At 44.6% G+C, this 72,089-nt stretch overlaps 4 protein-coding genes across 4 annotated transcripts; 3 read left to right on the forward strand and 1 right to left on the reverse strand.

Moving 5' to 3' along the window:
• Nucleotides 1-13,087: 13,087 nt before the first annotated feature.
• On the forward strand, nt 13,088-27,250 carry LOC310794752 (protein-serine O-palmitoleoyltransferase porcupine-like). Its single transcript, XM_083656780.1, has 13 exons — nt 13,088-13,176; nt 13,949-14,094; nt 14,681-14,873; nt 16,791-16,834; nt 17,582-17,763; nt 18,425-18,555; nt 20,837-20,962; nt 21,854-21,954; nt 22,514-22,590; nt 23,240-23,303; nt 23,404-23,489; nt 24,963-25,073; nt 26,134-27,250. Exons 2-13 carry the CDS (start codon nt 13,956-13,958, stop codon nt 26,233-26,235), a joined length of 1,356 nt encoding a protein of 451 aa, XP_083512906.1. The 5' UTR covers nt 13,088-13,176; nt 13,949-13,955; the 3' UTR covers nt 26,236-27,250.
• Nucleotides 27,251-27,958: 708 nt separating this feature from the next.
• On the forward strand, nt 27,959-33,300 carry LOC310794758 (organic solute transporter subunit alpha; the record flags this gene model as incomplete). Its single annotated transcript, XM_083656790.1, has 7 exons — nt 27,959-28,022; nt 28,509-28,660; nt 28,838-28,911; nt 29,801-29,956; nt 30,571-30,682; nt 31,202-31,454; nt 32,858-33,300. The coding sequence occupies 7 exons, from the start codon at nt 27,959-27,961 to the stop codon at nt 33,298-33,300; spliced, it is 1,254 nt and encodes a 417-aa protein (XP_083512916.1).
• Nucleotides 33,301-36,192: 2,892 nt separating this feature from the next.
• On the forward strand, nt 36,193-48,852 carry LOC310794900 (histone-lysine N-methyltransferase SUV39H1-like; the record flags this gene model as incomplete). Its single annotated transcript, XM_083656939.1, has 6 exons — nt 36,193-36,211; nt 37,239-37,390; nt 41,153-41,812; nt 43,895-44,041; nt 47,607-47,736; nt 48,713-48,852. 6 exons carry the CDS (start codon nt 36,193-36,195, stop codon nt 48,844-48,846), a joined length of 1,242 nt encoding a protein of 413 aa, XP_083513065.1. The 3' UTR covers nt 48,847-48,852.
• Nucleotides 48,853-66,053: 17,201 nt separating this feature from the next.
• gpr173 (G protein-coupled receptor 173) lies at nt 66,054-67,472 on the reverse strand (the record flags this gene model as incomplete). Its single annotated transcript, XM_083656789.1, has 2 exons — nt 66,054-67,010; nt 67,245-67,472. 2 exons carry the CDS (start codon nt 67,470-67,472, stop codon nt 66,054-66,056), a joined length of 1,185 nt encoding a protein of 394 aa, XP_083512915.1.
• Nucleotides 67,473-72,089: the final 4,617 nt, after the last annotated feature.

The raw sequence follows: 72,089 nt of genomic DNA on the forward strand, positions 1-72,089 counted from the left end.
AGCCTCCGAAAAATACCGATAAACAAGTGTGCTTTCCTGGTCTTTGTCAGAGAGGAATACAGTACCTTACCTTCCGCTCACACTAGTGCTCCTGCTCCCCTCCCCCTCCGCTCCGACATCACCGGGCTGACAGATACACGCTCGCTGCGATCCTCTACTACAATGTCCTCCTCCAACAGACTACCGTATACATTTAAATACACTACAGTACGCAGCATTTAAACACGCTACAATACACGACAGTTAACGCAACAGAAGATCGCGAAACGAGCGCCCTGAGGTGTTCAGCACCCAGGACAGAGCCGCTGTGCTGTGCCAGCCGGGACCTGACTTCAGCACCATGGACAGAGGGCCCTCTGCACTGCCCCCTGCAGGCTGACACCGGCAGGGCTCTGATGTTGTCTCTAATGGAGGCTATGGCTGGGGCCGGTGACAGCCAGGCCAGCAGCACATCATGTGAATATTTAAAGAGCTGCTAAGCAGCTGGGCTACGCAGGGAGAGCAGCCAGTCACACACACACACACACACACACACACACACACACACACACACACACACACACACACACACACACACACACACACACACACACACACACACACACACACACACACACACACACACACACACACACACACACAACCAACCAGTATGGCAGGCATTAGCAACAATGTAGTGGTGATCGTGCACTAGCCTATAGCTAATAATAGCATTGGTGGAAACTAACTAGGGTACATAATATACTCAAGCACTGTAGGTCAGTGGTTCTCAAACTTTTTCATGTCAAGGTTCCCTGAACTGACACAAATCAGATCAGGGACCCCCACGTGATACGATTTGTGCGTTTCGATGTGTTATTACAGAAAGAAAGTGTATGAAACCCATGACCAAAATAGTCATACATTATGTCATTGTGTTTATGGATGGAATGGAATTATGGTGAAAAGAAATGATTCCCTTCATTGCTGGGAACCGCCACAAGGACCCCACTTTGAGAACTACTGCTGTAGGCTACAATTTTGAAATACTTGCACTTTACCTATTTCCATTTGATGATATAGGCTACTTTATACTTCCACTCCATTACATTTCAGAGGGAAATATTGTTTTCTACTTCGCTACATTTATTTGACAGCTTTAGTTACTTTAAAGCTTTTCAAAATACAACACATTGTTAAAGATTAAACCAGTGGATTCCAATATTTTGGCTAACACTAAAGCAGTGTGTAGTCGGGGTCACATTGCAGATGTCTAGAGTTGTAAAGTTTTGTAAACAACTCCACCAAATACTGATTCCGCCCCCCTCTAAACCTCACATGGTTTCATTTCAATAAATGTTCAAATGATCCAATATTTCTGAAAAAATCGGAGAAAAAGTCCAAAAACTGAACATTTTGATCGTTATTATTATATAATATTGTTGTTTTAAAGTGGTAAGCAGAATAAGCAAGAATGGTAATCAGAATGGTATAGGTTTTCTGACATGACTCTGGAAAAGTTGACCATGTAACTTGCTCAGACAGCCAGCGCTGTGTGTAAAGCTGAGTGTGAATGGATGTCAGTCTGTCAGGTAGACAGGGGACTCACCTAGGAAGGTTTTCCACAGCTTCATGTCTGCTCTCTGGACCAACTGTCTGGCTGCCAGTTTCAGCCTCCACAACTCTGGAACAAACTTCTCAGCCAATAACACAGCACAGCCCTCCCACCGGCTCCCAAACCAGCCAATCGCAGAGCACAGCTTTTTTCCTAGCTCTCAGATCAGCCAATGAGAGTGGGGCACACTGCCAGCTGTCCACAACAATAACCACTGAACACAAAGCACAAAGGAAAAGGTGCCTCTGTCTATAACAGTATACCCTCAACCCTAACCCTAACAACAACAATAACTATAACAATAACAATAACAATAACAATAATAATAATAATAATAATAATAATAATAATTATTATTATTATTATTATTATTATTATTATTATTATTTGTATTATTATTTGTATTATTATTATTAGTAGTAGTAGTAGTATTAGTATTATCTTGTATTAGCTGTTACCATGTCAGTCAAGTCAAGTCAGTCAACCAACTCTATTGGCCAGGACAGGCCTTTAGCTATATGCTTATAGATATCTATTTCCAACTCTGTGTGCTAAAGCTGAAACTTTTTCCTTGTGGTGGATGTGTGGGACTGACGGGACAGCATATGCTGTGTCTTAACAGATCTTCTCAGGTCCTGAACCCCCCGTGACAGATGGCAGGGCAGATAATAACCCACCCCCCACCCCCACCCAGGGCATCTGCAGTAGGCTGAATGAAGAGAGGGGGGAGGGGTCATTTCACTTTGACTTTTCACACAAACTTTTAGTTCAAAAGAGAAAAAGATGACAGAATGTATGATCAGTAATAAGTAAGCTAGTGACAATATTATTATTACATTAGTAAAGTAAGAAATTCAGGAAAACTGTTTGAGGCTCTGAGGGACAAAAATGCAAAAGCATTTTAGAGTTTGGAGCCGTCAACTTTAGATGAAACTCTATTGATCCTGTGGGGAAAGTGGGTCAGTAGGCTATAGCAGCAATGTTCAAGACAAAATAGGATTATAAAGAGAGAAGAAACAATATAATAAGAGCAAATATATAAACACACAACTGAACAAAGGGGAAAGTTGGGGGGAAAGATCTGGATTACTGCAGAATATGTCAACACTGTTTTGAGAATATGACTATATATTTTATGTTAAAATGATGTGTTAAATGATAAAATATGTTTGTGCACCTAAAGCCATATATCACAGAGGTACTGAAAACCCCCCAATAATAGTCCATTCATTTTAAAATTATACTTGACTAGCTGAACAGGGCAGTCTAGTCATTACATTATTATTACATACATTATTATTATTATTATTATTATTATTATTATTATTATTATTATTATTATTATTATTATTATTATTATTATTATTTAGTGTTTTATTACATTTAACAATAAGTTTAAAATCCAAATGTGTTCCATATCATTTTGGACCAGCGCACACACTTGAAGGGACCAGATAGGGAGTTGCACAGTTGCCAACTTTTGCTGAATTGCACACAAAACACGCGCACGTGCATGTGCGCGCACACACACGCACGCACACACACACACACACACACACACACACACACACGCACGCACGCGCGCACACACACACACACACACACACACACACACACACACACACACACACACACACACACACACACACACACGTCAAAGCCCCTGATTTGAATAACAAAGGCTGCTCACACTTAGGGGCGGAGTTATCACAATGATTTCCAGGCCACTGAACAACAAGCTGCTGGAGGAGTGAGTGTGGTCGTGTGTGTGTGTGTGTGTGTGTGTGTGTGTTTGTGTGTGTGTGTGTGTGTGTGTGTGTGTGTGTGTGTGTGTGTGTGTGTGTGTGTGTGTGTGTGTGTATCTCCACTGTGTATAGTGAGAAAAGTCCACCTTGGCCCAGCTGTTATTCACCACGATTCTAAAAATGAGAAAAATACATACAAATCAGACATTATATATATTATGTACACATTGGTCTGGATACTTTACAGTACAAATGAGGCCATAAAGTCTTAATGGCTTGTTAGGAAAAGGTTTTGCTCAGACATCCAAAGGTCATTGCACCAGTTTTATTACTTGACATTTGCTTCTGCTGTCTTTGATAATGCTCTAATTTTATTATGCAGAATTCTCTCCCTTATTCAATTTAAAACAATGCCTGATAATTGAGTCCCTAGATACTCAGGTCCATATCCTATAGAAACAATTCACGCTATACTTAGTTATTAGATATTACACATAGATATTCTTTTAGTATACCGTTAAATATGATGTGTTTAACAGATGTGAAACCTCCAGAACTATGGCAGAAATCTCTCACTGCAGCCCTGGCTATCTTTACACATAGTGAGGTTACATAATAGTTACATAAGTTATAGTTGACACTTGGACCTCTAAAAGATTGATGAAGTCTCTGCAGTCATCTTCCATGCAGGAGACCCTCCCACCACTCCCACCCCCTACCAGGCCTCAGTTGGCATCTGTATGTAAATCGGCTTAATGCACAATGCCATCTCCCATTTGCTAAGTTGGAAATTGTCTAAAATTATAGGCAGCTGTCTGCCATGTATGGGAGCAGTTCAAAGAGGACAAACTTCAAGGAGAAAGTAATTGACAGTGAACAAATGTGCAAGATATATTTTTGTAGAAATATCCCCATCCCTTAAAAAAAAACAGAAAAATTCCTTTGCTTGTCATGCATTTATTTTTGCAATTAACTAAAGTTAAAGCCTAAATGTATACTATGCAACTATTTCATTAAAAAACATGATATACACCCATACAAAAGTTCCCCCTCTAAATCAGGGATACTCAACTTGCTTTGCCCGGTGGCCACTTTTGCAAAATGACAGGAGGCCAGGGGCCAGTTAATAAACAAACAATATGATTCTTTTTTGTAGGTTTTTGGGGTGCGAGCCGGAGTTTAGTCTGACAATTTTAACATTTACGATTGTTACACTCTGTCATGAAGCCACATAGCATCATCTGAATCACCAAGCAGGATCTCTCCAAAAAGATATAATGGTTATAATACACACAGGGGGGCAGCGTCTCTGCACATAAACACACCACCACACAATTCTAAATGGGTCAGAAGTGATGCTTTAGAGGGAAAACATTTGTATGAGCGTATAATGTTTATTATTATTATTATTAATAAATAGTTGCATAGTATATCTTTAAATATGTAATTTCCATTGGATAACTGTATTTACAACCCCATAATAAAAAGTCAAAATGTATTTTATTCAATGCAATGAAGAGCCTGCTCAAATGCCTTAAGTGATCTTAAGAAACACAAACATGTCCCTGGGCGACAGTGCGTGGCCATCGGGGGGGAAAGCACCAGCCCGGTGCCCAGCATTTGACCCCTGACCCCACCTCGATGCCTGGTCGGAGAGGTCGGCGCCCCTGGGAACCCTCCCTCTCTCCTCCGCTGACCTCTTGGCAAAACAGCAATAGGATAGCCTGACTTATTTACTGGCTCTGAATGCAGCACACGTGCCTCCGTCCCATGGGCTGACCGGGGGGAGGACAACTTCATTAAGCAAAGCCTTTACAATATTGCACTGTTATCATGTAGCTATTGCTGAGCTGGTGGTCCTGTTCCCTCCCCAGGAATAGTTTGGGTTGGCAGGTGTTGAGGTTCCCAGTGTTTTGTCATAATAAATGACACTCTTGCCGGATGTCCTTATCTCTACTACGGTTTTAATTGAACATTTCGAAAATATTCTTTTGTTCTGTCAGACCTCCTCTTGGTGAAGATATGCATGCTGCAATTCACGTTCTAAAATTGATGATCTATTTAGAAGATAATATTGTTATGGCCTGTGCGGCTGTGCCAAACCTTGGTTACTGTATGTGTGTGTAGTGTCCTCTAGAGAGAGAGTGGCGTCAGCGGAGGACCAAAATGCGAGACTCATTAGCCAATGAACAGCCAGGAAGGGGTCTCGCGCTACTTTTGCATGCTAAAATAAAGCTGATAATGTACAATTTGATTCAAGGGGGAAAAAAACCTTTCAGAGTACAACACAAACTGTTTATGTTGCTGCAACTCGACTCTGCTTAATCCAGGACCTTACTTCCTGGAACTCTTGAGAGTAAAAAACTGGTCCATTGGAGTGAATGGAGATGTCGGGACTCTTCTATCTACACGGCTCTGGGCCATAGTGTTCATCTGGAGTGATGTACAATGACATCGGCACGCCATCGGTATCGGCCGATAAAGGCTTTAAAATTAAATATCGGGCATCGGCGCGAAACAAAGTTTTCTGTCAATATGACAGGCCGATAAAATGATGCTTTTAAGCATCAGCATTAGGGTCCCTAACCCAGGGAGAGCATCATCCAAGCCTATTTCAGTAGGATGAATCTTACAGTTTTGTTAGAAAGAAGGTATTACATAAATAATATAAAGAATATGGTCTGTTGTTCTACATAAGCTAAATTGAAGTAGCTTTATTAATTTGCCCAGTGAATGTGTACATTTTGAAAAGCATTGTATTTATGTCTGCATCTGCCAGACATAAATCATGATAAGAATGAGCAAGATTATTATGTGTTATTTCCACTAGAGGAGAAACCTGATGTTCTCTGAAATTAGAAGGGGGGGGGGGGGGGGAGTGCGCCTATATCGCCATCGCAATCGGCCAAGAGTTGGAAAATATCAGCATAATTATATGGACAAAAAAAATCCAATATCGTGCATTCCTACTCTGAAGACAGAAATGTGGCCTGGCACTGTGGCCTCACAGCCAGAAGGTTGTGGGTTTGATTCCTGCTCCTTGCTCCTTTGTGTCTGTCTGGAGTTTGCATGTTCTTCCTGTGTTCTTTGCTCCATAGGTGGATTGGAGACTGTTATTTGTCCTCTAGGTATGAATGTGTGTGTGTGTGTGTGTGTGTGTGTGTGTGTCTATCCATGTTTGCCCTGTGACAGACTCACCTGTCTCCCTGCTTTCCACCCACTAACTTACTGTACATGCTGGGATCGGCTCCAGCACCCACAACGCCCTGAGTAGGAATAAGCAGCAGTGAATGAATGAATGGATGAATGAATGAATGAATGAATGAATGAATGAATGGAAACAGAAGTGAATCAGTGACCCAGGGATGCCGTTCCAGGCACTTTCAGTTTCACCAATTTTCAAAGTCGACATGAGGCTTTTCCAGGAAAATCCAATTCCTGAAATGAAATGCATTGATTTCAACCCTGCTGTCTCCACAAGACCAGAAGGCAAACCTCCACTCACCAACGCTGAACAACTTTCCAACTTTCAGTTACACCCAAAATAGACTTCATTCATATAATTTCAATTACACATTTCTTGATCATGCAAACTCTTGTGTTTTGAAATCAATCTGTCTCAGTTGCATAGTTATGACAAAAAAAAACAATAATCGTCGAATGGCAGAAAGATCTGGATCCCCACCACAATCTAATAATAATAATAATCAGTTGTCCCCTGCCCGAGGCCTTTCTATCTGGGCACCAAACGTCATGGAAATCTGTTGAGAAGTTTGTGATATCTTGCTGACAGGCAGACAGACGGACAAACTAACAGCCAGGGGAGCTAACTTGGCAGAGGCAGGAAGTGGAAAATGATTAGCGCTGCTGCCTGCAGGCCCTGGCCCTGACAGACACAAAGGATTGAGATGAGGAAATACATGTGTGAGGAAACAGAGGCAAATCGAGGCTCTGTGTTCAACTCATTCAGAGTCCAATAAAACCCTTCTGCCAGGCAGCCAGCGCTGCTCTGCTAGCACTAACGAAGGAGGGAGGGGGGGTAAATGTGCCCCCCCCAACTGACGGGCCTAATTAGCAGAGCTGCTGTGGTCGGTTTCACTGACATCTGCTGCCGGGCCGGGGCCGACGCAAAGAGAGAAAGGAGAGCGCGCCCTGAGGCATCCGAGCAGAAGGACCGGAGAGTCGTAAAAACAAGAGGAGAGACGACACACTGCCCTGCCCTGCTGGAGGCTCCAGGAGGAAGTGCGACTGCTGAGGATCCTATTAACAAATACTGCAGCTATAGGCTGTCTGACTCACTGGGCCTGATGAATGACCACAGCTCTGCTTTCTCAGGAGACAGTTTGTCCCTCACATTTAGGGAATATTAAAGGGATGATAGAAGCTTGTCTGCACGCACGACCAAACCACTATTTCCAATATATGACTGGCAATAAAATAGCACACACATCCTCTGAATGTAAACCAATATACCCCCCTCCCCCAAACGTGCAAAAAGACTGTTTTCAATAGGTTACCATGAACTCCCTGATGCCATGGTTCGGTTTAATTAATTCATGAGGAAACTGCATATATGATTAGACAAATCTCTACAGGAGCACTTTATGTGCAATTTACATTTTTTAAGCAAAATCAAATGCAAATAATAATAATAATAATGAAAAGAAATATTAAAAAACACTGTTATGTCATCAGTAAGATTTCAGAAAGACATAGGATAGTAGAATCTCGCATAATTGTTTAGAAATACTAAATACATAGCTCATAGTGAGTTCTAAGGAAATGGGCTATGGTCTAATTGGCTCATTAAGATAATGAGGCTCCATACTGTTGAATGTAAAAATCCAATAAGCCTCTCTTTGTTGGAGCTGTTTCATTGTGTTAGCGCCCTCTATAGGCGAGGAAAGATTTTCTAGGCCTACGGATGTTAGAGCGGCTACCTGCTGAGCCATGGCATCCATTCTTTATAATGCCACAATATTCCATGTTTCCACTGCAATTTGCCGCCTTGTGTTCTGTGGTAGGCTACACAGTTTCTGCTTATGTTTGGTTTGTCCCACATGCATCGTTCCACAAGGGCATTCCTTTAAATATGAGTTGGATTGTGAATGGAATGCTTTATAGTATATTCCTGTCCAGTCTTAGCCTGGGTAAACCCAGAGTCGTGTATATAGAAGAGTCGCGACATCTCCATTCACTCCAATGGACCAGTTTTCAACTCTCAAGAGTTCCAGGAAGTAAGGTCCTGGATTAAGCAGCGCTGTCGAGTTGCAGCAAAATCAACAGTTTGTGTTGTCCTTTGAAAGTGTTTTTTGTTTGTTTTGTTTTTAAATCAAATTGTACATTATCAGCTTTATTTTAGCATTCACCCAGGCTAGTCCTGTCTGTGTAGTTGAAAGCTTTAGTAGGCCTATTGTATGTATTTGGGGGAGACACACATACCAACCATACACTGTTATTTGAGACCAGACTGTCTTTCGCATCCCTACCCATTTGAAAACGTAATCTATGCGGGTTGGAGTGAATGATTTGAATTGGCGATTAAAATTAAAAATATAATCTTTTGAATCTTATGTGATTTGTCAATAAATTCAGACACGCATTGATTGCTATAATGTCGCTGATTTTGTCACTGTCATACTTGTCCTCTCCTTATGCCCCATCCCATATGTACTGGGAACTGGGGATTTCACGGTTCAGAGGTCAGGAACCCACCCTGTGATGTCAGCTGCCTTCGGATTTCCTTTGGATCTCGGGGGAGCCTCATCAGCAACTTCCAGTCATTTCCTGTTCCTGTGCCACGGAGGTTTCGCCACTGCCACGCACCCTTAGGAGACTGGTCAGCCAATGAAGTTTCATAGCACTAGGCATCTTGCGCGCCCTGCAGGTCGCATACGCAGCTCGCCCGCTACGCGGCCTCGCCCACAGCTCGGCTGCTGCGTGGCCTCGCCTGCGCTATTGGCATGCGCAGCACACAATTACTCAACTTTGCATCACTGATGACATCAGTAACTAACCCTCACTGGAGACATCACAATGATGTCACAATGTCTATGACATCATCAGTGATGTCACAATTGCTTGAGTGTAACAAAAAAATCACAATTGCTCGAGTGACATCACTGATGATGTCACAATGCCTATTACATCATAAGTGCCTATGACATCATCAGTCATGTCATATGGTTTTGGTCAATAATGATGTCACTGATGACATCATCAGTGGCACAACAATTTAAACAAACAGTGCACACTTGAAACAAACAGTGCCCACTTGCTCCCTTTTTATATAATTCCTAGGCTCGGCTAATTCCTCGCCCGGGAATGTTTGACTGAGCTCCAGCTAAATGATCAAATATGGCTGCCTGCTCACCACCCAGGGACTTACAGTTAGGTCCATATATATTTGGACATTGGACACAATCCTCATCAGTTTGGCTTTGTACACCACCACAATGGAGTTAAAATTCAACAATCAAGATGTGCTTTAACTGCAGAATTCCATCTTTAATTTGAGGGTATTTACATCTCAATCAGGTGAACAGTGTATAGGAATTACATGACATGTTAAGGGACCAAAATTACATTTTAAGGGACCAAAAATAATGGACAAATGAGTTCTGAAGCATTTGGTTGAATATGAGCAGATAATATTGCCAGAAACACGTCAGAATTCATCCTGCTGCTGTTGTCAGTAGTCACATCATCAATAAATGGAAAGAAATCAGTTCTATGAACAGCCATACATGCCCACACGTGAGCATCTATGGCTGTCAATGGAAATTGAACTGACAGTCATACATTTCAATTCAATTCTGTTTGGTGGGTCAGAAAAAAATAATGGTGATATTAGCTCCATGTTATTCTGCTGTAGGGATCACAAATCCGGCATATTATTTACTCTGTAATGACATTTTTACTTTATTTTTTATTATAGCAATTGTAAAACGGGAGTCCCGCACACCGTCCAAACTTGCAAATAACAATTTATTCTGTGACGTTTCGGTCACCGACCTTTTTCAAACAAAATTCTAGCAATGCAATGTCAAGATTTAAGGCTGAGAAACAAACATAATCATGCATAGACACAGACTTTGCTAAGACTGAACTTTCATTCATTACATGTTTGGTTGGAGAGAGAGAGGCTTGTTCCCCCTGCAGACCATGGAGGCGCTCTTCAGCAGGTTAGATGCAGCGGTGTTTCTTCAGATTAAATGATTGAGTGAACATTTTCTTACAGCGGTCACACCAGTAGCCCGTTCCAGTGTGAATGTGTTGATGTCTTTTCAGGTGACCTAACTGACTGAACCTGCTCCCACATTGGTCACAGTTGTAGGGCTTCTCTCCAGTGTGAAGGCGTTGATGTGATTTTAGGCTAGCTAACTGACTGAACCTGCTCCCACATTGGTCACAGTGGTAGGGCTTCTCTCCAGTGTGAATGTGTTGATGTCTTTTCAGGTGACCTAACTGACTGAAACTGCTCCCACATTGGTCACAGTGGTAGGGCTTCTCTCCAGTGTGAATGCGTTGATGTGTTTTTAGGGTAGCTAAGTGACTGAAGCTGTTTCCACATTGGTCACAGTTGTAGGGCTTCTCTCCAGTGTGAGTGCGTTGATGTGTTTTTAGGGTAGTTAAGTGACTGAACCTGCTCCCACATTGGTCACAGTTGTAGGGCTTCTCTCCAGTGTGAATGCGTTGATGTGTTTTTAGGGTAGCTAAGTGACTGAAGCTGTTTCCACATTGACCACAGTGGTAGGGCTTCTCTCCAGTGTGAATGCGTTGATGTGTTTTTAGGGTAGCTAAGTGACTGAAGCTGTTTCCACATTGGTCACAGTTGTAGGGCTTCTCTCCAATGTGAATGTGTTGATGTCTTGTTAGGGTACCTAACTGACTGGAAGATTGACCACTCTCTCCTGAGTGAACTATCTGATGTTGCTTTAATAGGTGCAGCTTTGTGAATGCTTTGTCACACTGCTGACAGCGGTGACGTTTCGGTCCGTTGGTTTCTCTCTGTTTCCGTAGAGAAAGATATAAAGAAAGAATCAGGACAGAGGCAAAGTGTGTGTGTGTGTGTGTGTGTGTGTATGCGCTCGCACACGCAACGTCAGTGATTGATATTTTTCTCACCTTTGCTGAAGAATTCATTTTGACAACGTTCCTCTCCTCCTGTCTCTCGTCCCACCAAGCAGCTCTGCAGGTACAGCAGGGTTACACTGATTAATTGGGACAGTCCACATCAATCAACATATCAGCAATACACCTCAGTGTAAATGTGCCAGAATTAGCGCAATTGCTAAATTACATCCTTAGTCCCAGCAGGGCAGGTAGCCTAAACTACACACAAAACATGAAACCGATCACAACACATCTCACAATTACAAAAGACAAATCACAAACAGTGGAATAGCACAAAGAGCCAGTGTTGCCAGGTGGGAAATGTTGAATTATCGTACCTGAGGGTCAAAATGATCGTTTTTGGAGAGAGATCGTACACGAGCAGCAGCCGCTTTCTTCTTCTTCCTCTATGGCTTTCTGGCCATGCTTCCACCACTTATATAGCTTCAGACAGGAAGGATTTATGACATCATTGATGACATCACAACCTCTTATGACATCACTGATGATGTCACAATTTATGACATCACTGATGACATCATCACTGGGACTTTGTGTGTGTGTGTGTGTGTGTGTGTGTGTGTGTGTGAATTTATGACGATGTCATCAGTGGGATAGACAGACAGACAGACAGACAGACAGATATATTATATATCTATATATATAGATATATATAGATAGATAGACTAGGCATCTTGCGCGCTAGATTCCTAGGCTCGCCCGCTGCGTGGCCTCGCCCGTCCGGCATTTCGCCGAGCTGGCCCTGCAGCTCGCATATGCAGCTATGCGGCCTTGCCTGCAGCTCGGCTGCTGCATGGCCTTGCCTGCCCTATCTCCCTCTCTCTCCCCCTCAGTCTCTCCCCTTACAACTGTGTGACCAAATCTCCCCCCCAAAAACCCAAGAACATGCACACACCCAATCAGAGCTGCCATACCCATGGCTCTGCACCAATTATAGAACTGTCATTGACTGGATGATAGCTGATAGGCTTAGGCTACTCGTGATGTTTAACCAATCAGATAGTGATGTAGGCGGGACAGTGTGTGTGTGTGTGTGTGTGTGTGTGTGTGTGAGAGCAACACGTTCTGAGAGAGAGAGAGAGAGAGAGAGTGAGTGAGTGTGAGAGATACTTCTTTACTCTCCTATATTTTTAACTGTATGTGCATTTTTGTTTTCATTTTACACTTGCTTTGGCAATGTATACGTGTGTTTCTCATGCCAATAAAGCCTATTTTAATTGAACTGACTTGAGAGAGAGAGAGAGAGAGAGAGAGAGAGAGAGATGTGAGGTGATTACTCATGTAATTATTCATCTTTTTTGTTTACTCAGACTTCTTTCCTATCTTTCACATGATCTGATGATTGATCCTGATACTGGACAGCCAGCTCATCCTTTATAGCTCTCTCTCTCACACACACACACACACGCACACACGCACACGCGCACACGCGCACACGCGCACACGCACACACGCGCACACGCACACACGCGCACACGCGCACACACGCACACACACACACACACACACACACACACACACACACACACACACACACACACACACACACACACACACACACACACACACACACACACACACACACACACACACACACACACACACACACACACAAAACTGTTCTCCGTTATACTGCCACCTAGTGGCAGGTTTTTATCATAGTACTGCTCCAGGGCAGGCTGAATCGGCTGAACACATCAGGTAAACGAGTCAACTTTATAAGAACCATTTTGACAACTAACGTCTCAGCTGCACACCATTTTGTGTACTAGACTCTGTACTAGTTGGTGCAGCTGGGATGTTAGTTGCACATAACGTTACGGAATTGTTGTGATTTATTCTGCATCACCAGCTGACCTTAGCGTTCTTGTGTTAGCAAGCTAGCTAGCTAACTCGCTTTAGCGTTATTACTCAAGGGGTTAACGTTACCATTGGGGGCACTAACTAAATTGTAAGCGACGCAGTTACAGCGAGTCCATCCACGTGGCTACGTTAGCAAATCAGCTATTTTCGAACGCAGCTAGTTAGCTAGCTGGCCATGTTATTTGCCAGCCAGTGTGCCATCCCCTTGCAGATAACTTCACGCCAAACTCCATTAAAAAAATTGCCAAGATAAATGTTGCCCTGCTTAAAGGCAAACATGCATAACTCCTTAAAATGACTAAAGGTCGTTTGTGAATCTGTAGGAACCACTCTTCAACTCGGCAAACGTCCAGTTCACCAAGCAACATAATTTCTGTCTGACATAAACTGTTTTATCTGGTTTGCCTGTTGCCGCCACAGCATCTTTCCACCAAAACACATTGAGCCATAACATGAACAAATTTGACAAGCGTAAATGTAAGTGCTGCTTGGCGTATCATGGCGAATGGCTGAAGTTCTCTCATACAAGAGAATGGCATACATCGGGGCCACTAAAGCTGCTGCCTGAAGAAGAGAGTACACGTTAATGTGATGTGTTTTTGTTCTTCAGAGTCAGTATGGAGTCTGGTCCCAGCAGGCTGGAGCTGTGGCTGCAGCTAGCCGAGAGCTGCGGCCTCAGCACGCTGGAGCAGGGCCTACAGCAGGTGTGGAGACTGCTCCTGCTCTGCCTGCTCTGTAGATTCTGCTTCAGGCTCGGTGAGGAAGCGCCAGCATCCAGCAGGGTTGATGCTAGAAGGGATCGGCCGGAAGGACCGAACCCCACCTCTGACCATAACCCCAACCAATCATCACTCCCCAAGCCTAAACCCAAACAATCATCACTCCTCATCCCTCTGACCGATCCATTCTAACATCGACCACCCAGCAAGACTTTTCTTACAACCTCAAACAAATAGACACTATACACATAGAGTAGACTAGTACCTATACAATATACGTACATACAAACTGCAGCCTTGATACAATTGATCATCTCATCTGCCTTGGATGCTTGTATTGTTGGAAAATGTGTATCTCACATTAGCATTGGATAGTGGGTGTCTTGTCTTGAGATACTGTTCCTTGATTTTAACACTGTTATAATGCTTGTGATGAAACCAGTAGGCATACATAAAAAGTCCAACAAATATGAGTACCATCACATATTTTGAACAGCTCCTGCCTTCATATAAAATGGCGTTTCTCTCACAAAAGTCAAATAACGGAAGCGAGACGGCTCTCCATTCTGATTGGATGCATAGTATTTTGTATTAATTCTTCTCTCGTCCCTCGTCTTCATCAGGAGGCCTGTCCACTGTGAAGCACATGGTGTCAGTGTTGGCCGGGACGTACAGCCTCTTCCTGTTCTTTGAGCTGCACATGCTGTGGGTGCTGCTGCTCAGCGCGCTCTGTTACCTGGCTCTGCTGCTCAGCCGCCACTCCAGCAGCAAGGGCCTCTTCCTCTCCGGAGTCATCCTCACCTACCTCCTCATGGGGTGAGGAAACGGATCAGGTTCTCTCCTCGCCAATGCCAGTGCTGACATGTTGGAAACCGCTGTTGGGCACATTGTGTAGGGAAATAATGTGTCAGAGCAGCTTGAGGGAGACACACAACGCCTTTGTGTTCTTGTCTTTCACTTCTTATGGCAGACCATTGTGTAGTCATGATGGCGTCTGTCTGAGTGTCTGTCTGTCTGTCTCCTATCAAGGTCAAAGTCAACTTTATTATCCCAGATGGGCAATCTGTTGCACAGCCAGCAGTAGTCGGCAATCAACGCACAAACAAGTTACAAAAAACAACAACAAACAAACAAGCAAACTGGAATTACATGTTATCTATTTACATGTTATTATTATTAAAAGGCCAATAACAACAGGGACAAATACAATTTTAAATCTGCTTGTCCTGCATCTTAGCATAATTAGTATCTGCAACAACTTTGAACACTGAACGGGGAAGGGGGGTGGTGACTAGGGTCGTCAGGGTCCTCTGCCTTTGCAGTTGGGAGAGGTCCTTTTTAGGTTCATTACCTGCAAGTTTACTGCACGTCGTTTTTACAATACCGCCCAACCTATTGCTGTTTTTCAGTGTAAGGTTGCTTTGACATATAAGCTGGTGGACTCGGTGCGATTCGGGGGGGGGTGAAGTTGCAACATTGTTTCATTTTTCATTTGGTCTGGTTCGCTTTCACACATGCAATTTGTCAAGCGCACCAAACTTTCTGAACAATGTCATGTGGTCGGAACGGTCACTCGTGGACAGAATAGACAGAATAGAGAGGGGAAATCTCTCCTCTTCTGCCGCCTTGCCTGCTGAGGGCTGACTGAACAACAGTGAATCCATGAAACACAACCCATAGAGAAACACCACCTTTATGCAATCTTGGGATTTCCGGTTTTACTTTGGTGTTACTATCAATTAAATATTTTACAAGAATGCGCCCAATATGAGCAGCAGATGAGACAGCGAGCTGTTGGGTCCAACATCATTCTGCCGATGAGAGGAGACGAGCGAGGCCGCGCGGTGCGCACCGCAGTGTTTGTTTTGCTTCCTTCTACCGCCTTCTACTCATGATGCACTGCCTTTCCTATATTTGCTCTCGTGCTTGGTTCGGTTTGCTTTCACACCACAAACGAACCACGCCAGAGTTAACTAGCAAACGAACCGAGACCCACGTTGTCAAGCGGACCAGAGTTCGCTTGTTTGTTCCGCAACAGAGTTCGTTTGCGCTTTCACACCGCCCCAAACGAAGCGCACGATCCGAGGAAACGAACTCTGGCGCGGTTAAAGCGGACCGCTTATATGTGAAAGCGACCTAAGTGACCCAAACCAGACAATACAAGAGCAATTTAAAACGGACTCAAACGAGAGTAAAACATCCTAAAAGTAGCGTCGACATTCAAACTTCTGAGCTTCCGACAAAAGTACATAGGCTGATGGGCTTTTGCACAAACGGTAGTATAGAGACAGTCGGCATGTCCGGGAACGCCCATACAGGCTCTAGGAATGCGCACAATAGATGCTGGGTTAGCTGGCTCAGCCTGGCTGGGGGCGTGGTCAGGGTGGGGTAAAAACCCCCTTTCTATCCATTCAGCAAAGTTAGAATTTAGCTGATAGCCCAGCCCAGGCAGACACGATCGGGGATTTAACCACCGCAGTAAATGCACATCTGAGCAGACGTCTTGTGTTCTGCTCTAGAATCCCCAAACCTGTAGTTTAGAGCCGCAGCACCGTCTTTTGGTGAGTCAGCCCATGAGATATATCAGCGGTTTTACCCCACTCGCGCACCAGCCGTTTAACATTTTGTGGGCGTTCCCACACATGCCGACTGTCTCTATTCTGTTCGACACTTCTGGGAATCTGGTATAGAATTCCAATCTTCTAATAGTAATGTCCTTCCTCTTCTTTTCAGAGAGCTGCATTTAATCGACCAGGTGACCTGGCATAAAATGAGAGGTAAATATTCCTTTATTTGGACGGAGAATATTTCAAAGTTGTGTTCATTTTAGCGTGGAAGTTACTCTCTACATTTGAACTTGTTTTAGACAGTATAATGCTACAAGTTCTGACACCTCCCACAATCTCAAGTAATCATAATCATGTCTGTGGCAGTGTTCCACAGGTATTTGGTGTGTGTGTGTGTGTGTGGGGGGGGGGGATGAAGTGTTGACTTTCTAGCAAGCAAAGAGTCTGTATTTTTCGGTCAGTGTGTTCCACAAACCACAAAAGCTTCCCAAACAAGGTATTCTGCTGCTGTTCACAATCTGTGGCTTACAAGGTCACATGTACAGTATATGGAGAGAATCATACATTATATTCAAAATTATGCAAATTCTAAATGAGAGCATTTCATTTTCCATACGGTTTTTATTGACATTCGTTCAACCACTGAAAAAGAAATAATGCGGAAAGGTCGTATTGCAATTGCAATATTCAGAGAGAGAAACACACAGTCACACACACACACACACACACACACAAATCTGAAAACGAAACATTTGAAAAATAATAACAATAATAATCCAGTCAATCTAAAGTTTTTGTCAATATTGTGCAGCCTTGCTCTGGGACATACATGTGTCTTACAATGCACAAAGATGCTTTTTCATGGAGATGACTCCATTTCTATATCCAGGATCATGGTTGGGGTGTTTTCCATCCGTGGGTCCAGCCTTAACTGACTTTTGTGTCCAACCCCATAAGGCTCCCAGATGGTGGTGGCCATGAAGGCCATCTCTCTAGCCTTCGACCTTGACAGAGGAGCGGTGGCCGGCCTGCCGTCCCCAGCGGAGTTCATGGGCTACGTTCTCTTCGTGGGCACCGTCGTCTTCGGCCCCTGGATCAGCTTCTCCAGCTACAAGGACGCCGTCGACGGCAAGAAGCTAGTGAGTTTTTGCCAATCTGTTTCTATTTGATTCCTCCTTTTAACCACCATTTCTTTGTGGTGTGGTGTGTAGGGGTGTCACGATACACTAATTTCACGATACGATACGATACACGATATTGGGTTCACGATAACGATACGATATTTTAACAATATTTTTTTTAACAAAAGTAAATCATTTTTATGTATTTATTTATCATTTATTTAACCATGTGAGTCCCGTTGAAATCGAAACCTCTTTTCAAGGGAGCCCTGGGAAAATACTGGAAAAATAGTCTTTCATTTGAAATACACAAAATACAAAACAAATGCTGTTTTTGGAAATTGTTATTATAATAACTAGAAAACAACATGGAAGATAATGCTTCTCTTGCAATAGAATGTGTCACACTGTCACAAACTAAATGTTTGTTGCATGGTGAAAGAAAAATAAAGTATACAATCTATTTCTTAAATAACTCATGCTCAATGGTCCCTAACCCCCTCACTCATGCGTGTTGATTCTGCTAAATTTGTTCTATTATTCAGGAACAATTTTATTTTTTTATTTTTTTTACGATATCATTTTTTTCTGACGATACGCATATCGTGACGTTTCGATATCGCGATATATCGTGCGACGAAATATCGTGACACCCCTAGTGGTGTGTCTTGTTGCTCAGAGCTGGGCGTGGCTGCTGAGGTCGTCCGTCAGTCTGCTGAAGAGTCAAGTCTGCCTGCTGGTCTCCACCTGCATCGCCCCTTACCTCTTCCCCTTCTTCATCCCAATCCACGGAAACAGAGTCACACACAAGTGAGTCAAACTTGGCTTCTGTTTTTTTTTGACCACGTGCGCAGCGACGCGTGGTCAAGAGAAGGCTTTTTGGGGTGAGTCATTCATTCAGTCAGGAATGGATAACGTCATCGGTGATGTCATCAGTAATGTTATCAGTAGGGATGCTATATCGGCAATCATATCGGTATCGGCCGATGTTGGTCATTTTTTAACATATCGGTCATATCGGTATCGGTCAGATGTTGCAATGTTAATATTGGTTATCATTATCAGCCAAATTCTTCACATTGATATGAAATAATGCAGTAAATCTATGATTTATGGGCTTTTCCAAAGGCTTTGCAAATAAAGAAATGCATAACTTTTTCAAATTCAGTGTTAACATGTGTTTTTCAGTATGTCCAAAATGTGATGATCGTAAAAATGTGGTTTTATACAGATCATATCGACATCGGTAAATATCGGTTGTCGGCCATAACGGCAATGTTAATATCGGTTATCGGCATCTGCCAAAATTTTCATATCGGTGCATCCCTAGTTATCAGTGATGATGTCATCAGTGATGGTGTCGGGCCAAATATTCTGGTGGTTTCGTCCTCGTCAGCTGTTTTGACTCTTGAATGTAAGAGGGCCAAGTCTTCATGAAGAAGGTCCTCATGTTTTCTCTCCGAAACGGATTCTGTTGAGAAGTTCTGCGCATGTTCCGTCGTTGCCTTGGCGATGGTTCTGTTCCAGTGTTACACAGCTGAACATCTGCCAGAGATTGAAGATAGGGAAAACATCTTTAAACCCGCCAAACTTGGGCTGTTGAAAGATGTACCGTAGTTTCCTCGAGTGGGCTTGAGTTGCATGAGGTTGCCTGGTTGCTACATGACGCACGTGGTCCTGGGCCGGAGTTGCCCTTGTTTTTTCTCTTCCTGCAATTTGGTTAGTTTTGAAAATATGTGTTTCTTGTATTAAACCACTTTAAGAATGTTCTGTCTCTCTCTCTCTCTCTCTCTCTCTTTCCCTGCTTCTAAGACACATGTGAGAAAGGTAAGCTTTGTTTTCAGGATGGGAATGTAGATTTATTCTCAGAGTTTTGTCATTCTGTACGTTCACTAAATTCACGCCTTTTTAAGCGTCACCTGAAATTAGGGCTGGGCAATATATCAATATTATATCGATATGAGACTATATCGTCTTAGATTTTGGATATCATGATATCGTGATATGGCATAAATGTCTTTTCCTGATTTTAAAGGATGCATTACAGTTAAGTGATGGCATTTTCTGAACTTAGCAGTTCTATAGCTGTTCGATTATTTACCATTACCCACTTAGTCATTATATTCACATTACTGATGATTATTTCTCAAAAATCTCAGTGTGTAAATAATATTTAGTGAAAGCACCAATAGCCATCCTACAATATCGTCACCATATAGATCTCAAGGTATTTAGCCCAAAATATTGTGATATTTGATTTTGTCCATATCGCCCAGCCCTACCTGAAGTGGAGATGACTCTGGCATCTCCTTGAGGAATTACCTTTCTCCCTCCATTACTCGTTGTTCACTATGATAGAGCCATAGCCATATAGCTAGATTCTACAGTAGCTTTATGGCTCCGTGGACGCTTCAGTTTGGAAACCTTGTAGTGTAGACCCAGCAGTCAGTCCCAATAAAAATCATAGGCATAAAAAAATAAATAGGGGGGGGGGTACGGTGGTGCAGTGGTAAGCGCTGTCGCCTCACAGCTCGAAGGTCCTGGGTTCGATTCCCACCTGGGACGATGTGAACGCTAAAGGAATGCGTGCCTGTCCGCATGTCCTCGAGTGCCCACCGCCCGCCTCGTCAAAAGGGCCTTTCTGTGTGGAGTTTGCATGTTCTCCCCGTGCCTCCCGGGGGTTTCCTTCATATAGGAACCCCCTTCACCAAAACATGCAATATCCTGGTTGCTAATGTGGTTCCTCCTCTGGTCGTTAAGGGCGCCTGTTCAGAGGGAGGGGAACTGGTTGGAATAGCGTGAACCTCCCACCTGCTATGTCCTACCGGTGAAGCTTCCTCTGTCAGGTGAAAAGAAGCGGCTGGCTAACTGCCCATGTCTCGGAGGAAGCATGGAGCCAGTTTCGGCTCTCCCCAGGTCGGCAGAGGGTGGAGCAGCAACCAGGATAAATAAATTACGTTAGCACTAATGGGGGATAAAAAATGGGATAAAAAATCGGGGGGGGGGATAAAAAAATAAATAAATAGGGTGTTCTATTTGGAGGCAGCAGTATGTGATTTAACATGGATGTGGTTTGTTTGTTGCTGTGCAGGTGGCTCCATGCCTATGAGAACGCAGTGTCCTTCCACTTCAGTAACTACTTTGTGGGCCACCTCAGTGAAGGCACCACCATGCTAGCCGGAGCAGGCTTCAGCGAAGAGAAAGACAACATCAAATGGTCAGTTCACAACACTGGTGATCTGCTCAGCAGGGGTGATCTTGTAGTGGTGCAGGAATGATGGCATAGAACCTGGGGCCCTGTTGCACAAAGCACCTTCATTCTGGTGACTGATAGAAACAGGCAATCCTTAGTGTATAAGTGGCCGTTCACACCATACGCCGAAGCCACGCTGAAGCCACGCAGTTTCATTTCGGCGTCCTTGTTAACAGGTGAGACCGTTCACAGTCACACCAGCCGCACGCCACGCCACGCTGAAGCCGCGCTGAAGCGATCGTTCAGGATTCAGTCCTATTTTCCACGCGGGACACGTTGAAGCTTGAAGCTGCCAGGCATGAATTCAATGGGAGTTGTGGGCGGGTTCGAGGCGCGGAGAGGAAAAGAGAAGGCTTCTTGTGTGAACGGTTTAAGCGTCAGTTCAGCTTGAGCCTACCTCAAAGCTTCAGTTCTGCCTATGCTCTGCCTATTGTGTGAACGTGCACCAGATGGGATGGCTGCTCTCGTTTTTCTGGACGGGACAGACTAGGCTAAGATCAGGGGAGCAGCAGTATCAGAGGATTTCCCTTGTAATCAAAATCAGACTCAAAAAGCCACATGTAGGGTCTCAGAAATCCTTTTATCATGGGAAAAAAATAGGGATACATTATTTTCAGATTTGGGAAATATGGCTTCCTGTAGGGAAGGAAAAAGTCCAGAGTGCTCAGAAGTCCAAAATTGGTGTGGTGAAGGTACTCTTTGTTGAGGATCACAAAGGTTAAAAAAGAAAGGTCCTAGCCACTCTTCTGGCAGAAGAGTGCCTAGGACATTTTCTTTCTTTTTGATGGCTTACTGTAATATCTTGATTATTTTTGCTCAGTGATCCCAAATGAACGGTGTTTTTTGGCTTTGCAGGGACATGAGCGTGGTGAAGCCCCTCAACGTGGAAATGCCTCGCTCCATGGTCGTGGTGGTGACGTCCTGGAACATCCCCATGTCCCGCTGGCTCAATACCTGTAAGCACCTCGCTTCTATGCTCTTCTTCACGTTGCAGAAGGACTCAACCCATTGATACCCGATGCAGCATTTGCGTGTATATCCCTCATTTGTGTGTGTATCCCTTTAAGACCGTGAACCGAACCGTCTTAAAGGGATACACACACAAATGCTGCATCAGGTATCAATGGGCTAAACGGGTCAACGGTGATGATGTCAGTGGCTGTGAACTCGCATTATTATCGAATTACTCACGACACTCGAGTTTCGGCTGCATCATGGAAACCATATCTGTTGGTAAAATCTGTGTCGGCAAAGCATTTTTCTACAGCGTTGGGGACAATATCACCTCATTTGTCCAGTATTTACAGTATCTGGTTCGCTGTATTGGTGTAATGGTAGAATCGTGTTTGTGGTCATTTCAAAGACATCAGCATATAAAATGTAGTGCTGCTGGACAAAGAGAGGTGTAACTGTTGCTGCTCATCACATCATTATTTTGTCAAAAAACGTAGCATATTTTTCTATAATGTCATTGTGTTGTCTCTTTACTGTCGTCCTCTCCTGCATGTTCCTCAGATGTCTTCAAAAATGCCATGAGACTCGGGACATTTCCAGCCATCCTGGTCACGTACACAGCCAGCGCCTTACTGCACGTTAGTAAGATGTGAAAATATAAATATATATACTTTAATTTCATCCAAATGCTGTGCTCAGTTCATCCATTTTCAAGTATCAGACTAGAGATGAAACGATATGAAAATTTCATATCACGATTACAGTGACCAAAATGTATCACAGTTATCAGTATTATCACGGTATTGTTAAAAGATGTGCTGAAAATGTACAAAAAGTACTAATACTTTTGGTTGCTGATGGACAGTATTTACCATGTTTTTCAAAGTGCTGTAATCACGGTGCCACGGTTTTAATGATAATGAACATTTTAAACGGTAAGGTTATTATGAGGAATTTGATCACGCTCATCATTAAAACCGGTTATCGTTTCATCCCTATATCAGACCTCAGTATAGATGGATGGCTGGAGGTTTAAATTGCCCAGGTGTTCCATTTTGCATTACATTGTGCTTCCATAAGAGCTGTGAATGTCTAGGTTTGGTTGAAAATATAACATTTAAAGATGGACGCTGACAGATAATGGCTATGGAAATTACAATATATTGTATGTCATGGAAAATGTAAGGCATTAGAAACAATGTGTAGGAAGCCTGCAGCGTCTCGGATGAGTTGGTGAACGATTTGCCGTCACTGCTTTGCCTAAATCTGCCATTCGGTTTCCTTCAGGGTCTGAGTTTTCACCTCGGTGCTGTTCTGCTCTCCCTGGGCTTCATCACCTATGTTGAACATGGTAAGAGTAAGCACTTGCTAATGCTAACATCATCCCTGCTTTCTACGTGTATCGGGCGGGTGTGTTCCTCACCTGGTCATCTCGTCTTTTCCCGTTCCAGTTCTGAGAAAGAAGCTCGCAGCCATCTTCAGCGCTTGTATCCTGTCCAGGCCCTGCAGCTCCGACTGCAGCCATCAGCACAGGAAGGTACAGCTGCAGCTCTGTTGGATCAGTTACAACTGGGGGTGTTGTCAGCCGCAAAGTAGCATGTATACAATAAGACCATAACAAACAGTGGAAAGCAGTACAGTACCAAGTAATAAAAAAAACAAAGAGATGTACAGATCAGCCAAGACCTGTATCAAAACAAATCTCTCACGCCGGGGACACACCGGTACGCGGAACTTGCGTGCATGCGCCGCGCAGCGCACCTCCGCGCAGAAGTCGCTTAAAGTGTCCACACAGAGAGCGCAGCTCACTTTGCGCGCTCTGCTCGTCCACTATATATTTTGCCTCAGATCTACTGTCTTCGTTATCATGGGTAGTAAATAACGACATAAATATATAAAGTAATATGTTTGGGATAACTGTTAATGGCTACCTTCGGCGGGATAAAATGCAATTGCATCATATTTAAGTCTGTTCTCCTCCCGTTTTCCCAGTGCGTGCTGTTGTAGAGAGAAGGCGAGTCCTAGCTCTCTACTTGTTGCTCCGCAGGCAACGAGCCCCTAGAAGCCGCTCCCCCTCTCCAACTGCTCTCTCTCTCTTTTCACACTTCCAAAGGGGCAATCAACAACGTAAATAAACATTATTTCACTTTGAAATTGGTTTTATTTGACGAATGTCCGGTTTCGGAGTTCCTGTCTGCCCTGATCTGATCTGTTCTGCTTGACAGAGTCGCTCACGGGCGCAGGCGGCCGCGCAGGAAAATAGAAATCCAGGCTATCTTGCGCACCCTGAGCATCCGCTGAGCTGAGCGCTGCGCGCAATTCGGTGTGGACTGACAGATCTGTTAACATGGTGTCCTAATGAAAACTGGCTGCGCACAAGGTCGCGAATGGTCGTGCCACGCAGCTTACATGCAGGAGTCGCGTGCGGTGTGTTTTCACCGTTAGGGTTATTTGTGGACCGACCAACAGAGTAACTTAGGGTGCTTTCTCACTGGCGCCACGGTACCGTTTCCCGAGCACCCAAATTGACCCCAGTTTCGGAACATTTGGCGAGTGTGAACGTTGAGTTCCGTTCCGTTCTGCGCCCGGGTGCGCAACGGAGAACCGTGACAGGATCCACTTGAAAAGGTGGTCTGGGGAGCGATTTGGCGCATCCGGGCAAGGAACGCTTGCGAGTGTGAAAGCCAACCGTTCCGAACCACATCAACAAACGGGCGACGATAACCTCCAGGCATAGTGGATGATGCAAGTGCACTCTGTTCCGTTTCTGAGCGCCGAAAGAAATGCTGTAATGTGAAAGCTGACCAGCGGGGGAGAGGGGCGTGGGGGGCAATCGTTCTCGAGTGCGGAACAGAACGGAACGAAAGCAATCGTTCCCAGTGAGAAAGCGGCCTTATAGAGCTGCTGGTCGCAGCTCAAAATGCAGTGTTGAGGAGGGAGCAGAGTCAGCCATGAAGTGGTTCTCTTACCCCCGTCTCTCTCTCTCTCTCTCTCTCCCCCGGGCCTTTAGGAGTACTGGGTGATGCTGCTGAACCTGCTGTTCAGTCTCCTGGCCATCTTCCACCTCACCTACCTGGGCTCCATGTTTGACCCCGACGTTGACGACCAGGCAGAAGAGGAGGTGAGCCCAGCCACATGAAAAGATGAAAGAGTCTTGTATGAGAAGGACTCGTTTTGTTGTTCTTGCTGCCAGCTAAGACAATATGCCTCGATGATTAATTATATTTGCTGTTGTAAACTTTGTTGAAGACGAGATGAACCCAACGGAGCCCAAGTGGTGCGTGGGTCGGATTCACGTTTCAGACTGAAAAACAAAACTTGTCTGAGATGACAGGTTGAAAGGCGGGCGAAAAACAAAAATAAATTAGATTTTTGTGAATAAGGTTAGAATAAGGTTTTGGTTATTGTCGAAAGAAAAAATGAAAACTTCTTTAACAGGAGAAAACTTTGAACAGCAGATGGTGCTGAAGCGCGGCTGTTCCTTGGATTTGGGTTCTGGGTTTTTGAGTTGAACAGAATGTGATGTGGGTCTGCTGCTGCTCTCCTCTCAGTCACATCAATGATTTGAGTGACAGGCTTCTCAGTCAGTCCCTCCCCGTCAGCTCCTCCTGTGTGTGAACAGGAGAAGTGTTCTAAGAATGTGACCGCTATTGATTTATATATCATTTTTGATTCATTCACTTCCATTACCAATTTATTGAGTAAACACTGCACACTGAATTAATTTTCATCGTTTTGACATAATTCACGTTGTAACCAAACGGATAGATAGCAACTTTGTTACCACATTTTGTGGAACCTTCCTCTAGCCTGCATCAATTGAGAATGTCTCACAATGCTGGACAGTTACTTTTTCATCATGAAAGAACACAAGAATATAGAGAAGAAATCAGTTGTATTGGGCATATAGTAGTAGGTCTACATATTGGCAGAATATCCTGCAGACCGTATTAACTATAAGAAAGATGAAGTTGTAATGGAAGGGAATTTATCAATTAATTTATTCCCCCCCCTCTAAAGCACTGTCAAACCCAGAAACGCAAAGACAAACCCCAGGAACGCAATCCTAAATTTTATTGCGTTATGAAAGTGGTGCACTGCATGCAATTCTTACCATACTGTGAAGAAAGTTGTTTTGTGAATAGAATATTTGCAAGTTTGTTGTTTCTTGTTGCGTGCAGGGTTACGTAGCGAGCCACACCATCCAGAAGTGGTCCGAGCTGAACTGGGCCAGCCACTGGGTCGTCTTCGCCTGCTGGGTCTTCTACCGCTTAATTCAGTGACGTCGCAGAGTGGAAAGACGCCAAGACCACTCCAGTGGAAAGAGTAGTTGGTTGTACAGAGGTGATGACGAGACTTGCTGCTTTCCCTCGACCGCTTGCCGTTTCAGAAGATCAGGAGGTTGTTTCAGAAGATCAGGAGGTTGTTTCAGAAGATCAGGAGGTTGTTCACTGAAGAGAAAAGGGGGGACATTTGGAATGCGGCCTGGAGGAGGAGAGATGCTTTGGAGGCTTTCCAGACCTGCTTGGAACTTGTTACCACCTCTTGCTTTGAAATGGACCTAAAGAACTGAAGAAAAGACCAACCATCACCAAGTTCTGACTGGACAGATGACTGGAGGGAGACGAGGCCCTTACAACTATTACCTCTTCATAAACGTAACCGAGGCATTTCCTTATTTGAACTTTGTGACTTGCTCGTCTGAGGACGGGCTGTGATAGACTATATTGATCTCCTCTACATTGGTACGATGTATTATAGAGATAGTCCGCATGTCTGGGAACGCCCATACAGGCTCTCGGAACGCCCACAATAGACGCTGGGTTAGAATTTAGCCGATAGCCCAGCCCAGGCAGACACGATCGGGGATTTAACCACCGCAGTAAACGCACATCTGCAGACGTCTTGTGTTCTGCTCTAGAACCCCCAAACCTGTAGTTTAGAGCCGCAGCACCGTCTTTTGGTGAGTCAGCCCCTGAGATATATCGGCGGTTTTACCCCACTCACGCGCCAGCCGTTTAACATTTTGTGGGCGTTCCCAGACATGCGGACTGTCTCTATTGTGTCACTGATGCTGTAAGTTACCAGCGGCAGCTACAACCAGCCAGCTGGTACTCGGCTTATTGTTCGTCCAAAAATCATTTAAACACTTTCACACATTTCATGACTTGTAAATGTAAAGGGTCCATTACTGTAAATATTCACGTGCTCTGATGTTACAGAAGAGTCTTTTTTGGGGGTAACTGCTATTCTGTGTATCTTTTTCCTATTAAACATTTTTATATATTATATATAAAAAAACCAGTCTTGAAACTGCAGTGGTTGCAAGAGTTTTTCTTACAAAATGCAGTGCAGGCGCAGAAAGTGAGTCTTGAGTTGAAAGCAAGGAATCTCAGTAGCTGGCTAAGTAAGCCTTGTGTCTCTGGTATGGATTAATAACACTCTGCAGCCCCACATATAGATTATGGTCACCTCGTGATACTGGGCAGTAAAAATATTTCTTATTCCCTCCTTCAAAACGGTCTGCAACAACCTCGAGAGACTGCAGAGACTGAATTGCACTTTATTCCGGGGCAGTGAAACCGATTTTCCCAGATGAAGAGTATCTTCATTTGCTGGAGCTGCTGTTTCTGTGTTTTTAAAGATCTACTTTTCCTTCCCGTCGCTCTCGGAGGAACGCCTTGCCTTTCGTAGAATGGATGGACTTGGATCCCCACCTTTCCCACTCACCTGTATCTAGTCAATCATTGACGGCTTCGGTCAGAAAGATATTGGAACACGGAACTGACAAGGCAAAGACGCTTCTGAAAACCATTTCAAACCACGGCCGCTCATTCTCGATCCCAATATGAATAAACAGGTTAGTTGGCCGTGCGATTTAATCATCCGACTTCAATTAAGGCGTTGAATGATTGCAGTTGCGGATGCTGAATGTATTGATGTCTGTTTTCTCGCTGGTTGCTGGCAGGTCGACTGAGTGAAGAAGAGTAGCATAATTATTAGAGGATGGGAAGAGCCAACTGCAGCTGGATTGGGCCCGAGATCCCACTGTCATCAGAAATCTTCAGTGGTAAGTTGCTCTCCATAAATTACTACATTATTGCTGGGTAAGGGGTAATGATATGATCTTATATAATGTCCCTTACTAGTGAGACAATTTGTATTTCCAGATTTTTATTTTTATTTTTAGACAGGAGTGCTACCTTCATTAAGGGGAAGTAGAAAGCAGTCAGAGGAGGGTGTGATCTTATTTTGAAAAATATTTCCCGTCTGAAATACATACATACGTGTGTGTGTCTGTGTGTGTGTGTGTGTGTGTGTGTGTGTGTGTGTGTGTGTGTGTGTCTGTGTGTGTGTGTGTGTGTGTGTGTTTGTGTCTGTCTGTCTGTCTGTCTGTGTGTGTGTCTGTCTGTGTGTGTTTGTGTCTGTCTGTGTGTGTGTGTGTGTGTGTGTGTGTGTGTGTGTGTGTGTGTGTGTGTGTGTGTGTGTGTGTTTGTGTCTGTCTGTCTGTCTGTGTGTGTGTGTGTGTGTGTGTGTGTGTGTGTGTGTGTGTCAGCTATAAAGGATGAGCTGTGGCTGTTCCTCATCCCTGCCGGCTTGGCTGCGATATTGTTGGCGTTGTTTCTGGAGGAGGTGGGCTTCTTGCTGCGCCGTGTTCCCTCCTCCAGACGAAAGCAACTCTGCTTGTGGATATTGGGAATGTATCCGGTAACGTCGCCTCTTTATTCCCTTTCCGTCTGTCAAAAGTAAATGCTAGTAAATGCTAGCCCGCTTAATTTGAATCTGAACTAACTAGAACTATTTATTTTTTTACATTTTGTGTAGTGGCATTGTATCTTATACATAACATTTCTCTCTCCTTTTTTTTTTTTTTTATTATGTCAGGTGTTTGCCTTGACCTCCCTAATAGCCCTGTATATTCCACGCTCTTCCTCGCTGTGCAATTTCTTGGCTTCACTGTGAGTTAACTTTGGTTATTTACATTTTTTCCCCAAGCCCAAATTATGGTGTTTGTAACAGCAGGGTTAGCTAAATTGAAGGCTTTAAACAGTATTCGCATGTCTTAAAGCAATATTCCACTTAATTTTAACATGGGGGTTATTCTGCGTTTGACTGCCATGAAAACCAGAATATAATCTGATCACCAAGATCGGATTCAGATGTTTGTAGCGTTTACTTCGCATTCATCTGAATGAGGGCACGAAAATAGCCTGAAAACTATAATTTAACACGTTTATGAACAGCTCCAACCAGGGTGGGAATTTCGTTGTTTTAGGGGCAAGGCCATTTGGCCTTCGGCGTTGCATATATTTTTTAGGGCACAAAGGCCATTTCTCTATTGACATCGTGAAGAGGGATTTTTCTTAAATGTGTGTTAAAATGAGCCAGTTACACATCCTTTGCATAGAGCAGATACATTAAACTGAGACCACTGATGCTTTTAAAGTAACTGACAGTAGCAGGCTGCTAGCAGGGCACTGCTAAGGTGGCCTTAGGGATCTCAGGGCATCACGGCCAGAGAGGGAGGGGCAACGGAGGCCATGACCTCCATGTAATTCCCACCCTGGCTCCAACAACAAATCCCAATTTTAAGACAATGGACTTTTTTTCACAGCAGCCCCATTTTGTGTCTAAAAGGCAGGGTGAACACAGGTGCAACCAAAACATTAACGAGGGTTTCCGACTTCCAGTCCAATTGGGTTTTCCAGTGCCGGGGGTCCTCATTAATGTTTTGGTTGCACCTGTGTTCACCTTGCTTTTTAGACACAAAGTGGCTGCTGTGAAAAGGGCCCGTTAACACACAAACACACTACTGCTGCTGCTGTCTGAACGGGTGGCTCTGTGCAGATACCACTCCATCACCCTGCTGAAGTTTATGGGCCTGATCACAGACTTCTTCGGTGGGAAGACCCGCATGCTGGACGTCCTGTCTGGACAGCAGTTAGCCCCAGATCCGTTCCCGTGCTGCTGCTGCTGCTGCCTCCCCATGGTAGCCATCAACGGGTACACATTGGACCACCAGTTGCATGCAGTACATACACTTTCAATTGTTGTTATCGCATCAAAAACGTTTGTAAAGTAGCTTTAGTTGCATCGTTGTATGAAAGGTGCCCTGTAAATACATTTGACTTGACGTCCAGCTAATGTGATACGTAAAATGTCGTGGACGTTTTCTGTAATAATGATCAGAGAGCGGGAGATTTGAGAAGTGTCCATCTGTTTTATTGTTGGCAATCCAAGGTACAATGATGTTCACTCATCAAGTGTCTAAATAAACAAATCAACTGTCAACTGTCAAAAGGGAGTGCTAAGATAAGCACGTTGCTGTTTCACAAAGGCCGTTTTTCTAGTTATGAAGACAAAGAGTCCATTCAACTGACTAGTTGACTTAGTAATGATATCATACTTGATACATGATGAATAGGATGGTTCCAAGCTCCGGAGATAAGGAAATTGAAAGAGAGAAGTGCTGAGTGGCACTTTGTAAATTTCCACACAGAGATGAACTTGCATAATAAAACAAGAGAGTACAGTACATAATATTAAAGACATAGAATAGCATAGTATAATGTCTTCCACACAAAAGCTTTGTGTCTGTCCTCTCCTCTGGCACACAGGAGCAGCCTGGGCTGGATGATGGCTGCTGTGCTCCAGCTCTCCGTAGTCCGGAGCATCTTGTTCTTCGTCACTCTGGTCCTCTGGACAGATGAACAGTACGACTACGGCGATGTGAGTGACACGTTCATACCTCGAGCTCTGCTTATTTTGTCATCGGTGATCTCTTTTAGAATCAAAAGCACATAGCCGCCTTACAAACTTTTGTCTCATCCGTGTCTTTTTATTCATGGCGTCTTCTTTGTTAGACGGGACAGCGGTTCCTTTCCATCTACGTTTGACACTGTAAAGAAAAACAAGTCATTGTAAAACTTTTTTTTTTTTAATAATTACATACACATGCATTGCAAAATGATTGGTGGAAATGTAAACTAGACATGGACAGAAGTAAATGGGCTGTAACTGTAAATTGATCTGGTATTCACCTTCTTAAATCCAGGTCTTCCTCGGAAAAGCGATTTCAATCTCAAGGGACTTCCTGGTTAAATACAAATCTAGTTGAACAGCATTACTTTCAGAATGAATGTAATCACACAAAAAATGCGATAACGTCATAATCCAGACGGAGGAAAGAGAATTGCCGCTTGGGGGGATTGAACTGACGCCACTAACGCCCGTCTTATTTTCCTCCAGGTAGATTCGGTCAACCCCAATTTGTACGTCAACGGTATCATAGGCGTGTCCACCCTGCTGTCGTTCTACGGCCACCTGCTGTTCTACAAAGCCACACAGGGGGCGCTGCCCGGCTACGGCCTCAGGGCCAAGTTCATCTGCATCATCGTGGTGCTGTTTCTGTGCGGGCTGCAGAGCGGCGTGCTGGAAACCATGGGGGCGCTGGAGGTCATACCCTGCACCCCGCCCTTCTCCGTCCTCACCCGGTCCCAGTGTAAGTAACGGTGATGGGTAAATCTGGACTCTGGGCATCTACGGGCATGCTTACCATCCAGTTTGTAGTCCAACCATGCTCTTACACTGTATGGCCCAATCCAAATGTCTGGACTCCAGCGCACTTGCAGACTGGCAGATTTTGCGGTTGCGTCCCTGGGAAGTCTTTGAGTGCTGAGGGCTCCAAATCCACTGTCCACTCAGTCCACAAGGAGCCTCGAGTGGACTTTCTGCAGACTTCCAGGGAGTCTGTTCGGGGTGCAGACTTCGCCGCACTTCGCCGATTTAATTACCCACAATTCATTGCGATACGGACGTGACATTGTCGTTTGTCCACTTTGCCAAACAAACAAAGGAAAATAACTTATTATGAAAGTGTAAAAGTATTTATTCAAATGTTACTTGAATCACGTAGGTCAGAAATAATATTCAACCACATCACAACACAGAAATACTGTATGTAGACGTACCGGGCATAGAGGTAAGCAATATGCATCTTATTATTGTCTAGCCGCGGCTTATTTATAGCCTTGCATTCTTTCGGCATCGGTCGCAGACTTGACGTGATGACATTGAACACATCACGGTACGTACGACTGAAATCCACAAGGGCTCAGTCCACAAGTCACATTTGGATTGGGCCCAAGTGTCATGTTGTGGAGATTAGTTTGAAGAGGGGCTGATGAAGAAACACTTTAAAGGTCCCAATTCGTGCAGCTGTAACCTCTTAAAAACGTGTGTCTCTGGTCCATAAAACATGATTCTGGATTAATTTGTCGAAAATATAGCAACCCCGTTTGTTGTGACGGAGTTCTCACTTCCTCATCTCGTCGCTTCCCAAGAATGGCCTGTTTCTATAATATATTCAGAACTAACAGTTCCCATTGGCCGCTGAGGGAGAGCCCGCCCCAGGCTCCCAGCGGCCAATCAGATTAGCGTCTGTGGACCAGCACGCCAGGTTGCGAGTTATCGTTAACTTAACGGTTACTACGCTAAAGAGGACATCTCAAAATGCCTAGACTTACCGAATGCACCCCTGCAGTTGCTGGATCACGTACAGTTGGCGTCGCTCCAGCTAGAAGTGTTAATTTTGTGGCTATAGACAAAATGGTGCAGGTAGCTTGTGTGAGAGAGACCCGCGCAGTATGCGTGAGGAAGCTTGTGACGTCCCGATCCCCTGTCTGGGCAAACGAAGCGTTTGGGGGTGTGGCTTGGAGGAGACTGCTTGAGAGAGCTGTATAGGGACAAATCCAATTGTGGCAGTTCTGAGCTTGTGACCACTCATTACAGGGAGGGCTGACAGCAGTATATATGCATTTACAAGTAAAAACAGCTTTTGCACGGAATGGGACCTTTAAAAGGGACTGCAGTGGTAAGCACTTTTTGTCCTGTGTCCTCCCTCAGTGGTCTACCACTACTGCGTGATCGTGGAGATGTTCTGCATCGGCCTGTACGCCCGCCACACCTTCCGCAAAGTGGAGCCGAGCGTGCAGGAGGACGAGGAGCTGAGGCCGCGCGGCGTGCGGCGGCTGGACAAGGCGGTTCAGACCGAACAGGTTCGTCGCGTCAAGCCCGGCCCGCCTCCAGACGAGCCGTGGCCCAGTCGCTGCTTCTACAGCGCCTCCAATCCCAGCTACAACAGCGACAGCGAGGACAGCCTGTGCAAAATAGAGCACGCGCCTCTGGACGGCTTCCCCTTCCCGCAGGTCAGAGGTCAGGGCCCGGGCAGGACGGGGGCCACCACGGTGGCACCACCCGCAGAGGAACCGTGTGTAGTCGATCTGACCAGGATAACTGTCACTGCTGATATTAACTGTGTCGAGTCCAAGGATGTCACAGTGGTTTGACCGTCCGGAGGGCGTTCGGCAAAAGTCAACAGAAGGCCAAGCTCTGTGTTAGAATGGATGTACAGCAAAGATTTCTCAGTCACCTGTTACAACTGTAAACATAATATCTTCCCGTTAATCGAACAAGAAATATCGCACGCTCATTTCTAGCGTCTCTCGCACGCTTCGTGTGCTCACCTGCAATTGAGCACCGCGGAATCGCCGAGTAGTAAGATGACCACTTGCAGTTAATAATGTAATCTAAGCCTGTTGACATACATTTCCCATCAGTGTAATAATGTATCTACCATTGTTACCATAATCATTATTAGATTATCGGGTTTATTGGGTACATTAACAAGGTTTAAGTTTTTGAAAAATGGAACAAACTGCATACATTACATACTAATCCTTTATTCTGGACTATTATTATATGATCAGTTCAGTTAGGTATGTTTTTGAACAGTGAAATGTTCAACTCTCCTGTCAATATAATAAATGTTTAGGAAGAATAAGAAATCGCACACTCTGGCTCCGATGCAATGAATTTAATAAAAGGAAAACGTTTCGGCCTGGTGGCCTTTGTCAAGTCATCAATATAATAAATGTTAGCAGCCAAAAAAAAAAAAAAAAAAAACATTACTAACAATGGCAGAATGACTATTTTGGTAATGCGTTTCATACACTTTATGTAATAAAACATCTAGGCTAAAAGATTTTTTATCCAATTTTGTTATCCCCCATTAGTGCTAACTTAATTTATTTATCCTGGTTGCTACTCCACCCTCTGCCGATCTGGGGAGAGCCCGAAACTGGCTCCATGCTTCCTCCGAGACATGGGCAGTTAGCCAGCCGCTTCTTTTCACCTGAAAGAGGAAGCTTCACCGGTAGGACATAGCACGTGGGAGGTTCACGCTATTCCAACCAGTTCCCCTCCCTCTGAACAGGCGCCCTTAACGACCAGAGGAGGAACCACATTAGCAACCAGGATATTGCATGTTTTTGGCAAATTGTCATGGCAAATTGTTTACAAAAGATGGACAATAAAGCTGATTTTCAAAGTACCTTGAGGATTTTTCAAGTTGTTAATTAAGTCAAATTTCTCTCTTGATTACAAAGGTGGAAAATACAACTGTTTTTAATGGGGTGTTTACTGATTAAATGTTTAAGCTCCCCACAAATGCAGATGTTTTTTTAAATATATATAACCAATTGCAAATTATGACAATTACCAAACAGATAAAAAGTAGATTATTATATTGAAATGTTATTTTAGATTTAGAATGTTAATTTTCTATAAAACACAATACATTTGAATGTAATTCCACAATGTTTATTTTTGGCCCTCGGCCCTCCACCCAGATTGAGTTTTGGCCCTTCATGGGAAAGAATTTGGGCACCCCTGTGTTACATCATCACATGTCCATCTTGGTAGGGCAATAACAGGTGATTACAATCCAATGACAAAAACAGCCGATGAGCTGTGTATATATACTGTATATATATGTATATGTAAAGCACCATATTGGTAGAAAATGCATGTGACGAAATGGGAATACTATGGATTGGGGTGGTTAGGCTGATTGGGTGCACCTTCCGACCATGGGACTTTTTTCACAGCAGTCATTTTGTCTCTAAACTAAAATGCAATGTAAACACAGGTGCAACCAAAACATCAATGACCCCCCCCCCCCCCCCCCCCAGCACTGGGACACCTAAATGGATTGGAAGTTGGAAATCCTCATTAATGTTTTGTTTGCACCTGTTTTGGCTGCTGTGAAAAAGGCCCAAACTTGTCTCTCCCTTTCTCACTGCACCGTTTGTTCTGCTTGTTGTCTAGTTATTTTCCCTTAGTTGTAGTTAATAAATTGTTTTATCTTTTACTTTGGTGTATGACTCCATTTCCTTGAGCTGGGTTGTTGTAAGAGGGGATACACTGAAGCAGAGGTTTTCTAAGTGGGAGGCAGGCCTCCCCAGGGACTCCCCAAGCAGTTTTGGAAGTGAAATAATTAGTTATTAAAACATAGAATAGCCTAAATGTGTGTTATTTGGTTAAAGAGATAGTTCAGAGATACAGTAGTCTGGGGGAATTTGACCGTTTTTCCCAATTTCCCAGTCAGAACAAATAAATGCCTCCATGACAGACCTTTTTAAATATTTGGTCGGTGTAGTCTGAACTCTAAATATGTCAAACAGCAATATCAGGCAGGCTATCTTGATCAAATAACACAATCATGATCCCAAAGGCATCCAGGAATTGGGCGAAGGGGGCTCCTTATTCCAAGCGTCGTTTGGGGGAGGCCCACAGTCTCAGACTTTGAAAACCCCTGGACTAAAGCTAAAGTAAACGTCGAAACAATAATGTATTAACTAAACTCAGGGAAAATAACTAGACAGACAACACAAACTACATTACACAAAGAAAAAGAAAGGTGCATTGGTGAGGAGGGAGACTGAATGGTCTGAAGGTCTTTGTATACCGGCCCCAGGTGCACTCAGCCTAACATCAGGCTCCTGCAACGCAAAAATAGCATTTTCTGGTTAGTTACATTTCAAAACAAAAGCAACAAATGCGAGGGTGAAATTCTGTTCATTATGTAATGAGAAAGAGAGGGGGAGAGAGTCGGCGAGCAATAGGTAGAGTAGACCTACGCGACATCAAACCGCAGACATATTGATGTCATATAATTTTGGTGAACAACGAAACCGCTTAAAAAGTAGCAAGAGTTAAAAAAAAAAAAAAAAAAAAAAAAAAAAAAGACTTCTTCTTCCGCCTTCTGATTTCCTTGGAACTTCTGCACCAATGGGAAGGCGGATAGATGAAGCTCGTCCAATCAGCAGCCGGAACAGTCTCTTCCTGCAGGACCCTCCTCACCAATGTAGTTTCTCCTATTTTGGCGGCTGTGCGGGAACATGGCGGAAAATTTGAAAGGTAATTCGTGGAGGATGATAATTGCATTTATTTTTTATTGTATGTTTATCCACAGACGCTATTTGCTGTATTCTAAACGCATACATTTGTAAAGACCTCGAATATGTGCGTGTTGCTCTCTTGGAGTTCACCTAGCATTGGCAAGACGGCGGAGGGGTAAACATGGTGACTTTGTGCTGTAAGCTAACTTGGTCTAGTCTGGAGTTGTAGTGCAGTTTAAACGCAACCTCTTTTGTGTGCAAGTGAGTCGCGCGTGACTTTAAATGGTTACTTGTATGTATCTGCATAATAGCAGCAGGCTATCCCTCTGGCCAAGGTTTAGGACTTCGTAAACTATACGTTAAATCAAGTTGTAACGTTATATCGGCTTGTTGTGTGTTGTTGGACTAGGCTGCAGCGCGCTAAACTGTGCTGCTCGGATCATTTAACGCGCCAGATAGCCAGATAGTTTTACCTCAAAACTTTTAAATGGCGTTATGCGTATGTCGTTATAGTTGTTGGTGGGGTTTTTTTTCACCCGCTAGATGCATGATGTAAACGTTACAGTACTGTATCCTTGCATAACGGAACATAGCGCCGTATCGCCAAACTTCATTCAACAATCTCGCAGTTTTACGCTTCCCTGTTAATATCGGCTAACGTTACACACGTCATAGAACAAAACGGTAAGACCATTTACAAATCGTTGGGATCCATCCAACACACCAAGCTGTGTGTATTTTACACACATATTTAAACTTTACAATTGGTTCGCCTTTTACTCCCACAATTGTCTTCCGCAAAATCGACTGGAGAGTGGTAGCAAACTACTATAGTATAATATAAGGACCAGAAGTTGGCATATTGAACTCGAGTGCTGCTTGGTGGGTTGTATGTATACCGAATTGATAAGTGGATCCTGTCGATTCCTAAAACGTCTCAAGTCATGTTCTGTCATGCATTCAGCTCTACCTATAAGAAATGTCAGTTCAATTGTCTCATTTTGAATGGAGTTTCGTGTAGGGTAAATGGAACTTTGCTCTGTCAGATCGCAGTGTGACTGTGCCGTGCAAACTGTCCTGGGAGGAGCTGGAGGCCGAGTGCCGCCGCGAGGGACTCTACTGTAAAGAGCTCAACGTCAGCAGGCACAACCTACATGAATATGAGGTGGAGTTCCTCTGTGACTACAAGAAAACCAAGGTATGGCTTCACTTACTATTACTGTTTAACTGCTAAGTGCAACTCTGAATTCACAGAAATGTGCTCTGCTCAGATAGTTTTGAAGCGGTTGAAACATGTTGGATATGACACTGGGCGACAGTCGTCCTGACATATTTGTTATGTATACTGGAATGCTTTGTCTGTCTTTTGCATACTTTTGCATGACTCAAGCCCGCCTGGAGTGGAATGATGCTCATCAATCGTGCAGCTATTGTTCATGTCTACTGTATGAATCTCTTCAGACTTGGATGAGCCTTTTCACGTCAAAGGACCCCTAAACTGACACAAATTAGACCACGGACCCCCATTTCAGAATCAGCTTTATTGGCCAAGTATGTATGTACACAATCATACAAGGAATTTGACTCCGGTTTGCGTTGCTCTCAAAGTACTCGCGCACAGAAAAAGGTATGCACAAGTTAAAACAAACAAGGCACGGGCGGGTCGGCTATTCAAACATTCAAACAAAATTTAGCATGAGCTACCATATCATTTACAATAAGTGTGGTGTAAAGTGTGCACAGTTATTCCACAGTAGCATATTTCCAAATTGTGTGTGTGCACTGTGCCTACTTCGTGGGCGGTGGGGATTGTAGTATACATGGGGGTAGGTGCTACAGCAGGGATACTCAACTTGCTTTGCCCAGGGGGCCACTTTCGTGAAATGATAGGAGGCCAGGGGCCAGTTAATAAACAAACGATATACATTTTTCTGTAGTGGATTGTAGGTTTTTGGGGTGTCAGCCGGAGTTTAGTCTGACAATGTTGTGCACTCCGGATCGTTAGTTAGGTTAAGTTAATACATAAGTGCCTGGGTAGCGAGCAGACGGCGGTATTTGACAATTTAGCTGGAGTTCAGTCCAACTTTATTTCACGTTAGTTTTTATTGTGAATTAGATTCTAATCCACAATGAAAACTAACGTGAAATTATTAGAAAATGGTCGGCGGGCCACTCTGCACCCTGTCGTGGGCCGCAAGTTGAGTATCACTGTGCTACAGGTTGCTGCGCAGGGATATTACTGTTTCTGGTTTTGAGTGTTTAAACTGGTAAATTAGGGCTGCACGATATGAGGAAAATATGCGATGTGCGATAACACTGTTCAATATTGCGATGACGATATGATCTGCGGAAAAATAAGCTATAAATAAACAAATATTAAAGGGTAGGCTATATATTAACTACAGTAGCATGTCTTTCTGCTTTAAAAGATACACAGCTAACATAGACCACAAACATTGAATAATAGCCTATGTCCATTAAATAAAGAAATTTAACAATTATTTCTATTCAAACATGCTTTTATTGAACATATTGCACTTGAATAGGGGTGCACAAAGCTCAAACTCAGAGTCTCTACATTCAAGCAATTTTAAACCCCGTGGCCTGAAGTAAAAAAAAAAAAAAATGTTTTCCAACAGTTGAATGTTGGAGCTTCACTGCAGAATAATATATGTGATTAGGGTTGCGAGGGTGCGGTGTCAACCAAAAAGCCATTGCGGTGGTTCCACAGTGAAACTGGACGGTTGACGGTTGTGGGGGGATTAATTAATTTATGAATGAATTAATTGATTTGTGAAGTAGCTGCGATACTGTTTGGCTGCGCCGCTGCACGTTCACAACAGGACAGCTGATCTCTGCATGAGAGACACCAGTGGATAGGCTACTACAGGCTGTAGTACAGCACAGTCAAGCGGCTGAAGCACTAGGCTATCACTACCGGCAACATTGAAAGGCGCAAATGACGTTAACGATACAGATCCAGACCAACAACGTGTGTGATGCTGGCAGAATTACAGGCGGATAACGTTAGTTATCGCGTGGCTTTTGAACCTAACATTACGTTATTGGAGAGAGAGAAACACAGCAGCATGGATGTAATGGAAGCGACTTCATGGAAACAGGCGAGTTGAATTCACAGTTGAAGACTTGTTTATTACTCACATTGGGTTGAAAACAGGAAAGAATGTGAAAGTGTCGTCTTTTTCAACATTTTCACAACACAAGTGACTTCTGCTGCTCATCTAGTCCGCCTCCCCTCCGCTCTACTCTGCTTTTCTGAACTGCACCTGGGGATAACGGGTGCGCTTGTTCAACAACGCCTGCACCTCCCCCGAGCGTTAGGTTGAGTGGAGTTGGCCTTTTTTACGATTAAATCTGCAAATTTGTAATTCAAACAGGTAATTAATCACGATGGTCTGATGTAGAAGGCTCAGAGGTCCGCCTCCCCTCCGCACTACTGCTTCTCTAACATACTAGGGTGCGCTTGTTTAATACCGCCCGCACGTCCCCCGCGTGTCACGTTGAGCAGTTTGCCTTTTTTATTATTCAATCTGCAAATGTTTAATTCAATCAGGTAATTAAAATAAAATAAAATGGAGGATGGAGGTTAGCAACCATACGGTGCAGAGTTTGACACTAGACATGAAAGACACATGAAAGAGCATTAGCTCTTCCTGTAATGTAATGTTTTTTTCATCGCGATGACACGTGACTTTTGCGATGTGTTCATCGCGCATGTTCATATCGCGATGATGATGAAAATACGATTAATCGTTCAGCAGCCCTATGGTAAAGTGTCAAAAGTAAACTGGTTCCGGTGTTTCAGCTAAGCGTTCAAGTGGCTGGTTTAAGTGTTAATCAGAGTGATGGCCTGGGGGTAGATACAGTTTTTGTGTCTGGTGGTTTTGTGCTCTGTAGCACCTGCCAGAGGGGAGGAGTTAAATGTTGTTCATCTTTCTATCAAATCGAGGTAAATTTCAGACTTGAAAGCAGTGTCCGGTCTTGTCTGAGGTGAAGAGACAGCAATGTAGGAATTTAGCCAGGGGCAAGGGCAAAAATGCCCCCAAGAAATGTCAAGAGTGCCCCTAAAAACCATGATCCAGGGCAAAAATTGCCCCCAATATTTTGATAATTTTATTTTCATTCAATTCATTTAATTTCCATCTCTAACACACACTCTGCACCTGCAAGCTGGTTGCCAGAAGACGACCATGAAGAACACGCTCACAAACAGTGCTGCTGTTCACACTGCACTTTACCAAATGTATGCACTAATTTACTAAAGTGCCATTAACATTTGGTTTTTAGACAGTGGGGGCAAAAGTTGCCCCCAAAATATTTTTAAAATTTCCTACACTGAGAGACAGTATGATCAAATGTTTCATGTCTTCTTTAAGGCTATATTTGATAGGTGAATGCTCCTATTGTCTTTAATTGTCTTCCATGCATGAAGTGGAGCCGTGTCATCACAGTCCCCCCCCCCCGACAAGAATTGCGTATTGCCACAACATTGCACACAGCGACCGTTCTCAAACAAATCCGCTCTGGAACCTGGTTTCACTTTTAATATTTTCTAACAAGCGTTGCAGTCGGTGGATTTCTGTCATTTGCAATTTATTGCGCGCACACACTGACCGAGTCTCTCTTTTTAATTGTATGTGAGTGTGAGCTTCTGCTAGTTTTCATTATAAAAGTTGTCAGTGTTGTAACAGTAATTAACCATGATCCATGTCTCAAACTATGTCGTGTTGGGTCCTTGAGTTTCGGGAATTGGGCCTTGAAAGTCTTTGAATTTGAAGAGATACTCGACACTTTTCCCCACTTGTTTCTGCTGAAAATCAATGTATATGGAATTTAGTGGTGTTGTTGATGAATGCAGGTCAAAAAATCTTGACATTCTGCACCAGTTTCACTGCTGTTAGGCTGCCCTGCGTTCATGCTGTGATGTTGTGCGTTTCAGTACGAGGAGTTCTACCTGGTCAAATGGAGGGGCTACCCAGAGTCGGAGAACACCTGGGAACCCAAGAGGAACCTCAAGTGCCACAAGCTGATGAAGCAGTTCCACCTGGACCTGTTTGCGGAGCTGCGGCGCCACAAGAAACGCAGCATCCCGAAAAAGCTGGATAAGGAAGTTTCCACGGTGATGGTCCAGAAAGCCAAACAGCGCCAGGGTCTCCAGCGCTGGGAGGCCCACTTGAACAACACCCGCAACCACCCGGGTCGCATATTTGTCCTGAACGAAGTGGACCTCGACGGCCCGCCCAAGGGCTTCACCTACATCAACAACTACAAGGTAGGCGAGGGCATCACCGTGGACGAGATGGCCATCGGCTGTGAGTGCAAGAACTGTCTAGACGACCCCGTGAGCGGCTGCTGCCCCGGCGCCTCCCTCCACCGCATGGCCTACAACGACCGGGGGCAGGTCCGGATCCGGGCGGGCCAGCCCATCTACGAGTGTAACTCCCTCTGCAGCTGCGGGTCCGACTGCCCAAACAGAGTGGTGCAGAAGGGCATCCAGTTCGACCTTTGCATCTTCAAGACGGAGAACGGCCGGGGATGGGGAGTCCGCACACTGCAGCACATTAAGAAGAACAGCTTTGTCATGGAGTACGTGGGAGAGGTAAGCTGTGCCTCCTCGCAGAGTTTGATGAATATTATTACCAGAGTAGTCAACCTGTTATGTCATTTAAAACCTTTTGGATCACTTACCAAGGGCTGCTAAATTTAAAACCATCTAGCTAACCCTAACCAAAACCAATAATTATTCACAGAAATGTCAACATACCAATTTGTCTACAATAAGGCAGGGGTTCTCAAACTTTTGTAACTTAAGGCCCACTTCTGATTGTTGAAATAGTTCTGAGGACCACCTTCCCAGATAATTGAGAGAGAGAGAAAAAAAGGCATCAAAATTATGCATTTTAATTTGAAGTTTTTTGATTCTTGAGCACATTTAGATATATAAAAAATAAATAAACAAGCTGTAATCACGCTTTTTTTTATTTTCTTTTATTAATCTAATTGGCAATACCACTGCCTCCGTGGCCCAGCACACGGTGCTCTGAGGCCCACCAGTGGGCCACGACCCAGTGGTTGAGAATAGCTGCAATTAGGCATTGTGTGTACCGTAAATTCCGGACTATAAGCCGTGGCCTTTTCCCCGTTTTTTGGCCCCTGCGGCTTATATAACGGTGCGGCTTATCTATGGATTTTTTCAGAAAAAATAAAAATAAAAAACGGAATTCTCTCTTCTTTAGCACTCTTTCTAACTATAAATCCACTTCTGTTTTAATTTCCTCTCTTGCCCTCTTTTCACCACACCGCGGACACTGTGTGCACTGTAAAAAAAAACACAGGTGGTGTTGTGTTATGTTGTTTTGTTGAAATGTTAACACATTGAGTGCCAGCGACGCCATATGGCGTCATTAGAAATTTACCGTAGAGTGCCAGCGACGCCAAATGGCGTCAGTAACTCCAAATTGTTTTTTTGACGGGGGGGTGTCGATCTAAGCTTCTTACGTCGCCTCTAACAATATTGTAGCTATTGGAGGTCGATAACCTATTTTACAAACCCATTAGGTGGCGACAGCACTCTCCTGATCAGAGAAAAAGGAGCCAAACACACAGAAATAGTCACTGGGGAAAATGAGGAAATCGCATCGCATCCGTCCGTATGCATCGACGTGCATGAAGCACAACGAGCACAACGCCAGCTGTGCCCCCAGCAGCAGCATCCGCTGTCACAACTGAGCACCTCCGTGTACGCTGCAACAGCACATTCACATAATCAGCCTTATTATTCCGAACTGGAAGCATGCGAGCCCGTGACAAACACACGCGGAACCAAAAAGCTGAATGTCGCGCACCATTCACTGTGTGTGCGCAGCAAACTCAGCAGAGACTGAGAGCCACCAGACACATAAGACACACCCAGGAGGCGTGTGCAGTTGAGGGGGGGGGGGGGGGGGAGCACGCAGAGCAGCATACACTTCACCCAGACAGACCCAGACATCAGAAAATTAGCTTCAGAGTCAGTGATGTGCTTGAAATGTTTAATTTCACAAAAGGCTCATTATCTCAGCTCGTAGAAAAAAAGGGATGTTTTTGCTTCAATCAAGCTATCTTCTCCGGCTCATAACTAAAGAACGGAAAATGGGATCAATAAACGTTTTTTGCAGGTGATAGAAGAGAGTCTCATCGTTATTTGTGCGTGTTCAGTGTTTACATAGTAATTATTAAAAAAATTATATGACTGTTTTAAAATGCATTGCGGCCTATGTGGCACAGCAAGCAACCTTTTGCCCAAGGGCCGTGGCACTCAAAGTGTTAATAAATGGGAGCTTCCTCAAACAGCCATCTCTTTCCCGACAATCCCCTCTGTGCACGAACCCTTACATATGGTAATTAAACATTAAAACAAAACAAAACAACAAAAAAAAAAACATTAAAACACCTGCGGCTTATAGTCCGGTGCGGCTTATATATGTAACAAACAGGCAATTTTGCTGCTGCGGCTTATACTCCGGTGCGGCTTATAGTCCGGAATTTACGGTAATTACGGTTTGCTCACTCACTTATGCTATAGATCAAGATTTGAGTCCCCTTTAGCTAAAAACCAAACACATATTTCTGGAGAATGGTCCTTTCTCCTGTTTGCCCAACTTGCTTATTTCTGACCTGACTATCTGTCATGTTTCTTCAGATCATCACAACGGACGAAGCAGAGAAGAGGGGTCACGTGTACGATCGCCAAGGTTCTACGTACTTGTTTGACCTGGACTACGTGGAAGACGTGTACACAGTGGATGCTGCTCACCAAGGCAACATCTCTCATTTTGTCAACCACAGCGTGAGTGTCTTAGGGCGTTTTCACACCTGATCGTGCGCGTCCTTGGTTTTGCAGCAGTTTTTCAGCGGTTCGGTTCCCCGTTCACACAGGCCAAAAAGCAAACGGTCCAGATAGGGTTGCCAACCCTCCCAGATTAGCCAGGAGACTCCGGGTAGTCTCCTGGGGTTGGAAAAAATAAATTCCCAGAGATTCTTTGACAGCTGAAATTCTTAGAATGTGTGTGCATTGTTGGGTACATTCAGTTGTGCATAACGCCGCCCACGTCTCCCCTGCGCATCGCGGTTGAGTGGAGTTTTATTATTACATTTGCAAGTTTATTTTTATTTTTATGTAGAACAGCTCAAATATCCCCCCTCCGTCATGTTTGAAGTAACTTTCGACCATCAAAGAAAAAGTGACAGCCCTATCGTGCATCCACTGTGTCATGAAGACATATATTTTTTACATATTTACAGTGTTTTGGGGTTTTCTTGCTTGTAGGCATTGATGTTGTAGGTTGCATATTTAGCAACTGGCAATGTGATGATGGTTAACGGGGGTAGGCAAGTTGCACATTTATTGCATACTGGTGAGGGAGCCTGTCCAAGATTAATCGGATTCGTCATTCTGCATGTTGTGATACTAAAGAGATGCTCATCCCAGTGTGGGAAATTAGCAAAATATTTTGGGGGCAACTTTTGCCCCTCTGTCTAAGTGTAGTGTGTGTCTGTGTGAACAACAGTGCTGTTTGTGTGAGTGTGTTCTTCATGACCTTCTGGCAAACAGCTTGCAGGTGCTAACTGCTAAGTGTGTGTTAGAGATTGAAATGGAAATGAATTGAATGTAAATCAAAATGATCAAAATCTTGGGGGCAATTTTTGCCCCTTGATCACAGTTTTTAGGGGCATTCTGAGATTTCTTGGGGGCATTTTTGCCCTGGCCCCTGGCTAAATTCCTACACAGGCTCATCCTCAGCCCATTACGCAAGCTTGTTGTCAACTAATCTGATCGACAACATCGACTGAGTTTCCTTGGTTGCTCAGCTCTGTAGGAAGTGAATCCATTTCTGGTGACGTGTTGTTGAACATGTTGTTCAGAGTATGAACGCAGCTTTAAGCTGTGTTCACACCGAGATATTTATTTTTTAGCTCTGTCGCTTGATTCAACCCTTTGGAATCGCTCTGTCGCTCTGTTTAAATCGCTCGTCAACAGGCAGACGAATTGACGGACATGTGGGGGCTATAACGTTACGCAATGTCACGATGTTTGTCCACTACGAGCCACCGTAGATGTTTACAAGCTAAGCCTATCAGCGTGCTCCCTAACGCGAGCTCTATACCGGTAGTACAGACTTCACTTCATGTCAGCTGTCAGCCTGTCAATCAGCTGTCAATGCGGTTTGTTGCCACACAATAAACCAGCGGTTTGTTCCACGCCAGTGTGATCCTTGACTCACTCTTACACGGCAGCCAATCAGCGTTGAACAGCGAGCGACTGATGCCAGCGTATTTTCGCTCGAGTTGGGATATTTCATCCAGGGCGACGAGCGTATTTTCTCCCTATCGCTCTGTCTCTGTCGCTCGGACGCCCAGCGATTTTTCTCCCGGGCGAATATACGCTCAATCGCTCGTTTGCATTGACTTTGTATGTAAACTCGATGCCAGCGAAAAACTTTAATAGGTCGGTGTGAACGCAGCTTTAGTAGTTCACATCCTTATCCTGTTTAACTTCCTTGGCGCACACATCATGGAACATTGTTCTGATGTTTGAAATGGGAAGTAAAGGGTTACTTAGAAAATGTTCATTCATATAGACCAGTGGTTCTCAAACCTTTTCACGTCAGGGACCCCTAAATTGACACAAATTATACCATGGACTGACCCCCATTCATAAGATTTTTTGTCCCAGGGTCTCTCATCTGAGAGGATTTTTGCTTTTAAATGCTTACTTCCAGAAAAGTACATGAAACCATGATCAAAATAGCCATTGTCATTGTGTTACTTATAGTTGGAATTATAGTAAAAATAAATTATTCCCGTTTTTGCTGGGGACCCCCTGGAACCCCCTCAAGGACCCCACTTTGAGAACCACTGATATAGACGGTGTAATGCAGAGTAACCTGAGCATGAAGACTGAGTCATATTACGGTATATATATATATTTTATTTTTTATTATAGCGCAAGAAAGCTAGGTATGCTGAAATGGCAGCAGAGGCAGAGCAGCGAGGTTGGAGGGATCGAGTGCGGCCTGTAGAGGTGGGCTGCCGTGGTTTTGTGGCAAAGTCTGTTATTGCCTTACTAACTGAGTTGGGCATTCGGGGACGGAGCCTGAAACTTGCGGTTAGCAACATGTCTCAGGCAGCAGAACGAGCAAGTGAATGGCTGTGGCTAAGGAGGAAACATGCTAGCTGGGGAGCTCGCTACGGTAACGGCCGGGACACACATCTTGCGTCTACCTACCTAGTGCGTGTGCGTGGCGTGGGGGCTGCGGCTGGCATGCCCGCGGCATCCACACAGGCAGCGTGGCTGCTGCGTTGCAGCTGCTGCGCTGCTGCCTGTCTGCCAACTATCTTCCTATAGAGTTGACCTTTTATTAAATTTGCAATAAACAATACAATGATGATTTCAACTGAAGATCGCTTGGGCTCACTTCAGAATCGAGGCAGTATTGATTTGTGTGTGTGTGTGTGTGTGTGGTGGGGAGGAACGAAGCCACGTTGTAGCCTATGTGGTTTTCAGAGGGCAGGAGAACTGCAGCTGTGAGCTCAGCTCATCCTCCCGTCTCAAATCAAAACGAGCCTTGATTGGCTGTGGCTGCCCCTGTAAAATATAATTTTGATGTCTATTTGTGTAGAGACACGCTAGAGACACGCGCGCGGTAAGCAGAAAAAATAGGCGTCGCTTCTATTCTCTAGATGACGCGCGTCTCACGCCTCGCAAGACACGCGCCTGAGACGCGCGTCTGATGCCGGTGGTGTGGCTGCTGTAACCTGTTAACATGGGCGCCGAAATGAAAATCAACAGGTAACGCCACGCAGACGCACAGCAGACGCAAGATGTGTGTCCCGGCCTTAAGATTGATTGTTTGTTGTTGGTCATGATTGACGGTCCGCATCAACAGGGCTTTATCATTGACAGTGGTGGTGTAGTTAGGAATGTCATACCGAACCGACCTGGATAGCTAGGCTTAGATAGTGAGGTAATATGCAGTTGTGCGGTGGTAGCATGGAGGGGGGTGTTTCCAGGACGCTGGATTACACCGTTAAGCCTTCTTGAGGTGTCGTGGGCCTAACTTAACGAAACATCGTTGAAGGAAGGTGCCCACTTGAAAACCCCAATGACATGCTTCATACTGCTGTTGGCTAGGGTAGGTAACTGGTGATCTGTGTCTTGTTTATTACCGTAGTTTGTTAGCCTGTTAGCTTGTTTTATTCTGGATTGGGCTTCTAAATGTGTTGGATGGATTTTGGCACAAGGGATAGTAACATCTTGTCCTGTGTATTAATTAATAATATATACACATTTATTATATTGAATGTGGTGAAAAAGTCCCTGACCAAGTGTCTTTGTTACCTCTTTCTTCTAGTGCAACCCCAACCTGCAGGTGTACAACGTGTTCATAGAAAACCTGGACGAGAGGCTCCCGAGAATAGCTTTATTTTCCACACGGGCTATCCGGCCAGGAGAGGAGCTCACCTTCGACTACAGGATGCAGCGTAAGTGTGTTGTGATTTGCTTCACAGCTGTCAAGCAACAAACACCATGATGTATTGTTGCACAAACACCGGATCTATCGTCAGCTTCGTTATAGCCAGGATGCTGTTTTTGCTGCCAGAGAGGCGGTGAAATTGTTCAGTGTCAAAATATGTATACTTTTGCTTTTGTGACTTCCTATGTCGTGACCACACGAGCTCACAAGTTCCATTTCAAGGCAGCATAACACATTGGAGAAGTTTGATGGTCGACAGTAGACAGAAAGTTTGTGAATTTGAGAAACAAAAAACAAGGCCTTGACATTTTTTGAAAATGGACATGGGTCATTGAAAGTGCTCAAATTTATATTTGTGCAAAAATAGAAATTGAAGTTTGATTTTTATTTATTTTTTACGTGTAACACGCGTGCGTGCCTCTCACAGTTGGGGAAAACACACGCATGCACACATCTGGCTCATACTACATCACAATAGCTCGAGTGACAACACTGATGACATCACAGTTGCTAAAGTGGCATCACTGATGACACATCGGGACCGTTCGGACAGACAGACGGACACCACCACCCACTTAGCTGAATTTGATGTTTAAGAACCCCTGGGTAGGGTAGTGAAATGAACATTCAGGTAACCGCTCTGGTGGACATTCCTGCAGTCAGCATTCCAACTGCACGCTCCCTCAAAACCTGGGAGGGACTGTGTCATTTTAGAGTGGCCTTTTATTGGGACCAGTCCAAGCCAAGGCACACCTGTGCAATAATGCTGTTTAATCAGCATCTGGATATGCCACACCTGTCAATTATCTCTCGGAGACGGAGAAGTGTTCACTTACGCAAATTTGTGAACACATTTTGAGAGAAATAAGACTTTTTGTGTGTACAGAAAGTCTTTGATCTTTTATTTCAACTTGTGAAAAAATTGGCGCAAAAACAAGTGCACGTCTAAAGCATAAACTTGGCAACTTTGTTTCCGTTTCCAGTTGATCCAGTCGACACAGAAAGCACCAGAATGGACTCCAGTTTCAGTTTAGCAGGCCTCCCCAGCTCTCCAAAGAAGCGGATTCGCGTCGAGTGCCGGTGTGGATCGGACTCCTGTCGAAAATACCTGTTCTGACATGGGACTGCTTGAGAAACACAACACCTGTTGTCTGTCTAAAGATGTGGAAAATTGTACAGATTTTTATAGGAATTGTTTTATTTCCATTGCCGTTTTATTTCCATTGCCGTTTCTTAAACTGTTGGGTATTTGTGAACAACTCTTCCCCCCCCCCCCCCTCCAAGGTTAAACGCAGCCTGAAGACTCAGATCTGGAGCTGCTCACTTTCATACGAGTTGAAGACGACATGCATCGGTTAGGTGAGCATTAGCTTGAGTTTACCTGCATTAAAGTTGCCAGGCAGAACCGTTTCCCTCGTCCCCATAAAACCACCCTGTTATTGTTTGTTGTTGTTGTTATTGTTTTCAGCAAGTTGTTGTCCCAGCCGTCGTCACTGGTGCAGGAATCCTTTTGTAGTCGATCGTCCGGTATCGTCTCTCGTTTCTCGCTTTGGCCGAGACTTGTTTCTATTTTCCAACCGGCGCTGAGCTGGCCAAGATCAAATGAAATGTGAATTTGAGTGAGTGGGGTTTTTCCATGGTTTTGAAATCTTTTAGTTAAATTGTGATTTTGTAGTCTCATTATGCAATTTATAACTTGCTTGCTTTTTTTTTTTTTTTTTTTTTAATCTTTGTGACTCCCGAGGTTCTGATGTAAAATGGATTTAGCAGGGCGTGGTGGTAGGAAGTTTTTTTTGTTTTGTTTTGGGAAACCCATCTTCAGATCGTCCAACATTTAAAACTGAATTGGAGCAGGTTTTTCAATCCTAGTCCAGTGATTCTCAACCTTTTTCATATCAAGGACCATGAATTAAGTCTTTGAGCATTAAGGCCACAGACCCCCCCCCCCCCCCCCCCCCCCCCATCTGATGAGATGTTGTCTCTCGGACCCAAATCTGTGAATATTCTTTTTTTTTTTGTCAGAAATTATTTTGTCCAGAACTCTGATCAGAATTCTTCTCTTGTGTTAATGTTTTGTCAATTTTAACAATTGCGGTCTCCCTAGAAACCCCTCCAAGGTCCCCCCCCCCCTGGTGGTCCCCCGGACCCCATGTTGAGAACCACTGTCCTAGTTGACATCCAGTGGGTCATGAGCAGAGCTCACAGAGTCACGTCCTGTTACAATGACATGAACTTCAACCTGCTAACAAACCGGTAAGAGCAAGTCAAACACAAACGCTGTGTTTGTGCTGTGGTAATATTCACAACGATGTTAAAAAACCCCTGTCGAGGTGGATGGAGGTTGCGTAGAACATTGGGAACCCTACGAGACGCTGAAAGCGTTTGAAATTCCACACCAAAACATTGACAGAAAGATATCGTCCATAAACATACCGTCTGAAATGAACTGTTCGATTTATCATTTGCATTTTCGTAATGCTCCTTCAGTAGACCGCAGAAGTCCGGTGTTGAGACAAATGGGGTTTTCATGGAGATTATCTATAAGAGATACCATGGAAATCAATTTTATCGGCCAGTCGAACACCTGGATAACTGCCCTGCTGCCACTACTTAATTTGTATCATTCATATGCTGTGAAGATTTGTATGGATTGGTGATGAAGTGAGGAGCATATCCAGTCAAATTTCCTATCCGTCATCTCTCATGTCACTGCCCCCTGTACAGTATCTATTTTGTTATTTTACTATGTCCCTGATGTTTAAGCGTTTTTAGCTGTTAATGCTTGTTTCGTCAGTGTTGCTCTCTTATAGGTTGAGAACAAAAATAATTTAAATAAATGGCTAAAAAAAAAAACGTCAACTTGGCATTCTTTTAAGCTTCAATTCTTCTATCACAAATGGATCTATAAGTTATGATAATAAAACTGTACAGTGTGCTGGGTGGTTTTTGCCATCAGTGGCTACCACTAGATGGCGCTTTTGACTAAGAGGACATTCGAGTTTCCCTCCAGTTACCATAGCTCTATTATGTAATACAGTCCTCTACATGTTGGCAGGCTTCATGCTTACTTCTAGCTCAACAGACTTTTTGAAGGCAGATGCAGATAAATTTAGACTGAAGTTGCCAGTATTGAGTATCTAATTGACAGTTTTCATGCCAAAATATTAAGTATTAGTATCAGCATCGGGGTGGAAAAGCCTCTGAAACACCACCCGATATTTAATTAAGGTCAATATCAGCCTTATATATTGGTCCAACTCTAGTTAATTTTAATTTATTCTCTACTTAAGCGTTGATTCAGCTACAATTCACGCCATAAGTAGTACCGGTACTCAAAACTGTACTTACCGGTATATCTTTACTTCTAAAGAAAGTGAGATGGGGGGCGGGGTCAGACAGTAAAGTGAATATAGACCACAGCACTGGTCAGTGTGGTCAGACAGTAAAGTGAATATAGACCACAGCACTGGTCAGTGTGGTCAAACAGTAAAGTGAATATAGACCACAGCACTGGTCAGTGTGGTCAAACAGTAAAGTGAATATAGACCACAGCACTGGTCAGTGTGGTCAGACAGTAAAGTGAATATAGACCACAGCACTGGTCAGTGTGGTCAGACAGTAAAGTGAATATAGACCACAGCACTGGTCAGTGTGGTCAGACAGTAAAGTGAATATAGACCACAGCACTGGTCAGTGTGGTCAGACAGTAAAGCGAATATAGACCACAGCACTGGTCAGTGTGGTCAGACAGTAAAGTGAATATAGACCACAGCACTGGTCAGTGTGGTCAGACAGTAAAGTGAATATAGGCCACAGCACTGGTCAGTGTGGTCAGACAGTAAAGTGAATATAGACCACAGCACTGGTCAGTGTGGTTAGACAGTAAAGTGAATATAGACCACAGCACTGGTCAGTGTGGTTAGACAGTAAAGTGAATATAGACCACAGCACTGGTCAGTGTGGTCAGACAGTAAAGTGAATATAGACCACAGCACTGGTCAGTGTGGTCAGACAGTAAAGTGAATATAGACCACAGCACTGGTCAGTGTGGTCAGACAGTAAAGTGAATATAGACCACAGCACTGGTCAGTGTGGACAGACAGTAAAACCCTCTATTCGTTATAGCTAGGTGGCTCCCCTGCAGATTAAGCTATGACAAAAAGTCTTATTGGATTGGCTGGATTTGTGAAGGATCAGGACGTTGTGATTGGCTGGATTTGTGAAGGATCAGGACGTTGTGATTGGCTGGATTTGTGAAGGATCAGGACGTCGTGATTGGCTGGATTTGTGAAGGATCAGGACGTCGTGAGCACCGGGCGAACAAACACACAAGTAGGTGAGTGGAATAGGGCCAAATGAGTCAGATGGCCAGTGGCCAGTCAGTGTCTGGGTCAGCCAGCCACTCTCTCACTGGGCCCACACACAGTGATGGGTCAGCCAGCCACTCTCTCACTGGGCCCACACACAGTGATGGGTCAGCCAGCCACTCTCTCACTGGGCCCACACACAGTGATGGGTCAGCCACTCTCTCACTGGGCCCACACACAGTGATGGGCCAGCCACTCTCTCACTGGGCCCACACACAGTGATGGGCCAGCCACTCTCTCACTGGGCCCACACACAGTGATGGCCGGGAGGCTCAGAGGATGTCTTTCGGGGAGCACTTTACATCGTGTGTGGCTCTTCTCTAATTGAATGATGTGTCTAAATCAGTTTTCAAACTTGTTCACCTCAACGACCCTAAACGGACACAAATTAGACCACTGATAAGATGTTGCCCCAGGGTCCCCCATCTGACAAGACTTTTGCTTATACTGTAGATGTTTTCTTACAGAAAGTGTATGACACCCGTTATGACCAATGTGTATGGATGGAATTGTAGTGAAAATAAATAATTCCTCTTTTTACTGGGGGCCCCCCTGGCTGGAACAACCTCAAGGACCCGAGTCAGCTTCGCCTGGGTGAAGCCAGCCTTCAACGTCACGTGACGTCACGTCACAGACTATCCCTGTAACGTGACTGATAGTACATAGAGGTCACGTGGAGGCTGAGTTTACTTAGGCTAGAGTCAGCTTCGAGTTGGAAATTGCAAAAACGATCTAGCAAGTCTAAAATAATTGTATATACCGGTACATAATACAATTCATGTAGTTTAATAAATTGTAGATTCAAAGGGGCATTATTAATCTATGACTTTTATTGACCTCTATAGCGACCGGTGGGAATTGCAACAACAGTTTTCTGGCCTATAATTAACAAGTAAAGTCATGTTTTCACAATAGAGAGGAGTACGCTAACTACTTAAGAGCGGAGATCCAACAGAAATGTCTAGTGAAGAGGTGATGTATCACCAAACAAACTACTGTAATAACTAGAAGTACACGGAGTGCAGAGTAGACCTCCGCCAAGGCCAATGCTTGTTCATGAATCGGATCAGCTCCAAAATCTTCCTTGGCCCGTGCTACACCCTTCCACTGAGTTTCATGAAAATTGTCCCAGTAGGCTTTCCGTAAGCCCCTCTGACAAACAAACTGCACCAAATACATAACGTCCTTGGCGGAGGTAATAATACTGCATTTGTCATTTGCTTTTTGCGCTTTTGAGAAGGAGGCTTTTTTTAGTCTTCATCTGAGTCACATCTCAGACTCATGTATATGATTTCAACCAATAATTCTGCCTCATTCATAGAGACACTGCAGAGCGCGTCATCATTCAGAAACCACAACCCCCCCCCCCCCCCCCCCAATCCTGCATTCTCCTATGTCACATGTTGCACACAAAGATCATATATACCGAAGATGAACACAGCTAGATCCACATTTTTCTTCTCGCCAATTCTCAATGGCTTCCTTGTTTTGCTCAGGAGTGGAAAAAACTTTAATTGGTGATTTTTTTACATTTGTTGTCTGCGCAGCCCCCCCCCCCCACACAACAGCTTTTAGCTATGTTTAATTCAAGTAAAATGACGCTGGTGTGTGGAAGTGAATGGAGCGATTTCCCCCGTGATGGGCGTGGCCTATTTCATGAAGCGTCTCTATCCCAGCTTTCTCCCAATCACATTGCCTGCTGGCATTCAACTGTCCCATGTAGCCTATTTGGGGAGTCAGCCGTTTCCCCTCTCATCTCATCTCATCCCACCACCTGCTCACCTCATTCTTTTCGTCATTCTTAGGAGTTCTAGTGAGCAAGCAGGCCTTGCTCACAGAGTTGGCATGCAGCTTCTCCTCTCTCTCCCCAGAGGGGTTTCATAGTCCAGCTCCCTGGCTGATTCCAACTCTGCTGCTCACCTGTGTGCCCCTCCACTCTGGAGCTCTCCATGGTGCTGAACCCGTGTTGACTCATTTTTGCCACTAATTAGCCATTTTTGCCTATTTTAGTCTGCCTAATTGCTAATTGCCTAATTCAAAAATCCGTCTCCGTTAGGTCACCCACAGGGGGTGCTCTTTGCACTTCCTGAAGGATTCAGCGCGATCGCACGTAAAATGGCATAGCTGTGGCCGAACACAATTAATTTATTTTATGAATTTTCCCCATTTACTCCCCAATTATACTTGGCCAATTTATCCCCATGCTGCCCCATCCCCTCTATTGGCTGCCCCGGTCGCTGCTCCACCCTCTGCCGATCTTGGGAGAGTCGAGACTAGCACCATGCTTCCTCCGAGACATGCGCAGTAGCCAGCCGCTTCTTTTCACCTGGCAGGGGGAGCTTCACCGGTAGGACGTAGCACGTGGAGGGATCACGCTATTCCCACCAGTTCCCTTCCACCCCGACCAGGTTCCCCCGACTGACCAGAGGAGGCGCTATATAGGCCTGTATGGACGCCCGGCCAAGCCGGAGGTAACACGTGGATACGAACCTGCGACCCTCGCGTTGGTAGGCAGGGAATCTACTGCTACACTACCCGGACGCCCGCCAAACACAATTTCTGATCATGCACTCACAGAGGCTTTTCCATTCGTATAGCATATAGGATTGAAAGAGCACATGAACTGAAAATGTATATTTCTTTTATTGTTTTTTAACGTCCCAACATAATCGCCATGATATTAAACATAGCATGTTATGCTAATGAGATCAGCCAATTAATGCATTAATTAGTCAATGTTTCTGTCACCATACACCATCTCCACACATACTACACGGGTGGTGTGTTAATATGAATTCTATATATCTTAAATCATTAAGGAGTTAGAGTAGTTTCCCTCATTGATATGCAGATGTATGCAGCAAGATGCTGGGAAGTCTAAATGGAATGCTGGTTTCTTTCGTGCTGGCTCCTTCTCAGATGCTGTGGAAACAGTTTCTGCCGTCGAGCGTTTTTGGCTGCTATTCACCAACTGTTCAGCTCAAAACTTCTGCCCAAATTTCCCTTTTAATTAGAGAAGCTGGTCATGAACTCAGCTCAAGATTTTTCAAGGTGCTGTATGAAGGAAGGAACTGTACGGTGTATGAGAAAGGAATGTGATCGTATTCGGGTCTTCAAAAGCTTGGAAATTAATTGGATAAAATGTTTGCATAAAGCGCACCAAATCTGTACACAAACTTCCACTGGCTATATTTCAAGTAATAGTCAGAACCTAAGCACCAACTGATGCTGATGCTGGATTCACAGTATGGAGGTATTTCTAAACTGGTCGCAAACAGAACCGAGCAACTCAACTTGATTAACTTAATTCTCATCATTCAGACCGGACTCAAAAATGACTCAAAGTCCACGCAGGTCATTTAATGTTCATTTGCCAGGTTGCCATGATTACCGGGAATTACAATGATGTGGCAAACAGGGTGGGCATTTCGTCATTTTAGAGGCATGGCCATTCGGCCTTCGGCATCATACATCTTTTTAGGGCACAAGGACATCATGAAGAGCGAATTTTCTGAAATCGGTGTTAAAATGTGACCTGCTCTATCAAAATCACATAGACCACAAAACACATTTTGAGTTTTACACACTGTTGGAAGGACGAGAACGTAAGCTTTCTGATGATATAAAAAATATCTTTGTAGTCCAAAGATTGAGTGAGATACACCCCTTTATGTCTTGACTGTTTCCAAACTGTTTTTGAGGCTTTATTTGACTAAAATCTGGTGAAACCCCCAAAACAGCCGAAATCAATCTTTTTTCCCCCCATAAAATCACATTTCTACAAAAAACGGGCCAGTGGTGCATGTGACTGATTTTGTCAGAGCAGGTCACAAATGAACCAATGACACATCCTTTGCATAGAGCAGCTACATTAAACTGAGACCACTGACGCTTTTAAAGCAACTGACAGTAGCAGGCTGCTAGCAGGGCACTGCCAAGGTGACCTTAGAGATCTCAGGGCATCACGGCCAGAGGGAGGGGCAAGGGAGGCCATGTGTGCCTCTGTGTAATTCCCACCCTGGTGGCAAATCTAAAAAACCTAGATTCATCTTCAGTAAGATAAAGAAAGTTTTGACATCTAAGAATATCAAGGGTTTTGTATACTAGTTGTACAGCTGTGTATCAGCACAGCAGTGACTATTACAGGACCAAGAGGACGTTTCACACCGCCTTATGGGTTTACCGCAATATGACAGACACACTGAAAGGGTTTTCATTGATTACTGTAATAATTGGCACCTATTAATGACTCAAGTTCACCAAAGTTTGTCATTATTACCACTACGACCACACCCCATTCATAGGCACTTCTTTTGTCTTTTAAACCACTTACTGTAAATCGTATGCCCATTCACCATCTAAACGCATACAATTCTCAACCATAAAGCACCAAAATCCTTCTTTAGAATTGCAGAAATTCCTTGAATGTAATCAGTGAACCCCAGAAGCAATCATACAGTACAGAGGGCAACTGTTCCTCATTATTTAATTTCACAACTCATGGCCAGATCATTTTCAATCCATTTTAATCAACAACACTGTTAGTAATGAGAAGGGCGTCGTCGCTCAATATGAAAGAATATACTTCCATACTAAAATTAGTTCATTTCTATCCTATTGTGACTGAGAAAGTTATTCCTGCCTTTCTTCTTTCATCTTGTATTGATTACTGTAACTCAGTGATACTCAAACCGAGGCTCTAGAGCCACATGCGGCTCCTTCACGGGTCGTTGTGGCTCTTTCAAGTCCTACTTAAAATATTTTGTATTGTGACTCTTGTTTTTTTGTCAGTGTGGCGGGCAGTGTGAGTAGGGCAAGGTTGAGTACCACTGCTGTAACTAGTTCAGGATGCAGCAGTTAGGCCATGTCCACATTACAGGCAAATCCGATTTGCTGCTAAAGTCATTAATCATCATTATCTTGATTGGTCTCCCAAATCTGATTTGGGAGTGTGTCCGCACTGCCAAAAAAATCTGATTTGGGCAAGTGTTCAAGTCGGATCTGTGTGTCCAGACCTCCATATGTGGTTTGGGACAAGTGACACAAATCAGACTTAGTTGGAGCGTCCAGACCAGAGCCTGTGAGCGGAGTGGAGCGGTGATTATTACCGCTCCTTGCTCACGGAGCGGCCCTTTCCACCCGCTCCAGCGCTCCCAGCCGCTCCGCTCCAGACCGCTCCCCGCTCCATACAGATTTCACCCGCTCGCACTCACCGCTCCGCTCAAAATAATAAAAAGGCCAGGGTGTTTTCATTTGTGTTTAAACGCCTGGGCAATGGGCATTGCTCACTACAAATAACATGAGCTCAGCAGAGTCGGCTGCATGTTTGTTTCTCTTCCTTCTCGTCGCGCAGCAGCTGGCAAGAAAATAGTGGGCGTGCACATGGCCACGCACCGATGCATTCTGGTTCGAACATGTTGTGATCGAAACTGGAGCGGGACTGAGCGGGTGATCGGTGCCGCTCCAACTTTCACTCCGGTACCACTCTGGTACACCGCTCACCGCTCAAGCCAAAATCCCCCCACTCCGCTCCGCTCCGTTCACATGCTCTGGTCCAGACTCATAAAACCAATCTGGATAGAATCATTAATAGGTCACTAAAGTTCACAAATCAGATTTGGCCTCCTAGTCTGAACATGGCCTTAGACCTGTCATTTACAGAAGAGGTCAAACGGCTCATTTAGCAAACTTACACTGGTTTCCACTGATTTTAGAATTGATTTAAAGATTCTGTTGATTACTTTTCAGCAACGGAATGACTTTGCCTTAAAGTGCAAGGAGGCTGATTATGTACGAGGACATTTCTTATGAATAAAGTCAATGTGATGTGGAAAATAAGGGTGGGAGTCACCAGAGGTCCCACGATATATCATATTTAAGTCACAATATAATATTGCGATTTTAAACATTTTGCAATATGAGTATTGCGATAACATATTTTTGCAATTTATTACCTTTTTTCCCCAACTGCAGATTATGTTCCCATAGGAAAACTCATACAATACTTAAGTCAGAATATGATATTATCATGATTTTAAAGATCGATACTTGGTGTCCGTGTATCGATACAATATTGCAATGCAAAATATCTTGATACTATGTGGTGTTCAGGAAGGTGATTTTGGCAAGCCACACTTTGGTCAGAGAGGAGCTTTTCTGTCTGAGCACAGCTGATGATGGTCCTTCTGAAACACAACTTCAAAAATCTTAAAGCAGCTACGAGCAAGATTTTCGATTGTTATTAAACAGTCTAAATTTAATATCGATGCATCACAACTTACCTCTAATAGTAGACGAGACCAACGCCGAGTAGTCTCGCTTGAACCCCGAGTGAATCGGCCAGTGTTGTCTTGACGATTAGTCTGTCTGCGGCCGGAGCAGATCAGGAAGTGAAATGAAACGGTTTGCGGCAGCCACTTCGGCCATAACCACAAAATAACAAAATGACTTCCAAACAAACTGTTAGAATATAACGAGAGATGTTCGCGAGAGTAGCAAGCCCCTGCATGGCGTTCTCCGTGTTTATGGTCTGTTGCTAGGCAGAGCCAAACGGTTGAAGGCAGGCAGCTGCCGTAATCCGTTTCGTTTCACTTCCGGGTTTATCCGGCCCGCCGGTAGACAGATAGAGAGAGAGAGCCTGGTGACGCGAGGTTAGTAGACAGACACGGACTCTATAATCATCAAGAGAGCGATCTCCGATTCACACGGCTTTGGTCTCAGCTACTATTATAGGTAAGATGTGGATGCATCAATATTATAATTATACTGTTTAATAACAATCGAAAATCTTGCTCGTAGCTGCTTTAAAGAATAAAACAAGTTTCTGAAGGATGTTAACTACAGTGGTTTGACACTACAACCAGGTGTTTTCATTATGCGAGACGCGCAGACTGTTGTCACGGTTAATCATCATCATCATCTCCAGATCATTTCAAAGGAAATTTATTTTCATTACAAAACCAACAACAAAAAATCATAAATCGCCAGAGACATGCTTAACAGCTCAACCAGTTTTTTTTAAGAATACAGAAAAAAGGGACATGGCACCGGCAGGCTTTCCTCTGTGATTTCCAGCAGTCAGAATCAAATCCATTTGCCACCCTTCACACCTCTCTGGAGTTTTACGTTTGAAACTCGACTCAGGATGCCTTTTAGATGTTGTTGTTTTTTTTACCTTTTGACATTTCACTGTTCTTCTTCAAGGCTGAACTGAGAATGAATCCTTAGCCCCCCCCCCCCCCCCCTCCGTCTCCTTTCAAAGATATCTCGAGTTTCTCTCAAAGATACACAGTTGCTGTGTTGCCTCGTCTTGGAGAGAAATGTTCTCTCAAAATGTACACTATTGTGCGTCTTTATCGTATAATAGAAACACAGCAGAACTACCAACCAAAGAGTCGTTTAGACATTCAGTTGTCAAATTGGTACTTGCCTCACTCTGGAAGCTATGGACCCTTTTCACGGTGGCCATTTTGTGTCGAAAAGGCAGGGTGCAAGCAAGGCACTAATGAGGGTTTCCAATTTCCATGATCGGAAGTTGGAAACCCTAGGAAACCCCTTAGTGTTTTGCTTGCACCTGTGTTTACCCTGCCTTTTCGACACAAAATGGCCCCCGTGAAAGGGGTCTATTGGCCCAACCTTGTAGACAAAAGGCAGAGGTTAAAGAGTAGAGCAATTTGAGCAATTGCGGTCAAAATGGCCAGGTGTATTGTCTGTACAACGCCTGGTTTCTTGACACTTTTTCAAATTGATATACCACAAATCTTTTACTTTTCTTCGGTGACACATTAAAAAAGAACCCATATTTGACCTGTCCAGTTCCCTCGACTTTACCTTCTTTATCCCTTAATGTTTAAGAACAAAATCCAGTCCAATTTATAACCTAGTAATAAAAAAAAAGGGTGAAAAAAAGATTTGGAGTAAAGGTCATTGGTTTTAAACACATTCAAATCTGTGTGTAAGGAACAGGGTTAAGATGAGCAATACCCAGGAAGCGTTTGCAGGAGTGATGTCTTCAAAATGCAATGTGTAGCCAGAGGCCTTTAATACAGAGAGACACCCCAACTTGCAGTCACTTCCTGTATCTGTGCCGCGGAGGTTTTGCCACTGCCACGCCCCCTTGCGAGACCGATCAGCCAATGGCGTTTCACACCATTGACAGACAGCCAATCACAAGCCAAGAACCGTGTTCATTTAGGAGCCCGGAAAGAGTGTTCCATTTCTTACAATTGGCGGAGCCAGGAGTGGGGGGGGGTGTCTCTAATATTAAATGTCTCTGGCGTAGCCTATCTCTCTCGATTTCCCTGCTCCGCCCCCTCTAGCCGTCCTCGACACATACGCCCATTCATACCTACATATTATAGAAACACACACGCACGGTAAAAATACGATGAGCGGGAACCCCCAACCCCCCCTCCCCCTCCGTCCCATTGCATTTCCAAAGTTAGTTTGCTGTCAATATAATACACACTAAATAGTACAGAGGTCACAGTAAATTTACAAAAGATAATCCGCCTGAAGCAACTTAAAAAAAACGCACTGTCAGGCATCCTTTCCAGCACTAATCGCAAATCCACACTCTTTTTTTTCAAGCTTTGCTCATAGAAATTAAACTGGAGAGAGTCCCACGATAATCCGGGAAGGGCTTCTGTCAACTCCGTCAGTTGTCGGGTGTTTTTTGAAAAGTTTCCCCCCACTCCTCAAAAGTGGACGCTATTTTTTTTTCTTCTTCTTTTTCCCCCCCGGAGTGTTCTCCTTTTGCCCCCCTATCGCCCACCATCGTCATCATTACAGTCTGTGAGAGCAGAGTTCCTCCATGGTTGGACGACGGGGCAAGAGCGACGACGAGTCTTCCAAAAATGTCACTAGTATACACACAGTGTGGTGTTTTTACTGACTCCGGCGCATACAAACCGAAGAGACACATTTTGTCAGCTCGTTCTTCTTGCATCGGGTTTCACTTTTGTTTTGATCGAGTTAAGGCCATAACGCTGAAAAGAACCCAAAACGACACAACCAAACGAAAGATTAGCAATTCTCTGTGGCATGCTGCTATGCCACGGCAGAGAGGAAGGGGCACGTAAAAAAAAAAAAGCCCAAACCCACACGGTTCAAACTCCATCTTAAGGGGCCCTGTCACGTGTTTAGACATTCACTTACAAATTACAATCTCTGTGTCTTTGTCCTACACTTTCAGAGAAAAGAAATGAGAAAGAAGAAGCACGGTTTGTCAATTATCGTCAATCATCAACTATATTTGTGCAAAAAATAGTCAAGCGGCAGATTGTGCCCCTCTACTGCACCATCCTAAGTCCCTCATGTGAAGTGATAATAATAATAAAAAAGATGTAAATGTAAATGTAAATTGAGACATTGTTCTACTGATTAAACATTCACATAAAGTTGGTGTGGACTTAACCAGATTTTTTTTTTGCGGGGGTGGGGGAGGGGGCAATCACATGTTTGGTGGCAGCTATTTTGGCTCCATATTCCTGCTAAATACCTGGTGATTACTAGGCCAATATGGAGACTTTGTGGACACAATTATTACATCTAGACCCTTCTCACGGGGGCCATTTTGTGTCGAAAAGGCAGGGTAAGCACAGGTGCAAGCAAAACACTAATGAGGGTTTCAAACTTCCATGATTGGAATTTGGAAACCCTCATTAGTGTTTTGCTTGCCTTGCACCTCTGTTTATTCTGCCTTTTCGACACAAAATGGCCCCTGTGAAAAGGGTATATTAGCAGACACGGCAGCACTTCTTTGTTATAGAAACAGGGGTGTGGCAACATGCCACCCATGGCATATCGTTGCCAAATGTTTTCGGCCAGTTTCCGTTGCGTTTTTTCCCTCATAAAGGTTCCCAATATCACTAATATTTTATAGAAGTTTTTCTGCAATTGGTTTGCAATATGCTTCCTCAACATTGCAATAATCTCAAATTATACTGCATGCTAATTCTTCCAACCAGTAAGGGAAGCTCTTGGGAAGGGATGGCCCGCCTCCTGTCAATCACTACACCACCTCACACCTCTGTGTATGTGTGTTTTATGAGCTGTTGTATGATATACAGCTGTCAGCAGTGTTTTGGTGTTTGACGTACTTGTTGCTAAGGTCAAACAATTGCATTGGCGTAAAAAATTTAATTGATTTAGAATGTCAAACTGGCAACCGGGGTTAGTAATATGGTCAAATTCTAATAACGCCAGATTGACTCATGGGAGGGAACAATACTACAGGCTAGTACTGAGTTACAATATTGTTGCTATTATCTTACTTTTTTAAATACCACATACTGTACTTGCTGTGGATCTTTCTGCATCAATAGACCAAATCACCGTGACGTCACCATGTAAACAACATTACTTCCGCGTACCACTTTGGGAAGGCGGCAGGTTTAAATGTGCGTGTTGTCAAATAAATGCTCATAAATAAATGTTCAAACGGTTGGTAAACATGCTTGTCCGACGTATCTAGCCTTTCTTCTGTGTTTGTTTTATGTAGTGTTAGCTAGCTAATAACGTTTGTTTACAACTGTCAAACTCGCTGTTTTTTTGCAGACTCGTTACAGACAGAGCTACTGACGCACGTTCATTTAATTTAGCTTCAAGTCTACTCTGGTCTGGTCTGGTCCAACAGGTAAATTAGCTAGTCTGGTCTCCACTAACATTAGTGAAAGTGTTGTTATGAATGATATTAAACAACAACACAACACGAACGAACCATTTTTGTCGTCTTTGTCTGTTTTTGTCTTCAACACGTCAGTTTGTGCCGTTCACCGCCATTATCATGTGTGGACCGCAGGGGTAACCGGAAGTAAATGTAAACATCCCCGCTGATTTGGTCTATAGTGATACAACTTAAAGAAAAAGCCCCCCCTCTGATCATCAATCTGTATATTCAATGAATTCCAGGAGTTGTAATTTACTTTTCTGGTGTTGACACTTTACCTCAACTATACCTTGATTAGTTATTTGCTACATTTCCCAGAATGCTTCACAGCAACCCCCTAGAGAAATGGGTGTCACCAGAGCCGTGTAGATAGAAGAGTCCCGACATCTCCATTCACTCCAATGGACCAGTTTTTTTACTCTCAAGAGTTCCAGGAACTAAGGTCCTGGATTAAGCAGCACTGTCGAGTTGCAGCAAAATAGACAGTTTGCGTTGTACTTTGAAAGGGTTTTTCATCCCTTGAATCAAATATCGGCTTTATTTTAGCATGCAAAAGTAGCACGAGACCCATTCCTGGCTGTTCATTGGCTAATGAGTCTCGCATTTTGGTCCTCCGCTGACGCCACTCTCTCTAGAGGACACTAGGTGTCACTAATCCCTGCTTTTCTTAAGACCCGCCCTACTCTGCCTCTGATTGGTTTGTGTTTAGGCATGAGGAGGTTGGGTTAGGCATGAGGAGTGATGATCAGGGTGAACCAAGGGCGGTCAGACGCAGATTAGGGCAGGTCTTAAGAAAAGCAGTGGGGTCCATAATAATGCATCCGTACCGGCTGACCGATCGGTCCTGCACATGCGCGAGCGGGTCCGCCATCTTGACACAGGTACGGCAACACCACTTGGACAAACTTGATACTGCATGTTTTATACACTGCAGAGACGACGCAACGCCGTTTCAGATCATCAATAACAAGCATTCCATATCTTTAAACAGACTCTCGCTGTGAACTGCCAGTTGCTTCCGGTTACTGTAAAATGTTCACCCATGCGTGGTACCAATCGGGCACGAATAAGCACGCACATTACCCAACGTAAACGCACAGCTAGATTGCACGACTGCTCTTGTTTTATTTAATTAACATTGGTTGTGAAAAGATGCTGTACTAAAATGGTGTTGTGAATGCAGAACTAAAAGAAATATGACACCTGGCAGCTGAAGGATCAGGCACCCGGCACCGACCGTGTATAACACATGTACAAAACATGCGGTATCAAGTTTGTCCAAGTGGTGTTGCCGTACGTTTCTGTCCAACACGGTGGACCCACTCACGCATGCGCAGAACCATCGGGCAGCCGGTACGGATCGGGTAGTGACACGGGGGCCTTGTTACTTTCAAACAAAGGTGGGCTTGTAACTAGTTCATGAACATTGGGGCGTGTCTATCATCATGACCACGCCTCCCTTAATGTAAACACAACATGCCTTGTGACTGCATTGCATTCTGGTCATTTGAGGCTACTGTCAGTGTAGAGATCGGTCTCTCTACCTCTTCTACGATGCATTTATCCCTGTATGTTTGTTGGACGTCGCAGCAAAATGGCTGCTGCAGAAAAGATAAATAACATTTTAGAACTGAACTGAAATCACAATTTGGTAAGTGATTTTTAACCGTGCATTCACACCGAGGTGAAAAAACTGCTGGAAAAGTAAAGACAACATCAACTCAAGCGATGAGGCGAAAATCTCGTCATTCACAGCGCAAAAATGTGCGGGGTGTCTGGGGTGAAATCTCATCTCGCGAGTTTGCATTGACTTGTGTGTAATCTCGCCGCGCGGAATTGGCTTGGTGTGAACGCCCAGTAAGTGTTTTAGAGGGACTTTTTCCTTTAACCATCTTCTTTTGACAAATCGTCCTACACTTTAGAGTTTTAGAAAAGCTCTATATAAATATCACGTATATTATTCTTATTCTTATATGATGATTCAATCTGTTCTAGCCTCCACCTTTCATATTGTGACGTCCCGTCTCTGTCTCTGTACTGTAGGGGAGAAGGTATGGGCTGTGCTTTGGTGTGTTTTCACATTTCACATGTACCCAGCATGGCTTTAAAAGAAGAAACGGCTTGACAGCTTCCTGTTATCTTCCCTACAAGTCAATTGAAGACAACAGAGATCAGAGACTCTGCATATGGGTCAGTTGTATTTTTACTGTATCTAATGCTGTTTCTTGAGAAACCTCTGTTGTGCCATTAGCTTATAGCTGATCACACACGCCCATAGTATTTCCATTATCTCCATCTTAAATAGCAACTCACACTTCTGCCGATACTTTGTGAGTTCTTACTGACTGCCGTGAAGTATAAGACCGAACTAAAACCATTCATAAATGGTCTCACTGCCTTATCTGGTCAATTTAGAGTAGGAAACAGCGCACATACTTTTCCATAGTATAATTTCTGCCATCACCTCTGCCGTCTCCTCTGAATTTCTATTTGAATGTTCGGTGTGCTGCAAAGAAAATTAATTACAACATTTTTGAAAATTGCCTTGGGTCCTGGGTAAGATGTGGCTATCCAATAGCTCTATGAAAACATGCATCTAGCCCATTACCAATTACCATCACTTGAGAATGTATCTATTTTGGCACAAATCGTTTAAAACATTCACTGTTGTTAATCCAACTACAATTATCTCTCTGTCCGTAAAATAATAGCACAGCCATTGAGAGTCATTTAGGGGCCGAAAAAGTTGCCAATCCCCATTTTCTGTTCAAGTTCTGCTTTTTGGTTCCCCATAGTAAAAAAAAAAAAAGAAAGAAAAATCTTGTTTTTAGCACCACCATTTACCATTCTTGCACAAATTTGTGTGACACCTGGGAAATGATTAATCAAATATTCAGACTTTCCTTACTAAGCAGCACATGTAATTTGTTGGTGGCTGTTTCTCTGGCATCGCTTCCACACTGATCGCATGTTTTTGCTATGAAAGTGTCGCCCCCCCCATCCCCCCCGTTGTAAAAAGTACAAGTTCTACCTTCATGTACTGTATCTGTATACTGTTGTTTTAAGCGAAAAAGGGTAGTAAAATGGAGAAACATGCTTTTACCATTCCAGTGTTTTTACCCATAAACTCACTAGTTTAGACCCACTATTTAACAGAATCTTGTATTGAATCAAAGGCCACAATAACTCAAATAATCCCTCTGCCGCCCCCCTCGTTGTTTTTTTCTCTCCGTGTTCAGATCACATGACACAGTCATGTTCAGATCACATGACACAGTCATGTTCAGATCACATGACACAATAAGGCTCTCGTGGCAGGTGAGGTTTAGTCCTGCAGCAGGCTGGTAGGTGGGACAGGAGCCCTTTCTTCAGGTCTTTGTTGAGGAAGAAGCAGACAATGGGGTTGACCCCAGCCTGGGCAAAGCTCATCCACACGGTGGTGGAGAGGTACCGGTGGGGTATTGTGCACGCCTTGACAAACACCCGCCAGTAGCAAGCCACTATGTAGGGAGACCAGAGCACCAGGAACAGCAGGGTGATCACGTAGAACATCCTGCCCAGCTGCTTCTCGGCTTTGAACTCCTCCATGCCGAGCAGGCGCCGGTTCTGGTTGTGCAAGTTCTGCCGGATTCCCAGCAGCGTGGGCGGCATGGGGCCCCGGCCGAAGCCCGCGATCCAGTTGGCCGCCGCCTGGCCCGTGGCCCCCGGCCCGTGGAAGGTCCAGTTCTGACTGATGGCCGGCACCATCTGGACCGGCTTCATCTTGCGGTGCTTGTACTCGAAGAGGAGCAGCTTCATGTAGACGACGTGCGTGGCCAGGATGAGCACGGCCAGCATCAGCATGAAGCCCAGCGTGTCGTTGGCCTTGAAGTAGCGGTGCTCGAAGATGCACTGGTCCTCCTCGCGGATGAACTTGTAGGTGCCCACGTCGAAGACGGGCGGGAACGCCATGGCCACCGACAGGGTCCACACCATGCACACCACGGCCACGCACGTCCAGAAGGTCATGCGCTTGGAGTAGAAGCGGTGGTGGGCGATGGCCATGTAGCGCGTCACGCTGATGCAGAACAGCATGAAGGCGGCGTGGAAGCAGAAGAGCACGGCCATGAAGGCCACCACCTTGCAGCTCAGCACGCTGTAGGTCCAGGCGGAGCCGTTCTTGATGGACACCAGCACGAAGGGGAAGCACACGGCCGAGCGGATGGTGTCTGCCAGGCACAGGTCCAACAGGAAGTAGTACGGCGCCTAATGGTGATAATGATGATTTTTATTCGCACACGTCATAAATGTTACAGGTAAGCAGACGGGTACAATCGAGAGATATGCAGACGTGTGATGGGCACCCCAAAGAAGCTAACTAGAGCTTGTAGGTGGAGGCCCAAACAAATAACAAAAACAACTGTAACAAGTGTGTGTAAATACAGTATATATATATATATACATACATATTCACACCTACATATACATATAAATACATACCTTATGCAGGGCGCGGTCCCTCAGCACCAACAGAGACACCACCAGGTTGCCCACCAGGCTGATGCAGATGATCAGGCCCAGCAGCAGCAGTTTGAGATAGGTGGAGAGGGCTGAGGCGGGACCCCCGGCCACCATCCCTCCCGCCGTGGCCACCACCGCTCCCATGGGCCCGCCCGGCCCTTCGCTGCTCTCGTTCCCATTGGCCATCCCGTACGGCCCCCCTCCCATGCCACGCCCCCTGTCAGCACCAAAGCCACCCCCACTCCTCCTCCTCCGCCGCCTCCTCCGTCAGCTGGCCTGGCCTTCGTCCTCGTGGTTGCTTCCGCTCCGGAGTTCACATGGAACGGGAACACGTCAATCCGCATCGCCCCATTTCGAGCACGGCCCCGTTTTTGGTGTGGTGTGGTGTCTCACCTCCTGCTCTCCTCCAACAAGCCTGGAAACAGAGCAGAGCAGAGCAGACTGGGAGTCAGGCCTCTGGTGTACAAGAAGGAATATTTGCAAAATTAGTATTTGTAGGGCAGGCTATTCAAATCTCATGCATTTCAAAGTTCTACTACTTACTACACTTTCACACCACACGTATATATCATCTTTTCAGGGGGTAATAATGCACAAAGACCAGTGATCGCTACTTTTCAAAGGCAGAGCAACCCGGCTATTGGCCATGCTCACGTTAAGGTGTTATTCAGGTTCATCTGTTTACATGACCCTTTAGTACCCATTACGTCATTTGGCAGTTACCCTGTGATCGATTCTCTCTGTTACCACCAATAAACCGGTTAACCACTCCCTCTTTTACTGAGCAAGTTTACTTCTCACTGATTCAACCAAAACGTGACTTTCACTAGCACCACGTAGCTCTAGCACCACGTAGCTCTAGCACCATGTAGCTCTAGCAACCTGGGCAAGTAGAGCTCCACTGTCACGTGACTTTCCGTGACGTTTCCAACCCCGGAAGAGAGTTCCCCATTCATTTTCTCCATAGACATTTTGAAAAAATCCGTATATAATGAGTTTTAAGGCTGCAACCAAGCCAACCCGTGACCTACTGAATCGTGAGTGACCATAAAACATTTCAGTTGGAGCAAAAACAAAAAACTAACAACAGGGTGGGGGGGGGGGGGGGAATCTACTTTTCGACCCCCCCCACCCCCATCAGCGACGTCATGGGTTAGCTTGGTTCTAGTCTGGCTGCATGGAAACAGGTTGCTGGTATAAGCTCTGCCCTTGGTGGCGACCATTTCAGTCGGCCGCGTAAGAAAATCCCTTTACGCTAGCTGCAAGCTCTGCCATTGGCTGCGACCCGCTCTGACTGACCAGCTGCGACCATATATGGATTTCCTTTCCGCTCCCTCCGTGACAAATCTGTCAATCTCAAATGCCTCTGCTGCTAGCTCCTTGCTAGGACACGCCGAAAACGATTGTATTGGTCGTAGGGAGAGAGTCTGTCAAGCGAGACTAGGTTAAACCGAACAGAGCACCCCCCCGCGCAAGTCCAGAGTAGAGATCTACACTATACTGTCGTTATAGAAAAGTCTACGGAGAAAATGAATGGGGAAGTCATTTCCGGGGCAGAAAATGTCACGTGACTGTTCAGCTTTATAAATTGAATAGTGATTCAACCTAGTACAGCCAGTTCATGAAAGATGTTGGATTTGCTGTTTGAAACATCCGGTCGGTGTCTGGTAGGTCTTTCCAGGGAGAAATCTGCTGCATGGGGAAGCGAAGTGGCGTGTTGTGCCAGAATGTGTATCCCCCAAAGATGTGTTTGCCTGTGTCCTCGTTTGATCGTTTTGCCGCTCCACATTATTACTCCTCATTGATAAATGATAAGTAGACCGTATATATAGGGGGGGGTCATCCCTATGTTCCCCGGGTCCTATGTTCCCCGTTTTTGTGGGACCGGGGAACATAGAACCCTTTTTATGAACTTAGGTTTAGGCGTGGGGGTGGGAGAGGTTAGGTTTTGGGTTAGGGTCTGGGGAAGGTTAGGTTTAGGCATGGGGGGAGGTTAGATTTGGCGTGGGGGCTGGGAGAAGGTAGTGAAAAACGGGGAATATAGAACCCGGGGAACATAGACATGATCCCATATAGGGAATGCATAGCCTGACAACAAAGTAAGACTCATGGACAGCCTTGTAGAATCAAGTGTGGTATAAGATCATCAGCAGCTATGTGTGTGACGTGCGTTTCATTACGAGGCAACGAGATAGGTTATGCTCGCTGTCGTTCGTTGTTAATCCTGTGAAGTGTTCAACTGTTCCCGGCGTTTGAAAAGCCGGCGACAGCAGAACAATCCACAATCATTGAAATGATGTTATTTTCTTCCCGGGTGTGAAATCGAGACAAAGACATGCCACCGGGGGGAAAAGCCACTTTGGCACAACACTGACAGCAACAACAGCAACAGCTCGTTTGAAGTAAACAGCACAACTGAGTAGTTAGCGTGAGCGGAGATGGCCACCGTGACTGAACAAGACAAAGCGAAAACAGCGCCACCTACAGAAACGCAAAACTGTATCGCCCCGTCTTTCTTTGTTTGTCGTTTTTGATTCGTGAAACCTTGACGCCCTTTACTCCCAATATCCACTTGACAACCACCGACTCGAGTGGGATTTTGACGACTTATTTCCTCCTGTGCAATATTTAGCGCCCCATCGAGGCAAACGATGGCCGCCGCCGCATCAGGCGGACCAGGGGTTGACACGCCATCTGCTGTAGCACGCTGTGGAAACATCTTCTTCCTCCCCAGCACCAATCACATCAGCTGCTTTCTCCACATGCTACATGGCGTCCCAGCGACTAGTCCCTCACTGCGATTACCCTGCTTGTTGCTAGGATACAACACCGTACCTGCCTGTGTGTGTTTGGTGGGGTGAACGACTGGAAGTGGGCCAGTGGCAATGGGGAAGGAGGGGGGAGGGGGTTGTGCTCTCCAACCGTTTTCCTAACCCAAGGGTGGAGGCAACCGTTTTCCTAACCCAAGGGTGGAGGCAATCCCAGACTACTGTGCAGTTCGACAAAGTCGCCAGAATAAAATGTTGGCACTTGACGTTTCGGCAAAACTACAGATATGTGACATTTAACGTTTGGGAACCAAAAATACGTTGCATATGAACATTTCAAATTAACCGACATTTTCCAACGTAAATTGGAAAATGTTGATTCATTTGAAAACGGCGCTGAGTTTCCAGTTAACATTACGCAAATAAAACAACTTGGTTAAGGTTAGCCACCTAAAACACCTTGGTTGAGGTTTGGGTTATGGTTTGGGTTAGGCTTAAATAATAAAGGCGTTAAATGTGACGCACGGTTCAAATATAGACTTTGGGCACACTGGGGATCGAACACGGCTCTCCGGTGTGAAAGGCAAGTGTTACGTCCATCCTTCCCGGCCACAACACCCTTACTGGCCACTGGGCTATTTCAATAGACTCTATTTCATGTATAACGTTGATATACACATCTAGAAATGTTGATATTCAACATATTTTAGTTCACAATTGTTGACATTCATTGTATCAGTGGTTTGCAGAAACGTGAACTACCAACATTTTATTCAGGTGACCAGGCTGGTTATTTCCATATCAAATCGTCCCTGTGTGCTGGCCATTTAGTCGGGCCTCACTCACAAAGTTGACATGCAGCCTCCCCTAGAGGGTTTTCATAGTCCACTTCACTGGCTGATTCCAACTCAGCTCAGGTGTGTTCCTCCACTCAGGTGTCTTCCATCAGTAAAGAATTGAGCTCTCCGTGGTGCTGAAACTGTGTTCACTCATTTTGGCCACGAATTAGCCATTTTTGCCCATTAATCGTCCCCAATTACCTAATTCAAAAACCCGGCTACGTTAGGTCACCCGTACGAGTACTCTTTACACTTCCTGAAAGATTCAGCGCGATCGCATGTAAAACAACGGAGAAGGCACGGTCCCCTCTGAGCTTACGCCTAGTTTTAGGCACTGCCAGGAGCAGCTGGTCAGCTGACCTGAGTGCGCGGTAAGGTGCATAGAAGTGCAACAGCTCAGAGAGGTAGGGTGGGGCAAGGCCGTTAAGGGCTTTAAAAGCAAATAAAATAATTTAAAAATGAATCCTAAAGTGCACGGGCAGCCAGTGGAGTGAGGCTAAAATCGGTGAGATGTGCTCATGCTTACGAGTGCCGGTTAAAAGTTTGTTTTGGGGTGCGGCAGGCAGCTGCTGTCAGTCCAGTGAGGTCACGGTAGTGATGGTACTGTACTGCTTATCATACACACGGTGTACACACATCAACAATGGTGTCACCAAAATTAGCAAGAATCTATCACTTCAAAGAACTTCAATGGTGACCAATGACACAGGATTTAGTTAAAAGTCACTGATCTTGGGGCGTCCGGGTAGTGTAGCATTAGATTCCCTGCCTACCAACACGAGGGTCCCAGGTTCGCACCCCCGTGTTACCTCCAGCTTGATCGGACGTCCATACAGGCACGATTGGCTCGTGTCTGCGGGTGGGAAGCCGGATAGACAACTTCTCACGGGGGCCATTTTGTGTCGAAAAGGCAGGGTAAACACAGGTGCAAGTGTAACGGCGTTGTGTAGGTGGTACTTGCAGCAACCCATGTTAAGGGCTTGTGCAGGGGTGGGTACGAACCGCCGACCTTCGGCTTGGTAGCCAAAGACACTAGCCACTCCACCAAGAGAGCTAGCTCCCTTGGCGGAGCTGATTAACATGCCTTTATACTGGGGAGTGAGTTTAACCAATCCACTCGCTACCACACTGGACTCACGAGGAATCCGCGCTGATTCACCTCGGTTACACAAGCAAAACACTAATGAGGGTTTCAAACTTCCACGATTGGAATTTGG

The sequence above is a fragment of the Poromitra crassiceps genome (assembly GCF_964638095.1).
Source record: "Poromitra crassiceps genome assembly, chromosome: 20".
Taxonomy (NCBI): Eukaryota; Metazoa; Chordata; class Actinopteri; order Beryciformes; family Melamphaidae; genus Poromitra; species Poromitra crassiceps.

What these genes read in the sequence shown, in the direction of transcription:
- LOC310794752 (XM_083656780.1), top strand. Translation starts at nt 13,956, where the DNA reads ATGGAGTCTGGTCCCAGCAGGCTGGAGCTGTGGCTGCAGCTAGCCGAG. An exon ending in CTCACCTACCTCCTCATGGG is followed by an intron (nt 14,874 to 16,790) that starts GTGAGGAAACGG and finishes TCTTCTTTTCAG; the next exon opens with AGAGCTGCATTTAATCGACC. An exon ending in GGAAACAGAGTCACACACAA is followed by an intron (nt 18,556 to 20,836) that starts GTGAGTCAAACT and finishes GTTGCTGTGCAG; the next exon opens with GTGGCTCCATGCCTATGAGA.